This window comes from Lissotriton vulgaris, chromosome 1_1, assembly GCF_964263255.1.
Source record: "Lissotriton vulgaris chromosome 1_1, aLisVul1.2, whole genome shotgun sequence".
NCBI classification, from domain to species: Eukaryota; Metazoa; Chordata; class Amphibia; order Caudata; family Salamandridae; genus Lissotriton; species Lissotriton vulgaris.
This window is the reverse complement of record NC_141685.1, coordinates 297338558-297410646: the sequence shown is the minus strand read 5'-3', so window position 1 is coordinate 297410646 and position 72089 is coordinate 297338558. Positions and strand designations below refer to the sequence as shown.

The 72089-nt window shown below is 43.5% G+C and overlaps 1 protein-coding gene across 2 annotated transcripts; it reads left to right on the top strand.

The window, feature by feature from the left end:
* The first annotated feature begins 26253 nt into the window (after window positions 1-26253).
* PIK3R3 (phosphoinositide-3-kinase regulatory subunit 3) lies at window positions 26254-60974 on the top strand. 2 transcript variants are annotated; one of them, XM_086952337.1, is made up of 10 exons: window positions 26254-26898; window positions 43356-43464; window positions 44685-44783; window positions 46345-46525; window positions 48425-48550; window positions 53560-53702; window positions 54171-54347; window positions 54799-54873; window positions 56418-56585; window positions 59589-60974. In XM_086952337.1, exons 1-10 carry the CDS (start codon window positions 26721-26723, stop codon window positions 59785-59787), a joined length of 1455 nt encoding a protein of 484 aa, XP_086808463.1. In that variant the 5' UTR covers window positions 26254-26720; the 3' UTR covers window positions 59788-60974. The 2 variants fall into 2 exon arrangements, with proteins under 2 accessions (XP_086808463.1, XP_086808464.1); XM_086952338.1 differs by lacking the exon at window positions 26254-26898 and adding an exon at window positions 28496-28535.
* Window positions 60975-72089: the final 11115 nt, after the last annotated feature.

Genomic DNA, 72089 nt, shown 5'->3' with positions numbered 1-72089 from the left:
TCTCTACCTCTCTACCTTTACCTCTACCTCTCTCTCTCTTCCTCTACCTCTCTCTTTCTGTCTTCCTCTATCTCTCTCTCTCTACTTCTCTCTCTACCTCTCTCTCTACCTCTCTCTCTAACTCTCTACCTCTCTACACCCCTCTCTCTACACCCCTCTCTACACCTCTCTCTATACCCCTCTCTCTCTACCCCTCTCTCTACTCGCCTCTCTCTACCCACCTCTCTCTTTAACTCCAAATGGCAGCTGGAGCCTGACAGCACTGTTTGTCTTTAAAAAAAATAAGCATTGGCATACCCAATAGGTCTCGCCTTTGGGACCTTATAAATGTTTAACCATGCAACAGTTAATGTTGTTGCACCAAGGACATTGTGCTGCATAACTAAATACTTTTAAGATCCCAAAAGCGAGACCTATTTGCTATGCTAATGCTTGTTTTATTTACAATGTTGAAGCTCAAACCTGTATGGTTATCAGTGGGAAAGTGTTAGACTGGCACACGCATTTGTTGTAAAATTGTCTGTCTCTGGGACTGATAGTCCATCCTGTGAAAAGCAACCTTTGTTTAGGTCTGAAAGCAATAGTCCACCCTCACGTCCTACAGCTGACCTTGCATCTGTGTGTGTGGATGAATCATTTAAGACCAGATGTCAGCTAGCTTTATTTTTGGCCTACTTCACCAACATTTTTATTTTGCAGTGTTTATGTAACTGGAAAACGGAGGTTTTTCTACTCACCACCACTGGTGTGGAGTACCAGGATATTTTTAGTAATTACCTGAGACAGCAGTATTTTCAGAAGGGCAGTATGTTACAGCCGCTGTCATTCTTCATTTACCACTGACGATATAACGTGTGGCGTTTTTGAAATAAGGCCCACGGTCCTATTGGCAGACACGAGGCAGCCACAATGTTTGTTTGCCATACTGTTAATTCAGTCATGCAGTGAACCCTACATCGCTTTATGCGTGTAGGTTTGCATAGGTAATCACCTGTATTAATCCACAGTAAGGTGATGCTGCACACCAAGGATACTGGCACAAAGGGATTGGTACTTTCGAGTTTTAAGGCAACAGGCTCTTTTGGGGGTAATTTAGAGCTCTGGCCTACACTAACAAGATTACCCAACTGGATGAGAAGGACAAAGAGCAATAGTAACAACGTTTATAATAGAAGAGCAAGGGTTCAAATATTAAGCGTACTCTTATACCAATGGGGTGGGCAGGCAGGACATGGCAGCTAGACTGGTTTGTTGTCTCCCCAGGGGGCAGGTCCTAGACCTTTACTGGACCTCTTTCACTGCCTACTAATATGAAAAATAATTATTTTTAACCTACACCGTCATGTCCCATACCTGCCAACTCACACGGTGCCACCGCATGACACACATGTAGGCTCCCATCACACGTTCTCCCAGTGAGGAGCGATATCACACAGTGGCAGGGAAGATAAGCCAGAAACCACTGTAAATAGTGGTTTTCCAGCTCGTTTTCCAAAGCTTGAACTGCCGACGTCACCCAAGGACATCAGCACCAATATCAGCCAGCTTTTTGGGGGGGAAGGAATGGGCTTGGGGGCGGGATGGAGTTCAAAAGTCCCTCATAGGTACTTCTCTGCACGAGGCCCTGCCCCCTTCAAGGCCCCCACCCTCTCCTTACACTGGGAGATTGTTCTTCAAGTTGGCAGATATGATGTCAGCAGCGCATATGTAAGGGCCCTCGTTATCTTCGCTCCCGGGTTAGCTTCTCTCAACCCTACAGGCCTCTCAGATCTGCTGACTTTGCTCTGTCCAACACTCATAGAATTCACAGAGCTAGGAGTGATGGTTGCTCTTTCAGATTCTTGGCCCCTTGGTACTGGAACAAACTTCCATTAGCTATGCATCCGTTCCTGCAAGAAAATAGACACTTTTAGAACACTGAATGTTGATATATTTATTTATTCATTTGTTTTGGAGTTTTATAAAGTGCTACGTGTCACCACCGCTAAAAACCATTTGCAATATCAAGTCTTTGACAGTATCCTTTAGCCATGGTGTTTGGCATCCCCGATGCTGAGCAGCATGGCTAAATATGAAAAAAAGCCTAACGCTTCATTTTGTAGGCTTGCTCACCGCGCAGGCACATGGATAAAAAATTACACAGTTGCTTTTTTATTTTTTCATTAGCTGATCCATCTCAGATTGACAAATAAAAAGAAAAATATCTACAAAAGTGTGTTTTTTGGATTGTGGGGGTGGGGGGCGAGGACACGGATGCAAGAAGGGGGCAAAACAGATGGAGGGGGGGCAACACAGTGGGGCAGAAGCAACACAGAAGGAGCTGGTAAGGGGGAAGCAGATCTAAGGTGTAGGGGAGCAAGTGAGCTAGAGACCTGGAGGGCAGGGAAGAAAAGCAAATGGGCAAGAAAGAAAGATAGCAAAATGTAGCTCGAAGATGGGAGAAGCACGGGGGAGGCACTAACCCATCACGGAGGGGGTGGCCAGGGAAAGGAGCGCAAGAGGGCAAGAGAAACAGGGGCATAACAAACACCCCCACAGCCCCCGCGGTGCTGGGGTGCCCCACTCTTCAGTAAATGAAGGGGGCCCCCTCAGCTCTTCAGTAAGAGCTGAGAGGAAAGCAAGCTTTTCTGTCTCTAAAGCAGCTTGCACTGAGCTGCCCCAGGTGACCCAGGACTGAAGAGAAACAATGTATGAACTTATGTTGTTTCTCTTCAGTCAGAGCCACTAGCCAGGCAGGAAAAAGGATGGGGGTGGGGGCCCCAGAGACAGCATTCTCCACAGGGCACAGCCTCTGAGAAGGGAGGAGGCAGCACAGAGGCTGCAGGAGAAGGATTGCAGCTCCCTCCAGGAACAGAATCTGCTGGGAAGCATTGCAAGGTAAACAAGCATTTGCAATATATGGTTTTGCAATATATGCATTTGCATATATGCAAGTCATATATGGTTTGCATTGGAATAGTTAGTTGTGGAATTGTGTTGTGTGGATTGGATCTGTGTAGTGAAATAATGTGGCATGGTGTGCAGTGTAATTATGTGGATAGTAATTGTGTAGTATTGAATGTACTGGAATTATGTGGCGTGGGATTGTGTGTCATGGAGTGAGATTGTGTGTTTGGAGAGAGATTATCTGGAATGGTATTTTGTGTTGTGGAGTGGTATGTAGTGGAGTTTACTTATGTAGTGTGCTGTTAAATATTGTAGCATGGTGTGGAATTGTGTGGTGTAGATTGGAGGTATGTGGTGTGTTGTGTAATTGTGTTGTTGGTTTGAATTATGTAGTTTGTTGTTGAATTATGTGGTGTAGAATGGAAATGTTTAGAGTTGAATTTGTGTGACGTGGAAGTGTGCGCTGTTGAGTGAATATTATGTTGAGTGGTATTATGAGGCATGGTGTGAAGTGTAGTTATGTGGGATGTTGCCACGTGGCATAGACTGGATTTATGCAACAGGCAGTAGAGCATAATTATGTGGAGGTAAATTATGTGGTGTCGAGTGGTATTATGTGGAGGGTAATTAAGTTGTGTGTAGAGTTTTGTGGGATGAATTGTGAAATTGTGTGACTGGTGGAATTACGTGGCATGGTGTGGTGTAGAATTGTGCGAAGTCGAGTTATGCAGCATGTTGCAGAGTTGTATTTTGTGGAGAGTAATTATGTGTTTTGGAGTGGAGTGTAAATATGTTGTGTGAAGTATAATTATATAGGTTGAAGTGGAATTATGTGTAGTTGAATTGTGTTGTATGGAGTGGTATTAAGTTGTGTGGAATGTTATTATGTGATGTGTAATTATGTGGTATGGAGTGAAGTGGAAATATGTTTTTTTTTTAATTTTTAGAATTGCAATTATGTGGTATGGAATGTTGTAGGGTTAAATTATTTATGGTAGAATTGTGTGGCCTGGAAATATGAGATGTTCAAATGTGCTGTGTGTGGTAGACTTAGCATAGCTGCCAAGGTTTCAGATTGCGATGTGTGACATTTTCATAATTTCAGTGTAATTATGAGTGACTTTTCAACGACTATGAGTGACACTTTCTCGTGAGCAAAATCAAGCAATGAAGAGGAGGAAAACATACAAATATTAGAAATTACGCCCATGCGGCAACAAGAATTTCTAAAAAAGTCACTGAACTAAAGTGTGCTAACAGCAGGCTATTGAAAACTGAGCAGTGTCAGACTGCGTGAATGTCACCCATTTTTACAGTTAAATTATGAAAATGTCACACTTACCAATCTCTAACCCGGGCATCTATGAGTGAATCAGTGTGAAAATGTGCTAATTGAGGTTCCTCTGCACTCTCATGGTGGCCAGCCTACCAGTTGTCTTTGCAAACATGCAAGCGCCAAGCAGTTTTCCATCAGCTACATGTTAATGTAACTTTACAAAATAAATATGTAGGATGTTCTCTGTAGAAATCAGAGGTTTGCCTGCGCCAGGTTACACTAAATCCAGCACTTTAAAAGTGGCACTTCATTCAAGGTCCAATCAGGTCTCCATAATGACTGCTTACTCTGCGTAGAAATGCTGCAAAGTTTTTTTTTAATGCTAACATGTGGTCAGATTCAACCTTCTAAAAAGAGCTGCTTTCATCTATGAGTAATCAGTCAGTTTCTGGGATGCTAAAATCACAGTAAGACCCAGTGACGTACCCTCTACTGCCTCCTCAGTGATCTTCTGTCTGAGGTAGGGTGCAACGGGGATCTAACATGTTTTAGGACTATGTGGTCTAGACTGCCCTGGTCTGAAGTGTTACGTCCATTTAGCCAGAAGTGTGAGGAGCGGAGATCCGAGCCTGAAGCAGTATGTGCAGTGGTGCCTCTGATGCTCCCAGACTAGAGTTAGGCCACAGCTCCTTGCGCCAAGGTAGGCACCTAGACCCTCGGCGCAATCAGTTTGTCGGAGGGGGACCTGAGGCCTCTTCTGTGTAAATTGGGTCTCACAGGCCTTCAACCAGCTGAGGCCCGAACTTGAGAGGCTGTATGAGGCAATGTAGTAGACTGTTAGAGCATGCCTCTCGATGGACTCTAGTCAAAAGAGGAGCATTGAAGACCGCGGGAGGGCCAACAAGCGTTGGATGGCTGCGAGGTGACTGACCACAATAAAAGGTGGAACTTCGAGAGATGACTGGAGGCGCAAACCTTTGGAGGAGCAATAATTCATGGCAGTAAGGGGAGGGGAGGTTATGTCTATGCACTCCGAGAGTGTATTTTGCTGTATCAATACAATGTCAATACAATGTCACCTGGGTACAGTAACACTTTGGGAAACCAGTGTCACTCATTTAACAATTACTCAATGTAACACCCCTAATCAGGGCAGCTATATATCTATCTTGCATCTGAAGAAATCAACGCTCTGACACAGGAAAGAGTTACCAATACATCTAGGTCACAGGCATTACGGGACCTTCACAATTAACGTTTTTGTTTTTCATTCCAGTATGTCTGCTGCTGAAAGTAGCTATTACCGCCTTGCGAAAGTATCGAAGAAAACAAGTAGGAATCAGCCTGGAAACAGACTCCTGCATCTTATTCCTTTTTTTTTGATTTCACACATTTTTATTGGTAGTTTCCAAAACAGAACAAAAATACACAAAAACATACATTAAGAAAGCATAGTCGATAATGGTAAGCACAGGTGATTTGGTAGCGAGAACAATAACTAAATAATTGGAAAACTGTCTGTAAAGAGAGTGACAATCACATAAAATCTGAGTAAATTAAGTAAATAAGTAAATTAAGACTAAAACAAAAATACAGCAATAAGTGAAGGCAGCATAATAACAGTCATTAACTTCATACATAGCATCTACACAGGAGTGGTGGGCATTGGTATACAGATAACGACCCTCCCAGGGTAAGGTTACCAAGAGCAGACGAATAAGTTACTGAATAGACTTGGTAGTAGGCATATACGGTCCTATGGGCGTAAAGGACAGGAAGTGTGGCGAGGACTCACGGGGGCTTATGTAAGTTGAAGTAATTGTCGAGGGAGGTCCACATTTGTCTGTGAGGGGGGGCCATGGGGTGTTTTGTAGTGAGATATTGTCAGCACCTCTCAGGTTTGTGATCCAATTTAGCCAACATTTAAAGGAGGTCTTGCGGGTATCTTTCCAGTTATTCAGGATTATTTTCACTCCAGCAGTGAACATAAGGTCAAGTAAGACCCTGTCATCCTCCGATAACGGAACAGCTCTAGTAAAGCCCATCAATAAGGTAGAGAACTCTCTCGTAGAGAAGAAGGAGAGAACCTTTGCAATGAATGCAAATATTTTGTCCCAGAAGGCCGTAACACATTCACAGCTTAGTAATAGGTGTTCAAGGTCGCCATCTTTCTCATAACAGTTCCAGCATGTGCGTTGTCTTTAATATTATGTGAAAAGAGACGTGCTGGTGTCCAGAAGGCTTTGTGGAGAAGCCAAAACTTCATCTGGGAATGTAGGGCTTATTTTGTGTCTCGTGGTTGATTCCCATGTTTTGGACCACTCCCCTTCTGAAATTGGTATCAATTAATATGCTTCCCAGAACTGCCGGAGCTCTTTGTTGAGATTGGAATGCTGTGGACAAAGTGTTTTATAAAGTCTGGAGACCTGGTAGCCCAACTTATTAAGGATGACTAAGTAGCTTGGGAGGGAGGGAGGCTTTTTGGACAGTTTTGCTTTAGAGATTGCCGTTTTAATATTCAAAAAGTTATAAAATTCTGTTGCTTCTAGACCATATTTGGTTTGGAATTCTTTAAAAGAGAGCGGGTAGTTATTAAAGAACAGTTGGTAAGGGAAGAATATACCTTTATTGATCCAAATCACATTGTAAAGAGAATTCCCCTTGTATTTTATTGAGTGGTTGTGCTATTCAGAACTCCTTACATGGTTAGGCAGGAGTTTGTCAATTTTTAGGAGAGCAAGTATTGTATTTTTGAAAATGGGAATTGAGCAGCTAGTCATATTCGTTTTAGCAGTGAGGATCGATGCTGGGGCGAGATTTTTAATTAGGGCTTTCTCAACAGTAAGCCACATTCAGCTGGCGGTGTCAGCTAGTAAGAACCTTGCTTGGCACGGAAGGCAATCTGGTATAGTTTGAAGTCCGCTAGATTGATCCCACCCAGGGATTTAACGAGGCGTCGTTTGTTTAGGCTAATATTAGCCTTTTTCCCTCTCCACTGGAATTTAGAAAGAAGTTTGTCTAATTTATAGTGGAAGTCTGCACCTTATTCCTTTAATACTTTCTCATCCATATTTCCGTTCCCCCAACAACAAAACAGCAATGAAATTGGGCACTTCATCGCTGTGGAGTCATCGTGTTGGAATCTTAGATCCCAGCTCCTCCATGCAGAGCGGCCGTTTTTGCACATTGCTCCCCGCAGGGAGGCGGAGTTATCCCGGGTCACATCGCCCTCTCTAGAGCTCCGGTGCCCTTCTCAAGCCCCTAGCTCCAGTCAGGAAAAAGTCCTTGCATATGTCGCACTTGAAACGGGTGACATCCGTAGGACACCTTCAACAAATCCTCGCGAGACCTAACTTTATGGACATACTACGAAAATATGGCAAAATGTTGTGGGCATAGAAAAGGGACATTCATTACAGGACTACCACACAGGCAGCTGTACTGCATAACGAAATTTACCGCATCGCGTTTAGGAGACAGGGGAAGTGGGTTTCTGTTGTAGTAACCCCCCACTTTTTGCCAGACTACTGATGCACTTTTACTTTGTGTATCCTGGAACCCTGCTAATCAGGTTCCCATGACCTGTGTTCTTTCCCCAAAACAAACCCAATTGGCATCTCTGGCCACAGGTTAGCCCATGGTAAAGGGTACCACAGGTACCCAGGGCACTGTGACCAGAGAAGGTCTCTAAGGGCTGCAGCACTTATTGTGCCACCCTTAGAGGTCCTGTACCTTTACACTCACACACAGCCTTTGCAGGCTGCATGTTATGGTGCATAACAAAGTGAAGAGTCGAAATGGCACACATCCCTGTGTGCCATGCCTGCAACCCACTGCCCTGGCATAGATCAGTCACCCCTCTCGTTGGGTGCACTATACCAGTGTTGAGGGTACAGGTGCATGAGCCCTGTGCCCCTACAGTGTCTAAGTACATTCTTAGACATTGTAAGTGCAGTGCTGTCATTAAGAGTATATGATGCTGGGAGTTTGTCATTACGAACTCCACAGCACCATAATGGCTACATTGAAAACTAAGTAGTTTGGTATCAAACTTCATAGCACATTAAACCCACACTGATGAAAAATGCACACAGAGGGCATCTCAGAGATTCCCCCTGAAAACGAACCCACCTGTGACCTGTCTGAGTGGCTGCTTAGGCTGCCACCACCAGACATGTTTCTGGACCCCTGGGTTGAGAGCCTGCTGCTCTCGGGGGCCTGAAACAATGCACATCCTGGGACGAGGTGCCAAGCCTCCTCCCCCAGAATGTCAGGGTTCACGAGGCGGAAGCTTCTCCAGACCCCTGGCTGCTTTCAGCAACTGGTCCCCACAGGTTCTGCCCCCCACTTTGGGAAGGAGAACCGGCGGGAGAAACAAGTGAGGAAGAGAGGTGTGCTCACCTCTGCCAACTCCCCCCTCAGGTGGGGAAGGGGGGGAGGCGAGGTGAAGCACAACTCTGAGTCCCCGCCATCTTGAGGATAGGGGGACCCAACCAACCAGGGACAGGCTCGTGTCCCACTCCCACTGGAGGGTGGCACAATAGGGGGTGTACCCACCCCAGGAAAGGGACCTATTGGTCCCTGCCCTCTACCTACCTCTAACACCCCTAAATCTAGTATTCAGGGGGCACCATGAACCTTGCTTCCTCAGATCCAGAAATGACAAGAAGAAAAGAAGGACTGAACAGCCGTGCAGCCAGCTAACAAGTGGAAGATACCCACTGACTTAGCCCAAGCCTTACAGGCCTGTCTCCCCTCGAACTTGCTTCTGCAAAATCCCGGTGTGTCCTGCAGCCAGCAACCTCAAAAACCCCAGAGGACCTGCCTGCCTTCACTCCCAAAGACTGCTTCTCCTGTGAACATCAGATTTGTTCAACTGCAACCTCTAGCAGCAGCCGGAGACCACGAATCCAGCTCACTCTGCACCTGACGAACCCGGCCCAAGCTCAAGTGGAAAAACAACATGAGGAGGTCACCCCAGAGATCCTGAACCAAGATCCGGTAACCCCTGACCTGCCTCAAGCCACCAGCCGACACCTGCAGTCTAAATCCAGAAGGACTCCCTAACTGCGACCGGGAGCTGGTAAGAAGGTCCGACCCCAAAAGGCACCTCTGCACCCGACGCCCCACGGCTTTATGTGCCCAAACCGACGGTGCCAAACCAACCCTTAACTTCCCAACTTACCTCTTGAAATGGTGTACTTCGTCCCCCTGCCTGTAGTGCTTTTGCAAACTGGAGGTTCTCCATTGAAAACAACAGGGCGCCCGACGTCGAAACAGCACTCTGCAACCGGCCGCCTCAGTACCGCTGAGGGTGCACCTTTTGTGCTACTTTGTTTCCCTATTTGCCCTCACCTAAACACTAGGAGCTTTGCTCCCACAACCTAGGGGAGCAGTGGGCAGAGGTCACTGGTTCACAGTGACATCCGAGGGGTGGTTTTAAAGGTGGGCGGAAAAGCATAACTGCATGTTATGTAGGGGTGAGAGTAGAGTTAATGGATGCGTTAGTATCAGGCACAAAGGCAGTGGTCTGTGTTCGGAGGTGGTTAACTGAGCGGGCTTTGCTTGAAGGTGGGTCATGAAGTAGGAGGATGTGTTTGGTGGGCCGGCTGGAGGCAGTGCTATGTAACTTTGCTGGAGGGCACAGCAGCAGTATTTACTGATGTATGTAAATCACCTGATGAAAGGGCAGCTGTGACCAATGGAGGAACCAGAATCCTTTTTTTATGGCTGGGGTGAGCCCCTGCAGTATGGCGGGTCGCTGGCCTGAGAGCTCTTGACTGACGTGGAGAATGGGGGGGGCCACCTCAAGTTTTGTTACTCCACTGAAGAGAAGTATACTACAGAGACAACTTTAAAACACTTGTACTATCATAAAGGGCAAATGTAGTGCCTGAAAAAGCAAACAGTGTACGCTAACAAATGCATCTCGCAACAGTCAGCACATGGACTGTCCAGTATGTGATACCTAAAAAAGCATGCAGGGAAAGTTCATAAAACACAGCTTGAATTAAATCCAAGGTGGCGTACAGCACGTTACAAATAGATAAATAAATGTGCGAATACATAAATATATAAATAAACTATCCTCACCATCTGCCAGAGATTGTAGGTGTCAAAGCACTACTTTCCCAATTTATATGACAAAATTTTGCAGGCTAAATAGGCAGTTTCAAGGAAGAACTTATGAAATGTTCCAACACTTCAGGGTCCAATACAGTCATCCAAAAAAGATAATTGTTCCTCAGCAGCAAATCATGTACATATCTATAAGAAATGTGTGTACCTGTCTCCCAGGACCAGACTGTTGAGGGCAGAGCCGGACTGGGAACCAAGATCGGCCCTGGTAAAGTGCTCGGCGGCCCCCTCCCTCCCTCCCCCCCTGGGGGTGCGGCAAAGGTAGGGCCGGTGTCTGACGATTTTGTTACAGGGGCCAATAATGCCGCTATAATTGCAAAAACGCCCCTCTTCCCCAGGGGCCCAAAACCGCCCAACAACCTGAAGGCCCACCGGGGAGATGCCCTATGCCCGCTATGGCCAGCCCGGTCCTGGCTGAGGGCCCAACAATAATTCCACCCTCAAAAGCATCCCACGACAACTAAGCTACAGGCAGGGCCGAAGTGGATGGGGGCCGGTTTTGTGTCCGTGGATGCCGGTTTTGTCACTGGGGTCAGTTTTTCAGCCCCCTGTAACAAAAGCGGGAGCAGGGCTACTAGCACCTCTCATCCCCTGCGCCCCCAGGGCCAGTCCAGACACAATGTGCCAGGGCCGGTTGCTGTTCCTAGTCCGCCCTGCTATCAGGGGGTTTCCCATGTGTCCTGTAAGGCTAGTCAAGCCCCGCCCATGACTGGTATGGAAAGACGTTCTGACGCATCATCCTCATATAATAATAAATCAGTGAAACCGCACGTTAGGGATATGTGTCTAGAATGCCACTCAAACCTGTTGCACGACCTCGTGGCTTTTTGATGGCAGTGTGCAACAACAACAGAGAGCGCCGCCGACCGGCAGCAGACCTCCAGTGCACCCATCCGTGAGGCGTCCAGCCTGATTCCAGTGTCAGGAGAGACCCTCACAAAAAGGTGACGTAGAGAGGTGGTATTTTGACCTGAGCAGGCAACCGGCACGTGCCCTATAAATTAGAACAGGGCGCCATCCCCTCGTTTGAACTTCCGGGTGGCAGATGGGGCGCGTGACCCAGCAGACACCTTACTTCACCGGTGTGTCTGCGCGTCTGGCGATGCTTCTTATTTTTAAACGGGCGCAGGCTCCCGGCTCGCTGCACGGCGGCCCACCTCAGACACACAGGCACGAGAACTGTCTGACATGTATCCCACTTGAGCTATTTTCTGCTCTGTCTGGAGCGTTTCTCCTCTCTGTTGCTTCCTTCTCACAAGTATGCTTTCCTCCCTCCGCCCCTCCCAGAGACACACTGCAGCTGCTGCCCTCACTAAAACACGAACATTCTCCTGAACAGGTTTATGGTAAACAAACAGTGAAAACAGATTTCAACCCAGTGGATTAAGGAGCTGGGATTTAACGTTTTGAACGGACTGACTTTTCTTTCAACTTTTCCTTATTTCTAAATAGTTTAGTCTTTCAGGGGTGCCCAGGTAAATGTATGGCACCCAGGGCTTTTAGTGAACGGTAGTAATTAAAAACAGGCATTGAAACTGGTCTACGGAGAACCATACATACACACGTCCTTAACTCTAATGGCAAATAAATGCATTGATCGATTTCTGAACAATGAATTTAAAGAATATTAAGATAATCCATGTCATTGATTTGCAGTTTCGCTTTTATCATTGTTGGTATTGGTTCAGAAAACCCTGTATGTTAAAAGCTGTTGGTTAAAAAGCTAGGTACGGTTCTAGGCATCATGGTGGACATGGTTTCAATTGGCAGGTGTGAAGTATTTCATTATGAAGAGCAAACACTGGCTCACAAGTAGAGATGCATATTTCTTGGGCCAAAGTGTGTGTAGCTTATCCAGTCTGGATCTTTTTCATTACATTCTGTTACTTGTAGCTCTGATTGATTTTTTGCTGGGTTAAAAAGCACTAGAATCCAAAGAAAAAACCTGTACCATCCACCCTTTCATATTTCCACAGAGACGCTCTTTTACAGTTCCGTCCATCCACCAATCATTCCACCTGTTCACCCTTCCAAATCCACCCACTCTTTTACCTTTCCACCCAGGCATCAATCCATCCGGTCATTCACACTTCTCCCATCATTCACCCTTTCATTGATCTATTGTTTCTCCCATCCATCCTCTTACCCTTCCTTCCATCTGGTCAACCTTTCATCTTTCCATCCTTCCATCTACCAACCCAGCTACACTTCTCCTTCCCAGCCACCCACCCATCCTCCCATCAACCCTTCCATGTATAATTTCTTCCAATCACAAATGTTTTCACCAATCCATTCATGCATCCTTCACCAATCTATCCTTTCATGCTTCCGTCCATCCTTCCACTCAGCCGCACATTCACCATTTCACCCATCTATCTATTTACCCGTCCGCCTCTCATCCATCATCAGTCCAAGCACCCTTCCAGCAGTGCTTCGTTTCACTTCTCTAAACTGATTGCCCAGCTTTCTTTCTTTTCTTCCTTTAGCTTTTCTTTAACACCATTCTCTGTTCTCTTTTCTTCAATATGACAGCTTATTTTCTCTCTCCTTGACTGGGCTCATTTGTTAGCCCTCCGCCCACACTCGGCTCTGTTCTGGACTTCTCACAGTGTTAATAAGGAGCATTTGTCTGCAGACCTATGAGGCCCAGGAATAACTATTCAGGCTGTTACTAGAACATAGTTTACCAACCCATTGGGCTCAAAAGTAATCCCCTCTTTAGTACCAACATTTGGGTTGGGTGAGGTTGAGGGGTTTATGAGACTACTGGGTCTAGCCCTCATCTACTTCCCTGATATCCTTTCTCTATGCATATCTACACTAATCAAAGATAGACACACTATAAACTTCTAGTCACACCACAGCCACCTTGCACTAACTCACGATTCTGATCCTTTTAACTTGTAGCCCCCCTACTGCCAGACATCTGTGCAACCTCCTGTCTTTTAGACTTCAGAGGTGCCTTGAAAAAATACCTAGGGTAACTCAAAGGATCAGCGTGATCACTCCCCTGCCACAAAATAGGTCTATCTCACTGTGTTATGTTCTATTAGAGGGAAAACAATTGTCTTACATATGTTTGTCTTCGTCGGTCAAGTCCATACAACTGACACAAATAATCCATACTTGAACAAATATGATAACCACTTTACCCTCACTGATGTGATGGTACGATTTCTCATTGAAATGTTAGTGGTGTTAAATGTAAAAAAAACCTACACCCAGCACATATGCTTTAACTACCATCACGAAAGCTGACTATCCATATTGTATTGTCTGCTCATAAATAGCAGACGCACCACAGATTCGCCAGCTGCAGGTGGTGAGTGGCTGCTTTATTCTTGATGTTAATGGCACTGTTATTTTTATAGTTGCTTTTCGAGGGACATCCCTCATGGGGTCTATTAGAGAGATCAGAACATTGTGTGGTACCTACCTTTACGTCTTGTGAGCACAATCACAAGTGCAAGAAACTGATGTGGTATTTTTCCCTGGATATATAGTGGCACTGATTTTAAAGACTGCCTTAGGGATCGAAGCATTTGTCAGTTTGTATGAACCTTCTTTGCCAGACTGCGGTGCAGAGTCCAGTTGAGTACTGTTTGTCGATCTATGAACACACAGAAGTCTCTGCTCACAGTTAATTAGCTGGAATGATGGACCCTCTTGGGGAGAAGCTTTAACCGCTAGGTATGTTTTAAACTTGATAATTTTAGTTTGGGCTGGACTTGTAGTGTAGTTCCTATCCCCCAGATGCACCAACAACCCATTCTGCGATTAATTAATAGCGAAAAATACCGATTCACTATTAAGGAATAGCAAAATGGAATGCATCAAGAAATCACTTAAAAAATAGAGATTTCTTAGAATTCCTTAATTGCGACTCGCAAATTGCGAGTCGCAATTAAGAAAAACTTCCCCATTCATTCCTATGGGCCTAGAGGCCCATAGAAATGAATGGGAAGACAATCTCAATTTGCGAATCGCATTAGCGATTCGCATATTGAGATTGCGATTTCAAGGGTGCAGGGGTGTCCGAAGGACACCCTGTTGCACCCCTGAAATTGATCTGTGCACATATGTTGCTCACACATATGCCCTTAGGACATGTGTGTGCACAATATGAAACTTTGAAAAATGCACTTTGGTGCATTTTTCAAAGTTTTTGCAAATCACCATGAAGTTGTACTTCATGGTAATTTGCGTGCCCGATTAGCGAATTCGCTATTTTTAAAACTTTAATGCATTGCATTTAAGGAATCTCAATTTGAGATGCCTTAAATGTAAATAATCGCAATTTAGCGATTTCGCAATTTGCGATTTTTGCATTTGGGATGATGCATCCCAAATAGAAAAATACCGGTCGCAAAGGGGCTGATTCTGAGAATTTGCCCCTTTGCAAGCGGATTTTTGTTTGATGCATCTAGCTGTAAATTCCCAATAGGTTCTGCGCACTGGAATAATATACACTATAGTTTTGACTTAGGACTGGGTTCAGTATGTTTCTATTGAGTATATTAAACTTAATTGTGTGTGCCAGCTAGCTCAAAGGTCACTAGAAACTTTCTCGAATACACAAGAAGGGATTTGTTTCTGACAACCGCATAAACACGACAACTTTGTTTCCCTAGGACTTGAACAAATATCTTCAGAGTCGTGGAAACAATAGATAACTATTTTACTCAGTCAATCGTGCATGCTTCGTTTCTACAGAGTTGCAGAGAAATATTGAGACGGGCATTTTCAATAAAAGGATTTATTGAACAGTCTTCTTTCTCATGCAAGAGAAGTGAACTAACTGCTACAAATGTTTGACAGAATGTAAAGTATAATGTGCACAGAGAGAATATTATTATAAAATAATACTGTAGTAGTATTTTCTGTTGCTATGACATATATAAGAATACATACATAAATAAAATAGACTAAAATACTCAACTGGTGATCTAAATTACGCCTACCCCAAAGTACCTAACCTAGGTCTAGTACCAGGGAAGAAGTAAGTGCTGTTTTAGCATAAGTTTTAGTTCTGCAAAGAATTGCCAAAGGTTTCTCTAGGTTCTAATCAGCTCCATACCTTAGAATGAAAGAGGTTGGTATCTCTGTCTAGGGACTCGATTTCCAAACACCCCGCAAGGGGAGTCAGAATTACTGGAGCTGGATTCTCTGCAGAGGAGGACAGCTTCTTGCCAGTGCGTCAGCTGGAGAGTCGGCTTCCTGCGGCACTTGCTGTAGCGAGCTGCGTCGGGCAAGTAGGTAGTCGAACTGCACCGAACCACACTGTGCTTTGCCATAGCAAGTGAAGGTATATTTATTCCTTGAAGGTGTTTAGGAATGCCAGTTTTGACGTAAAGTCGGGCATATGAACGTCATGGATGAACCCCTAAGGAATAGTTGTTCATGCATAATAATGAGTTTCTTGGAGAAATCAATATCCAGGCTAGGGGAAGTCCCTTATAGCTTAAGAGTCTGTTTTTCCTGGAAATCGTTATGACGTAGATGAACGGATGGAAGTAGCCATGCCTGTATTTCGGTAGCATGGCCTATGCCTAAATAAGGGCTTGATTTCTATGCCTATATAAGAGCAACGCAAATTGTACCTATATAAGGGCATGAATCAGTAAAATTCATTCGGAATCTAAAACGCCATACAACACCCACTCCACTTTCTTATGTACAACGTTACTAAAATTCTAAACATGTTTAACATATCTAAAACATATCTACACATGAAGTGTGAAAAACCCACCCGAAATACATAAAAATGCATTTGAATTGGTTGTACACATAAAAGATGCATTGGTGCTGTACGTATTTAAGCAATGTTTCATTCTAAGCATATATGTTGACATTTGGATGCTGACGGAATAAATCATGAAAATATACATTTATGAAATGATTCGTAAATACATAAGAAAAAAACTAAACCATTTCATGTCATATTACATAAAACTGTTTGTATGTGGACAACGTCAAATATTGTCTCTGGAAGTATTCAAATAATTCTTGTTCTCTATGAATAGTTCTACTTTAAGCAATTACTTTGTGCCAAAAATAAAACTACAAATTTGGAAGAAAAATAATTAATCATAGGAAAAAGTTCTTTGTTTTAAAAAAAATGAAGGTCAAATTCAAAGTCTCTCAGAACACTGTGTGCCATATTCAAAAGTCAGTGTTAGCGCTTGGAGAAAACATGAAATCTTGTAAGTCTGTAAAAAAGTCGTCTACCATTGTAGGTGAAAGTTGGATTGTCTTGTTTAGAAGATTAACCGCACATAGATGAGAAGCATCGCCTTCAGCATTGGTCGCATTAGCAATGTTCAAATTGGATGGTGCCTGAAGTTTCCTCTCGTACCTCAGCATCAGCATTTTGCGTATGTGAGATCTCAATGAATGCCGTCATCAGAATTGGTAGCCGCTGGGGACAACACTGCGCATGGGCCGTTACCAGGTCCAGCAAAGTATAAACATCCGTTGACAGCGGAGAACAGGTAAGATGCAATTTAGAATCTATGACCCCAGGAGAGATTACCAAGCTCGAGTTGTATACTCTGCTGCTGGAGGGCAGGCCCCTTTGTGGTGGGTTCCTGGGTTGCACTTTGTGGCCTGAAAAATGTTAAAAGAAGGACTCAAAGACATGTTTTTTTATAAAGCTTTATTTAAAAAACGTATGGCAATCAATTTCCATTAAACATTACAATGTGTGAATTTATAAAATATGCTTTTGGTTTAATTATTGGTGACATTTCAACAAAAACGATATGTTTTATATATAATTATGTGCTGACCCTCCTTAAAGCCAATAGGCCCACTTTTTATATTTTGGTGCTCTGACACTGATAAAGTTAGTAGGTCTGCTTTACTTAAAAGAACACCCTTTATATTGTTACATTAAATGGTCAGGCCTGGGAGCAGGTCCAGGCCTAGAGTCTAGTCCCATGTATGTGCACTGCAGGGTGGTAAGGTTCTTGTGGGGGGAATGGGGTGAGTTGGGTGCAGGGCTACAGCAAGGCTGTACGCTAGAGGGCTTGTGGGCAAGGCCTGCCCTGCGCTTAGCCCCACTTTCGCTGTGTATTGCAGGGCGTTAGATGCCATCAGGGGGTTGGCTACGCCCAACTCCGCATCACACAAACAGCAACGGGCCTCTTACCGTACATTAACAAAAACATAGAAATTTAATGTAAAGAAACTAAGGTTAAAATGACGTAGTTAGGAGCTGGAACCATATCTTACTTAAAATTTTAAAAAACGTTAAAAATTCACTGAAAAAAACCAAAGGTTAAAGGGATGTTACATTCAGGAGAAAATGCCAGTTGAAACATTCCATTTTAAATTAACAAAACCACAGAAATTCCCCAGTTCCTGTTATTTCGGGAAACTACAACTCGTGCCGTAAAGTAACTATAACTTGCGGCCCACGCCATTCATTGCTAGTTACCCCCCATATTACATTGCTCATGACGTTCTAGAATCTATCATTTATAACATCACTGCAACATCTGAAACAACATTATTGATGATAACCCTGTGCATGGCAGGGGTTGCAAGATATAATTACTTTAGGGGGTGAGTTATAATTACTTGAGATAACTATAACTGCTGAATTGCAGTGGTTTGTTTGTGTTATGCTCTTAATTAAATATACCACTGAGCATCTTCCAAACGAGTGAGGATCTACTGGACCATGATATCGAGTGACAGAAGAGTGTTTTTGATAATGAACAGCTTGGTTCAGCCGGAATCCAGTACCCCCATTTGAGAGCGCCAATAACATCCTAAGAACTACACTGCAGCTGTGTGGTTTATGAATATCACAGATCCCCCATGACAATATACGCCCATTTTACACAGTTCCACGTTATGAATTCTATATATATATATATATATATATATATGTATATATATATATATATATATATATAGTTTGTGTACACAACACACACCATAACTTGCACCACCCAACAATTATTGCTGCCAACTCCAACAATGCTTACTTGTGTCACATAGAATTGTTATTCTTGCCATGTAGCGCAATAAAGATGTTTTCAACTGGAGATGAGCTAGAAACACTTTCCTGATGCCAAGCTTGTGACTCTGCACTGAATCCATTTCATGTTTTACAGCTTCCGCAGCACATGGATGGCAGTGCTGAAGGGTTCATTATTTGAAGTCCTGGGAGTAGAGATTGCATTTTTTAAGCCTACCAATGCACACTCCCATATTGGAGACAAGTAATTTCCCTCTTCAAAGTATTCTCCAACAGAGCACAGCACCAGTGTCACCTACTGGCACCTCTCCCCTGAAAAAGAAATACTCTTCCTTAAATGTTTAAGTATTTGGTCACAGTGGCTTCAATGTCCCATCACGCCATGTCCCACCCCCATTTTTAAAGGGACACATAGTTTAAATATTTCAAAGGTTGGTGGATCTGAGAAACTGCAGAGTCAGCAGGAGGCCCAGGGAGGAAGACAGCATCTCCCATGGTACCCAGATATTAAGCGATGCAGATCCGTTGGATACGAGAAGTTCTCCCCAGCAACCTACTGGAATAACCCCATACCGCGATGGAGCTTTAATTAAAACCAGTTCCGTATTACTGTGCCCCAAAACATAGCATGAAGAGCAAGATGTTTGGACCACAGAAGAAAGACTATTTTCTCTCTTCTGTATCATCAAACTTTTGCAGGCTTTTTCTCAGCATCGACCACAACCTGGGGAGCAGAAGCGACCTTGATGAAATACTATTTTTTATAATACTCTGCACTAAACCGTCTCAACGTACTGAGTAACATTTGGGAGAAGAGAGCAAAGACTAGCCAGCATGTCACCAGATGCACCCTTTATGGAACATGAGCCTTTTTAAAACACATATAATGAATTACTTTGACGCCATAATCATGAGTCAAATTAAAGCAACTTGTTTGAAAGGTAGGATCGACCTAGAGAGGGGCACTAGGACCTGAACACGAGGTGACCAGCAACCAGATGGCCATCCCTGTGAGGCAGGTCTAAAGGAGGAAGGGTGGTCTTGAAAAGACAAAAGGGAGACTGTAAGAGCATCAACCCAGTAGATGCTCTTACTGGTGAGACTGTTAAAGCTCGACCCATTACTCATCTTTTATCTAATGATATTGGCTGTCTGAAGGCATCCTTCAACCCCCCACTACAATGCTTGCAATAAATTACATGAGGGGACAACTCTTAAACCACAAGCCTCTCCTGCTCACTCCTCCATTGTTTCTTGTTCTGTGATAACACTGCATGAGGTAGCAAATTAAACTCAGACCTATTGTCTTTGCCATTGCTGTTAGTTATGCCTTTTAAATACTCGTCTTTTTTGCTAATTAACCCAAACAATTTTCTGTCATCTATGCCTTCAGTATTTTTCTTTATAAATATTTTTATTGGTATTTCCGTAAATGCATTACATAGACAATGTTTATTAGCAAAACTTACCATATTCCATTTGACTTCCACTTCATTTTTGCATAGCAGTGGTGAACAATCGAATAACAGTATCTCACGCCAGCACATCACTGTGGGCCCCCTCTTTCCCCCCCTTCATATACCCATCTTAGACAATCATTGTGAATCAGAGAGCGAGAGTCCATAATGTGTGAGCCAAGGTTTCCATATTTTCCAGAACTTTTTAGGACAGCCCCGTGCTTTATAAGTCGTCCTCTCCCCCAACATATACATATTCATACTCTTTTTCCAATCCACCAGTTCAGTCCACCAAAGACGGACTCGCCACAGTCCCCCACGCCCTGGCCAGGTCATGTTTCACTACCACCAAACCTAGTTGAATCAGGGTTAGCTTTGGTTTGGGGAGGTCAATTTCAGTGGATATTCCCAGTAGTATGAACTGCGGGTTCAACGGAATTGTCTCCCCCAAAATGGCTCCCAGCTCCTCCAACATGGTGGCCCAGTACAGTTGAATCATAGAACATTCCCACACCGTGTGCAAAAATGTACCCACTGACGTCCTGCAAAGCAAACAGTCCGGCGTCTCTGCCCTCCCTATTCTATGCAGACGCGATCTGTCATAATATGCTCTAAGCAAATATTTAAATTGAATCAGTCTAAGCCGTGACTTAATGGCCACCTCCCTGGGGTGCATCAACGCCATCTCCCAATCCAAATCCTCCAGCGCCCCTACCTCCGATTCCCATTTCGTTTGCAGCTTCTGCAGTGTATCAGGCTGTTGTTAATGATCGTTAGATAGGTCCAGGAGACCGCTTTTTCTACTAGTTCCCCATTAGAAGTCCTTCTAAAGGTGGGTATTCAGGGATGTCAGAGGCATCTATACGTTGCGCCTGCCATGCATGGGCCAGCTGCAGATACTTGTATTGTTGATTTGTGTTCATTGCATTTTCAGCCTGAAGATATGTGAAAGTGACCAGCTCTCTACGATATAGTATGTCCTTGAGGTGTGAAATGCCGAGCAGGTCCCATTGTCGGAAGCCTCTCAATTGTGTGATTTCCCTCAACCTGTTTCCCACCCAAAGCGGGGTTTCCTTGGTGACCCGGCCATCTGTCTTTCAACCCGTTTCCATGCTGTTACCACGATCCGAGTCGCCGTCAGTAGCTGAGCTGTGCCTTTCCCCCCCACATGTATAATGTGTGTATGGGCGCTTAATGAACTGCGTGTGTTCAAGTACGTATGTTGGGTGATCCCTCTCTGCATATTGCCAGTCGTTCACAACAACTAGATGGGCTGCCCAATAATACGCACAAAGATCGGGCAGAGAGATACCGCCATTATACTGGTTGCGTTGTAACGTCGCCAATGCTATCCTCTGAGGTTTCCCGCCCCAGGGAAATGTCCTTAGCACGTCATCAATCTTATTGAACACCTCCGCTGGTATTATCTGATAGGTGGTTTGTAATACATAAAGGAATTTTGGGAGCACTATCATCTTGTACAGTGCTGCGGCCTTCAGTGTTTTTCTGTTAGATCACTGGCTTGTGTTGCTTTTCTGTCACATCTCTTGGACTCATGCCTCTTTATTTATGCCTCGTCTCTTTGTAGGATAACTCATCTGCAGTCCCTCCAGGCATTCCCATTAAATTGATTGTGTGAATCTACTGGCGTTTCCTGTTATGTCTCATTTTCCTGTCATGTCGGAGGAGATGCCTCTCTTCACTTCCAGATCACCTACAGTCTTACTTTCCTGCTTGTCATATTGATCTCTTGTTCAATGTTTCTCTTTTCTGAAGACGCATCAAAGCCTGACTTTTAGTTGGCCCTGTGACCTCTGCTCGTCCCGTTCTCAGGCCTGTCAAGTATAATGCATTGGGAGTTAAACTAATGCAAATGACGTAATTTCCCTGCATCACTACATGTGCCCAAATTGTCATGCATGTTTCAGCTGCTTTCCTCTCGCTTTGATAATTGCTGGCAGCACTACTAAAGTTCAGTACTGGACCCTATCCAGCAGGGAGAGGACACCCAGCTGATCCTCTCCCTGACCAACGACCCCGCCGCCGCCAGAGCCAACCTGCACGAAGGGATGAAAGAGGTAGCCGAGTGGATGACGACGAGCCGCCTGAAACTGAACTCAGATAAGACGGAGGTCCTCATCCTGGGCTCCTCGCCCTCCGCGTGGGACGACTCCTGGTGGCCCCCCGCCCTGGGCACCGCACCCAAACCGACGGACCACGCACGCAACCTGGGTTTCATCCTGGACTCCTCCCTCTCCATGACCAGGCAAGTCAACGCCGTCTCCTCGTCGTGCTTCAACATCCTGCGCATGCTTCGGAAGATCTTCTGGTGGATCCCCACAGAGACTAGGAAGACCGTCACCCAGGCCCTCGTCACCAGCCGACTGGACTACGGCAACGCACTCTACGCCGGAACCACCGCCAAGATCCAGAAGAGACTCCAGCGCATCCAGAACGCCTCAGCCAGACTCATACTCGACATCCCACGACACAGCCACATCTCCGGACACCTAAGAGACCTGCACTGGCTCCCGGTCAACAAGAGAATCACCTTCCGCCTCCTTACCCACGCACACAAAGCTCTCCACGATCAAGGCCCGAGCTACCTCAACAACTGCGTCAACTTCTACGCTCCCAAACGCCTCCTCCGATCTGCCAGCCACGCCCTCGCCGCCGTCCCACGCATCCGCAGAGCCACTACAGGAGGAAGGTCCTTCTCCTACCTGGCCGCCAAGACTTGGAACTCCCTCCCGGCCGACCTGCGCCTGACCCAAGACCACCTCTCCTTCAGGAAGAAGCTCAAGACCTGGCTGTTCGAGCAGTAGCGGCACCCAACCAACCCCCCCCCCCCCCCCCCCCCCCCCAAGCGCCTTGAGACCCTACGGGTAGGTAGTGCGCTCTATAAATGTCTTTGATGATGATGGGCCGGACTGGGTACCCAATGCATCAATGGCAATTTTGTTGACCACGCCCCCCCCCCAAACAGGGGGTGGAAGGATGCAAGTTTGAAGCGCTGACGCTTTTGTTACTGGGGTCCATATTGCAGCACCGCTGCAAAACTGGCCCTCTGTAACAAACTCAAACCCCATGGCTTCAAAACCAGTCCCCTACCCGTCCAGCCCCCCGGGGAAATGCCTGGTGCCTACTACAGCCAGTTCGGACCTTCTATCCAGGTAAATTATTTCAGAAGCCAACATGACTGTGTTAGCATTCAGCTGCTGCTCAGAGACCACGGTGAAGTGAGGTCATGGTCACAGGCTCCAACTTTCTCAGTTTCAGCAAGACCTGTGTCTGATTGAATACACGTTTAACTCACAGATTATCTCACTGAACACAATTTATCTGAAGTTTATGGAATCCAGTCAGTGGAAGACAGTGATCAGATATGAGATCTAAAAACAAGAGATAGAGAGAGTGGCTTCTAAAAATGCAATTGTTTTATTCCTGCAAGCTGTTTTGGGGTTACATTAACATCTTCTGTCTGAAAAACCTAATTGCTCAGACTTGATGTGGCACATTTTCTGATAAAATAGGATTTTGTCTGTGGGGATTTGTAGCCCTGCCTCGCAGAGACTTGATTTAACAGAATGTGATAGCTGCATGGTATGATCCTTGCCACGGGCCTATGATTGCAGACTAAATAAACATGTTAACCACGAGTTCAACATTATTGGTTAGATATTGGCTTATTGGCATAGTTAGCTCTCAGCATAGATACCAGGAATACTGATATGGCACAATTTTCTGTAGATACTGTTTCCATTGAGACACATTAATATTTACAATTCCTTATATGGTGAGTGTTGCTGCTTTTTAACATGCTACCATTTACTCTTCCATTTCCAGCAACTAAAATAAAACGATTGAGTCTACATGCATTTGAAAAAGTAACCAAATGGCTTGATTATGGTTAATTATGCAAACATAAGGAGATGATGGACGGAGCACTCAAACTTCAGATCTGGGTTGAATCCCTCATGGTCCTTTAGCTCACATCGCCACCCCAGTTCGGACCCAGCTATATGCAAATTAGTCTTGACCCTGTGCCTCATGGGAACAGTCCAGACCGAACTGCCAATCCAAGTCTTCACTGGATCGGAAAAGAGCATCCTGGGACTGGGGGTGAGTGTCTGAAAAGTTTTGGCGCTCCACTCTGTTCATCATCTCCTTGTGTTTGTATTGATAATCATGACGCACATTTCTAGTACTAAACATTCGGCGCTCTGCAGCATTATGTTAGTAATTTTCGAAAGGTATTTTATATGGGCATATCTGCTTCGTTCTACTATCAATAAACTGTCACTCACAAGTTACTAAAACGTCACACAAAGGCACAATAAATCATAGAAATGCCATACATAAGCAATCTAAAAACTTGGCAGCTATGGATTCTTATGAAATTTGTCTAAGCAAGAGGAACGGCGTGCTGTGTTCAACCTTTACACCACGAAAGGTCTACAGTCGATTCTTGACGCCACACAGAAAAGAGACAGGTAAATTCTCCTCCGTCAAGGGCTGAACTTGTCTGAGCAGCACTAGGCTGTCCAGGACTCAGAATAGCTGAGCAACCTCCGATTGGTAGAGGCTATCTACAGTGGGCGGAGAGCAAGTCGGGGGTGGACAATGGCATTTGATGTGCAGCTGAAGGATCCGATGTAGAGCTGCAGAGAGCATGCGTGTCGCTGCATGATGGGGGTAATACACCGCTTCTCAGTAGTGGAAACTGGGATAGATTATGTTTTGTTCAAAATGACACGCAAATTGCAAATCCACGTTTTAATGCACAGCTTGAAAAGGAGATAGAGTAATAAATTAGGCAGCCTAAAAGACAATTTGCGTTTTTTGCTGATGGTGCTTTTCACCAAGTCATCATTGTTTCAGTTAATACAAGACCCTACGGTATATATTAGTCCCACTTGTTTGCGGGTGAACTGAGTAAATATGAAGATTCGAAGCACGAGTATACAAAACTTTATATAGTTGTGTGCCGAGTATTATTTTTACACCGCAAATGTAATCTTTATTTCAGTTACTTTTAGCACCGAAACTCATGCCGCTCAAAGAATCATACAGTGCTACGTATCTATAAACCAGCATGTTCAATCTTTATTTTGCTGGAAACAAACGTGAAAGGTTAAAACCAACAGCAAACCAACCTCCTGCTCTCCCGGTCGTTCCGTAAACCACATCAAACTTAAACGGCTTTATGCACACCTCACCAAATACCTTTAAGGTGCGGTGCGCGTTAGCGATTTCTAGTCTATGGCGTAAGGCTTTATAACATCTATTATGAAATGAAAAAAGTTACCCATAATCAGCAAAATTGCCAACATACCCTTCCTCTCGACGATGCTCTGCAGTTCTGTTAAAAATGAGAATTAAATCTGCTTCAAGGGCTCCTTACTTATGTCGTATGGTACTCCTTAATTTGGTTTCAGAGACCGCCCGATTACCGCAGTATTGTGCAAAAAAATATATAAGGTTGACCTTTCAGTATTTTATTTTATACACGATCATGTATTTTTTAATCTAATGTAAATGTAAAGGAAAAGGCCCCATAAACGGCGTGGGTTACTGAGTCGATGAGTTTTTTAATCTCCCACTAACATACATTGCCAAAACAGACCGATTTCAAAGGAAACGTTGAAACCGAATCCCACTAAAAAGGGGAAAAGTTAGTATGCGATAACGCTGAGAACTCTCCCTCAACGGAAAAGCATGAAAAGGCGTATCACGCATATACATTTAACAAATGTCGTGAAGCGCGAGTTATAATCACGAGTTAGCAAGGCTGTCTTTTTCTATTCTGTGAAACGCAACGAGTGGTTGCATCACCTCTTTCAGCATCTGTGCCTCTTTTCTTTCACTGACAGGCTTTGTCAAGCTCGAGCGAAAAAAAGATAGGGAAAGAGAGGCCCCTTCTGTCAGAAAAATGCTTTTCTCGCTCAACCATCCCCTTTCCCATCCTCCTCCTCCCTGCTCCATACGCCATTTTCTTTTTTCCTTTTCTTCCCTTTGTCCCCCGTAGAAACAGCTTCCGCCAATCAGCGTCGTGCCGGTACTCCTCGGCTCTCTTGGATTCGACCGCCTGCATAGCCAATCAGCTACTCTGCACGGAGACAAAAGACTGAAGAAGTAATCTCCTCATTCCTCCGCCCCTGCCCCTCCAGCTGGCTCGTGCGTTGGTACGCACCAACGAGCGGAGCGCGAGCCCCCATAAAGGGGCGGGGGAAAAGCCGCTGTGGAACGTACCATCTTGCAAGTTCTACCTGCTTGTTGGAGGGGGGTACAGGTCTGCGGGTGAGTTTCGTGCAACCAACCGCACGATTCTAAACAAAATTATCGTTGGGGAACAACTGTCAATATTTACAGTAAGACTAATAACGAACACAGACTGTGGCAACACTGAGGAGTGACTTTGTGAAAATTTTGTGATACCGCGTCTCCCCTATTGCGAAAATGGTCTAACCCGAGGAGTTTTGACGGTTAGTCCATCGACCTCTTAAAATGACTTCTAGTCAGGAGAGGGCCTGAGAAGGGAGCAGGGAGTAGAGCTGGCATCTACTCTGCAGCTGACTGAATGCCCCCTGACAAGAAGAAGCTACACAAATATATGCATAGATATATATATACATTGCCGTGCGTCGACGACAAGACTGTTTTGTAATATTTACATTTTTAGGTCAGAATTTGTTTTAAGAAAGACTTTTTATCTTCTCCGATAGCTTCCTTTTCTGTGTCGGATTATTTAATCGTTATATATTTCCATATTGTGGAGTCGCTGGTTAGCGGCTATGCAATAGAAAGCACATATATATTATATATATATAGTTACAGATCAATTTAAGAACAAAAGCGGAGGTCCGAAGCAGTTTATTTTTTGCCAAGGATTCTCCCCCGTTCGTCCCCAAGACTGTTAACCAAGTCCTCGGAGCAGCGTTTTGAAAGCACAAGAGGAGCCGCCGAGGCCAGATATATGCCACACGTCGTGCGGGCAGAGGAAGGACTGCCCTACCTACGGCTGCGGCAGGGCTGGCAAGCCGGGCAGATGTACAACACCGTCTGGAACATGGAGCAGGAGGACGCCGACTGGAGGGAGCTGATGCTGCCCTACTCCACCGAGCTCATCTTCTACATCGAGATGGACCCTCCAGGTAGTACTGCTGCCCTTGTGCATGGACGTCCTAGCGGGTCTTCCCCCCCCTGTCCTTTTGTATTGGGGCGGATTTCAGTAGGGTGCTGGAAATGCAATGCTTGTTAGAGAACTGCATGCTTTTGTGTGTGTATGTATGCATTATATCTATTTATATATCGATCATCAACTAACTTTACATTTGGGAGTGGATTTTCAAATGTGATAACTTTCATGCTGTTTGACAAATGTGCACTATCTAGATTTCTATAAAACGTAGCCCGCCAGTCGTGAGAACTTTTACTGCTGATGTGACCATAAACACACTGCACTGTCTTAATGAAGGGATTGTATATACCTTTTTCTTTATTCACTCTCGTCCGTTCAATAACTTTCTGCTAATTTTCTTCTGAAATGGGACCCCGTTTTCTGACAACCTCCTGTCGGTCTAGATCACTACTTTGTACTGTATGTTACGAATTTAGAGTACATTCAGTAAGTAGCCCTCGGCGGAATTAAACCTAATGTGACGTAATCCTGTACATTTTTCCGGGAAGGGCATTCTGGCTTTCTGCTGAGCAATAATTCTATTTCTCTCTACCCCATTATGCTGACAATACAAAAATAGTCCCTTTCCCTTGCGCTGTTCGGATTGGAACGCATAGTCTGTACTGTTAAATGTGTGGTTCAAATATCTGATCTGCGCTGAGAATTGTGCAGACCCACTAGCCCTGGGGAAAAAAAAAGAATAGTAGTTTATTTTTTTATGCCTGTGCCTTCGGTAGGGTATCTTTTCCAGAGAATGTTAAAAATCATAGCGGCAGCAATTCGTTCTACATATATAAAGCTCAACTTGCCATTCAAACAAATGTAACTAAGAGCAACATTTGAGTTTTTAGTCTCGTATCCCCAGCCAAAGACAAATGTCCCCTAGTATGAATGAAAAGTGTCAGTGTGCCCCCTAAGCAGTTTCTGATCCCTCAGACTCCTTAAAAGAAAAGTGCTAGGAGTGACAGGGCAGTGAATGAGTTGATGGATGAATGCACCTACAATGAAAACCATAGCTTCGAACTTGGCAATGCTAACTACCAATAATGCTCTCTCCTCACCAATATATTTGAATAAACATAAGATCGTAAAGGGGTGGTCATTAAAATAACGCATCCGTTTGGGATGAAAAGCTAATGAGCACTGCTGCTTCCAATACCCCCGTCCCAAAGGAAGATGTATTATTGCACCTTGCCACCCACTTGCTTGGCTGTCAGCCAGTGCTCTCCACCTGTTTCTACTGTGCACTATGCGTTCTTAGAAACTCCCTCCGCATGATTTGACACTGCCTTCGTGTACCCAGACTTTTTTTCTGTGCGTGGCTATTGATGGCTGCACTTTACAACTTTTTGTTCTGCTCCTTTTTTTTTTTTGTTTCGTTGTATGGGGCTGGAGGAGCTGAGCGGCTGCTAGAAATCTTTATTTAATGAGAGCATCCATCATATATGCCTTCTTTGATGAGCCTTAGAAGTCTTGGGACATGGTCCAGTGCCCTTACTGGAAGGGGGCGGGGGAAGGAGTCTTGAAAGTGCTCTGCACCCTTTCTATCTTTTGACAGCGCTGCTCACATCCTCCGACCCTGCAGACTGGAGAGGCTGCTGAGATGCTCTGGTGAGATGTCCTTCTTTCGGCTAGATCTTAATGAGGCACTTTAATCCTAGAACCCTGGCTTGGGATCTGTTAATAGGTGACCCCCTTTTTCTCTTCGATTAGGTTTGAGTGAACTATTTTTATTTCACTTTATGTAATTTAATCATGGTGCATTTTTGAACATTGTCACCCACTGTCGGCTTTCAGCCCTCTTTCAACCTTTGACAATTTGTTATTAGCGAAATGTTTGTAGATTTGATGTAGTTAGTTTCCGCTTTCTATTGTGCACGTGGTATATCTTGGGTCGTTTTGATCGTTTGGATCATGGACGCAGTAAAAGTAAGATGCTTTTCTGGATGTTTGAGTATGCGTTGGTGATTCTAGGACCTGCTCGGCTGAGAGCTGCCTTCCCTCCTAGAAATAGGAACCAGTGCAGGTGAACAAACAGTGCCTTTCCTGTTGGCACTGCCCGCTTGGGGCTGCTCCTTGAATCGCCCAGTGTGTGGACTCTGCAGGCGCAGGAAGGGGTAATAATGCTCCAAGTATGAAGGCAGAGCTGGACTTGGCAGATGTTTCAGAGTATTTCAGCCCCAGAGTTGGACATTTTACAGACCTGGCACTTGGAAATGCCTTTCACTTAGCCGTGGTAATGCATCTTTATTTAATACGGCTTACGTTCGTGGAGCTTTTAGAAGTGGCATCTTTTCCTACGTAGACTACATTTACTATTCAATCCATTGTGCAGAAGAACGGCCGAGTTACTTTCACTGCCACTTAATACCACTTCCTGATGTTTTTTCCTTCAAGTCATTATGACGCTTGAAATTATAAGATATTAAACGGGTCCGTCTTTACGGTCTATCTAAATTATAAGATATTTATGCGTCCTTCGGGTTTGCCCTACATGCTGCCCCAGAAGCCAGTGCAAAGCGCTGCCAAGGTTTCAGTGTGTGACAGTGCAAAGCGCTGCTAAGTGTTCAGTATGTGCAAAGCGCTACCAAGCGTTCAGTATATGCCAGTGTAAAGCGCTGCCAAGGTTTCAGTGTGTGACGGTGCAAAGCGCTGCTAAGTGTTCAGTATGTGCAAAGCGCTACCAAGCGTTCAGTATATGCCAGTGTAAAGCGCTGCCAAGGTTTCAGTGTGTGACGGTGCAAAGCGCTGCTAAGTGTTCAGTATGTGCAAAGCGCTACCAAGCGTTCAGTATATGCCAGTGTAAAGCGCTGCCAAGGTTTCAGTGTATGCCAGTGCAAAGCGCTGCTAAGTGTTCAGTATGTGCAAAGCGCTACCAAGCGTTCAGTATATGCCAGTGTAAAGCGCTGCCAAGGTTTCAGTGTGTGACGGTGCAAAGCGCTGCTAAGTGTTCAGTATGTGCAAAGCGCTACCAAGCGTTCAGTATATGCCAGTGTAAAGCGCTGCCAAGGTTTCAGTGTGTGACGGTGCAAAGCGCTGCTAAGTGTTCAGTATGTGCAAAGCGCTACCAAGCGTTCAGTATATGCCAGTGTAAAGCGCTGCCAAGGTTTCAGTGTATGCCAGTGCAAAGCGCTGCTAAGTGTTCAGTATGTGCAAAGCGCTACCAAGCGTTCAGTATATGCCAGTGTAAAGCGCTGCCAAGGTTTCAGTGTGTGACGGTGCAAAGCGCTGCTAAGTGTTCAGTATGTGCAAAGCGCTACCAAGCGTTCAGTATATGCCAGTGTAAAGCGCTGCCAAGGTTTCAGTGTATGCCAGTGCAAAGCGCTGCTAAGTGTTCAGTATGTGCAAAGCGCTACCAAGCGTTCAGTATATGCCAGTGTAAAGCACTGCCAAGGTTTCAGTGTGTGACGGTGCAAAGCGCTGCTAAGTGTTCAGTATGTGCAAAGCGCTACCAAGCGTTCAGTATATGCCAGTGTAAAGCACTGCCAAGGTTTCAGTGTGTGACGGTGCAAAGCGCTGCTAAGTGTTCAGTATGTGCAAAGCGCTACCAAGCGTTCAGTATATGCCAGTGTAAAGCGCTGCCAAGGTTTCAGTGTATGCCAGTGCAAAGCGCTGCTAAGTGTTCAGTATGTGCAAAGCGCTACCAAGCGTTCAGTATATGCCAGTGTAAAGCACTGCCAAGGTTTCAGTGTGTGACGGTGCAAAGCGCTGCTAAGTGTTCAGTATGTGCAAAGCGCTACCAAGCGTTCAGTATATGCCAGTGTAAAGCGCTGCCAAGGTTTCAGTGTGTGACGGTGCAAAGCGCTGCTAAGTGTTCAGTATGTGCAAAGCGCTACCAAGCGTTCAGTATATGCCAGTGTAAAGCGCTGCCAAGGTTTCAGTGTGTGACAGTGCAAAGCGCTACCAAGCGTTCAGTATATGCCAGTGTAAAGCTCTGCCAAGGTTTCAGTGTATGCCAGTGCAAAGCGCTGCTAAGTTTTCAGTATGTGCCAGTGCAAAGCGCTGCCAAGCGTTCAGTATATGTCGGTGCAAAGCGCTGCCAAGCGTTCAGTATATGTCGGTGCAAAGCGCTGCCAAGCGTTCAGTATATGCCAGTGTAAAGCTCTGCCAAGTTTCAGTGTGACAGTGCAAAGCGCTGCCAAATTTTCAGTGTGTGACAGTGCAAGCGCTGCTAAGTGTTCAGTACGTGCAAAGCGCTGCCAAGTGTTCGCTCAGTGCAAAGCGCTGCCAAGCGTTCTGTATATGCCAGTGCAAAGCGATGCCAAGCGTTCAGTATATGCCAGTGCAAAGGGCTGCCAAGCGTTCAGTATATTCCAGTGCAAAGCGCTGCCAAGGCGCTGCCAAACGTTCAGTATATGCCAGTCCAAAGCGCTGCCAAGCGTTCAGTATATACCAGTCCAAAGCGCTCCCAAGCGGTCAAGGATGCTCTGTTATTATCGAGTAGAATACTAAAATAGGATTAGTATCATTTGGAATACTATACGATTGTTATGGTGGTTCTTTTGTAAAGACTGGGCTCTCCCAGCTCAGAACTACCGGACCTGTGCAGTTTTTCAAGTCTCATTGTACAAAAATAAATGGGCGTGATTTACCCAAGTATTTCGGTATTTGTCTTGAGTAGCCAGGGTAACAGTACAGTTCCCGGCTTTGCATGCAGTTGCACTGTAGAAAGTATACATTGGCCAAATGCTGTGCATATCTTAAAGTCCTGGTAACGGCTGGGTCTTAATGAAGGGCTGTGCTTGGAAGGCCGTGCCCGCCCCATGAGTGCTGGGGGCAGCACCTCGAGCGCAGGATCCCTTGACATCGGGCTAAAACAAAGATGCTTTATTTCAAGCCCACTGACAGCGATCGTGCTTTCTAAAATGAGATCTGCCCTTTTCTCGCTTTGTGTCTCTCTAAAATAGCGTTTCTTCAGAGGCACTTGATTTCCCGTGAGTGCTCATTTTGTTAAGCGCTGCGAATAATGAGACCTTTCTTTAATAAGTTGTGGAAAATCCACGTTCAGCAGACAATGGGCTTTTATCGCGACTCTTACAGACTCGTTTCAAAATGCAGAGATCAATAAATACCCATAGGTGTGAGGTCTGTGGGTTTTATTAGCAATCGGAGACGTTCGACGGTGATGGAGGAGGGCGCCAACCATACAAGATTACCCAGGCGAGTTACGTTTGCAGCTGTATCTGCCCCAACGTTTGATGGGCTACCATAGTTACCATGGGATAGAGTCTGTTGTGCTGCGTGTAGACAGACGCCTCTTCTGAGATACCCTTGGCCCGCCCCCCAACAGTTACCCGATGGGACAGTTTTGACGAGTAAAAACTGCAATACAAAAAGTATTGTTATCCTCCGATACATTGTGGCTTTGTACAGCACACGTTCGCAGAGGCATGCAGGACACTACCTGTCTGCGCTTTCATGTACTTATGCTACTGGCTGGCTCTTGTCACTACTCGCCAGCCCCTGTCAGCACTTCGAAGTAGAAGCAGCCCGAAGGCTGATAGCGGCTCCAACAACCTGAATCTATTTTTACACTGCACACTCATTCTTTATGCCCAGCAGATGAGCATGGCTCTAATAAAATCCGTCTTGATAGCCCCTAATAGCATTACCACAGGCTTTTACAATCAATTAAGTGCCATCAATCAAAGCACAAAGGGGCTATCTCGAGTCTGGCTTCTTGTGCACGGTCTGCCGGTACAAGGGTGCCCTATCAGAATCTGTGCCGGAGAATGTGTGAATTGGTGACTCATTGTGTGGTGCAATCTTTCTAGCAGTCAGATAAGCTGAGCCTTCTTTCCCAGCCGTAGTTCTTGTATCGCCTTCATGTTCACATGCATCAGTCGAAGGACACAGTGACGACTAAGTGTAATTTACTGAGTGACGTATATGGGCACCAGCTGGGCACTAAGATACTCTTGCCCTGTTCTTGTATATCCGGTAACGCATTCTCGAAAAGTAATGCATGCAAGAGCTTTGAATTATCGTGCCTACGTGTACGTTTTACTTACTCCGCCTGAATTATCATGGGCTCGATTACACTCGTGCTTTTCTACGGCTTGCAAGACATTACATCATTAGAAATACGGATCTGAGTTTGCGCGCGGAAGTAGGTGTGGCAAAAACCGTAGAAGATCTTTTTGCAGTATGAGAAATACAGATCTGAGGGTACAGGTGATATGTTGGGCACTAATTTAAGATATCAGGCCACTGAAAACAGTGACTTGAGGATACACGTGGTATGTTGTTTGTCTGAGTCTGCCAGTAGTCGTTTAAGACTTTGTTACTGAACATGCAGACCTCAAGGAGAATTGAGATGGGCAAGACGGGGCGACTCCGTATTGCATAGGGTACTGGGCATGTAGGGTAAAAGCATAGTGCATGAACACTTCGCGTTCATTCGGTGGTTATGTTGCATATCTATGCACACTACAGTAACACATTTAAGGCTATACACACACACGTCCATTGAGAACAGTCTTTTTTACCATTTTACATCATTGGCATTACCGATAGAAAGGGTTGTAAACGTAGATATAATAACAATGGTGTATAACCTTCATCCTTATAAATAAATACAGACCTGAAGATAGATGAGATAGTTGTGATTGGAAGCAGAAGTAAGATATTATTGAAAATACAGATCAGAGGTGTAAACCAAGTCAGACTATACTGGCCTCAATGTATGCATAGCAGTAGGTTTGTTTATTGTGGCTTAAGACCTTGGATATGTGCCTCTTAATGTATGTGTACAGTAGATTGGAGTACAGTGGTGTAAGGCATTCCATCATTGGAAGTACAGATCTGGAAGGTACAAACAAGGTATATTTGACTACAGTGGTGTAAAAAGTAACATCACTGGATATACTGGTCTGAAGGCACGTGCTAGGCTGACCACAGTGGTGCAAAACGATGTCTCTGGATACACAGATCCAAAAGTACATGTGTGGGTGTGACTACGGTGGTGTAAGCTGTTATGTCTACGTATTTATAGATCGAATGGTACGTGCAGCTGTGTGTTTGATTGCAGTGGTACAAGGGATTTCATAATTGGCAATATTGCTCTCAAGTTGCATATAACAATAGCCTTTACTAGAGGCGTAAGACATGTTTGGTATGCAGAACTCAGGAAACATGCTGAAAAGTAGAATCCCGTGCAGTGGTTTGAGACCCTATGCTATAACATATATATAGATCCCAAGGTACAGGGGGAAGGGGCGTTTGACTAGATTTCAAAGTACATTAGGCAGGAAAGTTGCCTACAGTGGTGTAAGACATTATTATTCCACATAGTTTAAAATCTATATGTGAAGGCAGGATGGACTAGTGCTGCAAGATATTACAACCTTGGATATTCGATTTCAAGGTCCACATGAGTTGTTGAAGTCTTCTTTTGAGTGGTATGTTCCCCAGCAGACAGCTGCGTTCCTTAGAGGCCAAACTAATGATGGTTCCCATATTCTGTAAAGGGAACTGGCGACCCAGAAGTTTTATTACAGGAACTACTAAGCTTTGGAGTAGCGCCCCACCCCCACCCCCCCCCCTCTCATCAGAGCTATGTCCATGTTGATCTCCTTCAAGAAGGATCTCATGTGTGGCTTTTAACAATTAGACTCTCTTCCATACTCCGTTCAAGTCCGTGCCAAGACATCCCAAGGTAGATGTGCGCTTAATAAGTTGCTAGAACATAACACATTGAGGTCGGATTGACTAGTGCTGGAGGGAAGATATTACAACATTGGTTATCCAGATCTTAAGGTCCACATAGAGGCAGGATTGACTAGTGCTGGAGAGAAGATATTACACACTGGATATCCGCATCTCAAGGTCCACGTAGAGACAGGATTGACTAGTGCTGGGGGGAAGATATTACAACATTTAATATCCAGATCTCAAGGTCCACTTAGAGGCAGGTTTGCCTAGTGCTGGAGAGAAGCTATTACAACATTGGATACCCACATCTCAAGGTCTAGGTGGAGGCAGGATTGACTAGTGCTGGAGGGAAGATATTACAACATTGGATATCCATAACTTAAGGTCCACATTGAGGCAGGATTGCCTAGTGCTGGAGAGAAGATATTACAACATTGGATACCCACATCTCAAGGTCCACGTGGAGGCAGGATTGACTAGTGCTGGAGAGAAGATATTACAACATTGGATACCCACATCTCAAGGTCCACGTGGAGGCAGGATTGAGTAGTGCTGGAGGGAAGATATTACAACATTGGATATCCATATCTTAAGGTCCACATTGAGGCAGGATTGCCTAGTGCTGGAGAGAAGATATTACAACATTGGATACCCACATCTCAAGATCCACCACGTGGAGGCAGGATTGACTAGTGCTGGAGAGAAGCTATTACAACATTGGATATCCAGATCTCAAGGTATGTGTCAGTAGGGTTGATTAGAGGGACGCATGCATGCCCGTCATGAGACATGCAAATGCATGTTGCACTGTGTTTGACTTGGTGTGTACGTTATTGTATTTACAGATCTGAATGTACATTTTGAGGATTTTCTTTCTTAATGTATGATAGCACGTCAGTAGAAATGCAGATCTCATGGGGCATGTGGAGCTAGGTTTGAATTCGATTGCAGTAACATTATTGCACCATTGCCTGTAATCCATCTATACCTGCATTTGGGATTTACTATCTTGTCCCAAAACCTACCAATTCCCCTATTAGCCCGTCTTCTTCCGTATTGTTGCAGTTTTTTTCGCCGTTCATCTGACTGTACCTTTCCGAACACCCATCCGGAAGCAGTCAGTAAAGAGAAAGGAGTTTAAACCGGTAACTTGCATATCCCTCTCGGTAATGTGTAATAGCACTTACTGTGTCCATATTGTCTGTTCTCGACTATATTTAATATATTTTTTTAACGGCAGAATATTTTATCACTCGCTATACCAGGAGAAAGTATGCAGTGTTTATAGTTTGAATTTTGCAAGCATGTCCATCACCAGGTGATGTCCATGGTAGGTAGGCGATCGAACTAAGCACCTGCCTCTCTGTGTGAGCTTTGAGCGGGTACAGTGGAGGGGTGCTCCTCAGTTCTTGCCTCTCCAGGGAGCCTCGACCTGGGGCGGAGCGGGGGCTGAGGCTGCACCCAGGGCAGGAGACACCCTGTCTCTCTCTCTGTGAGCTCTGCGCCGGTAGAGGCCGAGGGCAGCGTCCTAAGGGCTTGCTCCTATGCCTCGCTTTGAGTGTGAGTTCTGTGGTAGAGCAGCAGGCCGAGGTGCCCCTGCACCAGTAAAGGCTGGGGGTGCGCATACATGGAAGGTAGGGGGCAGGTCCGTGTCTCCGGGTAGAGTCATACAGGGGAGGTGGTGAGAGGTGCCACCAGTCTCTCTCCCGGACGCTAGAGGCCGAGGGCAGCATCCTAAGGGCTTGCTCCTATGCCTCGCTTTGAGTGTGAGTTCTGTGGTCGTATCGGCCGAGGCTAAGCAGCAGGCCGAGGTGCCCCTGCACCAGTAAAGGCTGGGGGTGCGCATACATGGAAGGTAGGGGGCAGGTCCGTGTCTCCGGGTAGAGTCATACAGGGGAGGTGGTGAGAGGTGCCACCAGTCTCTCTCCCGGACGCTAGAGGCCGAGGGCAGCATCCTAAGGGCTTGCTCCTATGCCTCGCTTTGAGTGTGAGTTCTGTGGTCGTATCGGCCGAGGCTAAGCAGCAGGCCGAGGTGCCCCTGCACCAGTAAAGGCTGGGGGTGCGCATACATGGAAGGTAGGGGGCAGGTCCGTGTCTCCGGGTAGAGTCATACAGGGGAGGTGGTGAGAGGTGCCACCAGTCTCTCTCCCGGACGCTAGAGGCCGAGGGCAGCATCCTAAGGGCTTGCTCCTATGCCTCGCTTTGAGTGTGAGTTCTGTGGTCGTATCGGCCGAGGCTAAGCAGCAGGCCGAGGTGCCCCTGCACCAGTAAAGGCTGGGGGTGCGCATACATGGAAGGTAGGGGGCAGGTCCGTGTCTCCGGGTAGAGTCATACAGGGGAGGTGGTGAGAGGTGCCACCAGTCTCTCTCCCGGACGCTAGAGGCCGAGGGCAGCATCCTAAGGGCTTGCTCCTATGCCTCGCTTTGAGTGTGAGTTCTGTGGTCGTATCGGCCGAGGCTAAGCAGCAGGCCGAGGTGCCCCTGCACCAGTAAAGGCTGGGGGTGCGCATACATGGAAGGTAGGGGGCAGGTCCGTGTCTCCGGGTAGAGTCATACAGGGGAGGTGGTGAGAGGTGCCACCAGTCTCTCTCCCGGACGCTAGAGGCCGAGGGCAGCATCCTAAGGGCTTGCTCCTATGCCTCGCTTTGAGTGTGAGTTCTGTGGTCGTATCGGCCGAGGCTAAGCAGCAGGCCGAGGTGCCCCTGCACCAGTAAAGGCTGGGGGTGCGCATACATGGAAGGTAGGGGGCAGGTCCGTGTCTCCGGGTAGAGTCATACAGGGGAGGTGGTGAGAGGTGCCACCAGTCTCTCTCCCGGACGCTAGAGGCCGAGGGCAGCATCCTAAGGGCTTGCTCCTATGCCTCGCTTTGAGTGTGAGTTCTGTGGTCGTATCGGCCGAGGCTAAGCAGCAGGCCGAGGTGCCCCTGCACCAGTAAAGGCTGGGGGTGCGCATACATGGAAGGTAGGGGGCAGGTCCGTGTCTCCGGGTAGAGTCATACAGGGGAGGTGGTGAGAGGTGCCACCAGTCTCTCTCCCGGACGCTAGAGGCCGAGGGCAGCATCCTAAGGGCTTGCTCCTATGCCTCGCTTTGAGTGTGAGTTCTGTGGTCGTATCGGCCGAGGCTAAGCAGCAGGCCGAGGTGCCCCTGCACCAGTAAAGGCTGGGGGTGCGCATACATGGAAGGTAGGGGGCAGGTCCGTGTCTCCGGGTAGAGTCATACAGGGGAGGTGGTGAGAGGTGCCACCAGTCTCTCTCCCGGACGCTAGAGGCCGAGGGCAGCATCCTAAGGGCTTGCTCCTATGCCTCGCTTTGAGTGTGAGTTCTGTGGTCGTATCGGCCGAGGCTAAGCAGCAGGCCGAGGTGCCCCTGCACCAGTAAAGGCTGGGGGTGCGCATACATGGAAGGTAGGGGGCAGGTCCGTGTCTCCGGGTAGAGTCATACAGGGGAGGTGGTGAGAGGTGCCACCAGTCTCTCTCCCGGACGCTAGAGGCCGAGGGCAGCATCCTAAGGGCTTGCTCCTATGCCTCGCTTTGAGTGTGAGTTCTGTGGTCGTATCGGCCGAGGCTAAGCAGCAGGCCGAGGTGCCCCTGCACCAGTAAAGGCTGGGGGTGCGCATACATGGAAGGTAGGGGGCAGGTCCGTGTCTCCGGGTAGAGTCATACAGGGGAGGTGGTGAGAGGTGCCACCAGTCTCTCTCCCGGACGCTAGAGGCCGAGGGCAGCATCCTAAGGGCTTGCTCCTATGCCTCGCTTTGAGTGTGAGTTCTGTGGTCGTATCGGCCGAGGCTAAGCAGCAGGCCGAGGTGCCCCTGCACCAGTAAAGGCTGGGGGTGCGCATACATGGAAGGTAGGGGGCAGGTCCGTGTCTCCGGGTAGAGTCATACAGGGGAGGTGGTGAGAGGTGCCACCAGTCTCTCTCCCGGACGCTAGAGGCCGAGGGCAGCACACAGGGCCGGCTCCTCTGCCTCGTTGTGTGTGTGAGCCCTATTCCTAGCAGAGGCAGAGCGCCGGGGTCAGTGCCTCGGGTGGCCCTACTCTGCTGGAGGCTGATCGCAGCTGACTCGCTGGCATTCGGCCCAGGTCCGTTCTACAGTTCCAGGCACCCTGCGCCGCTGAGGTCCCACGCCAGCCAGGCAGCGGTCCGGGCTCCGGGCCTCTGGTGGCCCCGCGGCGGGAGTGCCGGGTCCACCGCGCCTCCCCGCTCAGCTCTGCCCGCAGGAGGAGGCCGGGCCGCAGCTACCTGCTGCTCTCCGCGCTGCGTCAGGAACAGGCCATGCAAGCGGCGCGCGCTGATTGGCTGCCTGCCTGTCTCCATTCAGAGATTACTTTTGCCAACGACATCTGATTTGGGTTTGGGATTTGGCTCCGAGAGCAGGTTGGAGGAGGGGCGGGGCTAGCGAGGTTACTAACGAGCAAAGCCTCGAGCCGGTGCTGCGTCTGCGCATGCGCCAGCCCAGCTTGCCATTGTGTCAGCCAGTGCTCAGGGTGAAACTCGTCGGCACTGTCATACATACAGTCTGAATGAATGGTTTGTCTTTTGTTTAGGGCGGCGGTGTAAGAAACCGGCTTCAAGTAATCTCCGCGACCCACGCGCTTTCACGATAATTCGAATAACTACATGTTAATAAAACATTACCATTTTACACTATAGCTTTGTAACTCTTAAGAGTTCAAGTCTTGGCCACTGGAATTATGCGGCAGGTCTGACTAATATGCGTCTAGAAGAGGCAATTTATGCGACAAATAATTACTTTATTTTGTCATTTGTAGGTCTAGCCTGGGCGAGCATGCTCTGTTCTGCGAGCCATGCTCTATTGTAGTATGTACTTGGAGACCCGGCGCCCCGCCCATATGTCATTGGTTTGTTGGCTTGTTTCATTGTCCTCCGTGAATGCTGGCTTCTGATTCGTTATTAGGCTTGTTAGGCCCCCGTAGTACTGCCTTGTCTTCACTTGCAACCTCCCCTGAGGACTGGACCTTTTACTTAGGTTGTTACACAGTACCTTTTCTTTAGCCTATAAGCACTATTTTCTATAACGAGTTTCTCTTACTGCAGGAGGGTCTCTTGTGGGCACTTGTTGACCACTGGTTTGTCCTTCGTAAACCGGGAGCTCATCACGGGCCATGGGAGACAGAAGGGGGGCAACTCTGCGAGGCCTTCAAACATTTGGAATGCAATAGGTCTCGCATCTGCCAGAGTTTAAGCTGTTGGCATTGTAAATGACAATGCCTTTTTGTTTTAAAAACCAAAACATAAATAAAAAAACATTATCATTTACAATGCCAGTAGCTCAAACTCTAGTAAATACGTAACCTATTGCATTGCAGATGCTTGTTGCACATAACTGGCAGTGCAAATCTTTCACTTTATTAGTACCAGTTTAAGACCACAATACAGCAATAATTGGTCCGACTAGCGCAGTTGATAGATGACCAGTCAGCCTTTTGCAAAGGGCTTTCCACTGCGCATAAATATCAGTTGGGACGCCTTTAATAACTTTTAATCTGTTTACAATAGAAACTTTTTTTTAAAAAATCTGCGAATTGTGCAGCAAATGATGGTATATGTGACTGATGCAGGAAATCCATAATTATGCACAAAAAAACTACTGCAACCGCAGAATCACTTGATTGCAGTGTCCCTGGCTTAAATTAGAGCATTCTGTAATGTCTGTTGGGCATAGTATGCTTTAAGACATCATTGTTTGATTTTAGGATTACAGAATATTCCAAGAAGACAAAAAAAAAAGAAATAACACTTAAATGGGCATTGCATTTACTTATGACACATTTTAGGTGACCGAAAGGGCCCATTTAAAGCACTGTTATGATATTTGCATAAAAAAGCACAAGTGCACTGCTGGTATGTTGAGTACTCGTTTTCAGACCATTTTTATCCCCCTTCATCTTCCAGACACCTTTGTGTTTTTTTTATTTTTTATTAATGTCTTCATATGATTTGGGATTTACAGTGCATCTATGGCAGTTCCCTGGTGCACTCAATATGCTTCCTATCAAAGTCTGTGTAACCCAGGGCTTTAAGTGGGCTGGGTCCTGCTGGTGCTCTGACAGTTCTTAAGAGCCGGTGCTAAGACAGGGCCCTATTGGGCTCTCTATTTTTACTCTCCGTTTGGGGCAAACAAAAAAATAAAGTAACTCTGCAATAGTAGCACCGGTCAAAACTTTTTATGTAACTTCTAAGGGACTTGCCTTTCAGTTTTATAGAGCGCAAACTTGGAGTGATTTACATGAGCGCCAGTTACTACACAAGTGCGTATTCATTTTTTGAATCGCCAGATGTTGAGTCGACGTCCGGCTCTAACCTGCTTACCCAGCTCGAAAGTTGGCAGCTCTAGCCTTAGGCCACATCCTCGCTCACAAAAACTGCAGCATTTTTAGTATTCTATACAATGAAAACATAATTGGTTCTTATTTATCTTATGCAGCTTACAACCATTGACAAAGCAAATAGTCCTGGCTTGTTGTAGGTCTAATGTCACTTGTATTGTATATCTGGAGGCAATGACAGAAGAAGCACAAAACCAGTCGGATGGCATACTATGTTAAGTAAAGATTTTATGCTTTAGTGTTTTAAGCCACACCCATAATTACATCTGCCACGCCCCTATGAGACCCTCCAATTTTTTTCATCCCACTTAAAGCCCCGGTTGTGACCTTATACTGAGGGATATATGCCTACAACGGTTACATTCTGTGCAAGCACACACTAGTTACCAAGGTATTCCAATGTATGAAATAAATTATCGGTATACTGAAGTTAGTTTTAATAAAGTGTTTTTTTATAGAACACTTAGTACTACAGTCTTAATGGTTTGCAATGCTTTACCTAAAGCTACAAAGCTGAGTTGTGGTAGATGTAGATTATACTTAAATATGGTATTTTTATTTAAAACTCAAAAGAAAAGCAAAATACGTAAATTCTAGTTTTTCTTTTTTCATGCCCACACTTATAAGTTTGTTTCTTTTAGTGTATGGTTCTTAAAGTTGTCTTCCAAAAAGGTAATATAGAGATTTTTTTTTAATTCAATTAAACAGACTTGAAAACATGAGTTTTTTTGACAAACTCAACAAACTATTTTGTCAATAAAAAGCTTGCAAGCATTGGGAATAGCACGATTGCTTTTTTTGCCCTTTATTCGTCTAAACCTGATTTTTTTGGCGATTGCAGTTGATCCATAGTATGCACAGATGCTTTGTTTCCACATTGGTTAGAGCTTGCCTGCTGCCATCGTGTCTCCTGTCTGAAGTGACAATTTAGCATTTCAGACACTGCCACAGTAGCTCCTTTATATTGAATCCCAGTGCAGTATCTGTAAGAACAGAGTGCATGTCAGATATTTGCTAGTCACTATTGGTTTGTTCAAGGTTTTAGGTTATTTTGAATAATTATAAAGTAACACGTATAGCAACCCATGTACCATCCGATATCCATCTGTTCATGTTAGTAGATCTTGACCCCAATTTCCATCAGAATCCATTATTAAACTCTAATTTTACTGTGCTTGCCCTTTACTCCCAAGCCTAGGTCACACTTGAGTGGTTTCTTAAGGCGATTCTCACTACTACCTCCCTCTCCTCACTGGCATTCCTATGCCAGGATAGCATTAGGTAGACTGTATTTCATAGCCCAGATCATATTCAATGGTATGGTAACTTTGATGTACAATTTGGAAGCGTCAAACCCACTCTTATTATATCAGTGATTCCCATGAGCTACTGCTAAACCTAAGAGAAATAGTACAATAATTTGAAGTAGAGGTTGGCACAGATAAGTGAGCAAGCCGAGTTAAACAGGAAGTGATTATGGATACCAAATAGGGTGTTATATAGATTTGTTTGGCGCAGCTTATCACCCGTGAGGGTATCCAGGAGCATAAGCTTGGAGGTGCTCTTAGTTGAGCATCCAGGTCTTCAGCTTCTTGCAGAAGTTGAGGAGTGGAGTGCTGTCCGGGTATGTAGAGGGAGTTCGGTTCAGCTTTTGGCTATGATGACGTAGGACAAAGCATGGCCTCCTGCCTAGCTTCTGTAGATCGGGGGATCCGTGCGATTGTGAGAAGTGGAGCACAGGTGTCTGATGGTTGATAGCAGCTTCAGCTATATCATGAAGTGTAGAGTCCGGCTGGATGCCCTCACCCTCCTCTGTTATTACATTATTTAACTTTAATCTGTAGGTGGATTATTTGTGTAGATAAATTGCAGGGCTGTGTTGTGTACTCTGTTATGTCTTTGGTTTTAAGCTGCTGTGATGACCATTTTTCACTTCATAGGCTAGGTCTATTTTGTTACCAGCGGCAAAAGGAGTTTAGGTTATTTAGAGACTAAGATTGCATGATTACCGTACGCAAGAACATTTTGTGAAAATCGGCATGTGGTAATCTTTCTTTGGTATAGAAATCAGTCGTGGATGTAGTTTCTGCATATAAACTCCAGTGACGTTGGAAACCCCCGTGAGTGCCTGATGCCAGCAGAGAATGGACAGCCAGAATATTATATTTAGTTCGTGCTGATTTAATATTTTCATGTTGCCAAAAATACAAGTAAATCCTAAACAAAAAATATGTCTAGCACTTGTATATTCTTAACGCATAGACCGCAAATTTGGTTGTTACAAAGTTCAGCGTCTGAGAAGTTAGCAGTGCCTTTTATGGGAGCGAGGTTCTTGTGCATGGTTAAGTCTTTGCTACATCACAGAGCTAAGAAGCAGTTTGCACAAACATTTGAGAGAGATTAAGACCGATTTATACCGTTTCTGTTTTGCAGCTCTTCCTCCTAAACCTTCTAAATCAACGATGCCAGCAAACACGAATGAACTGAAGGACAGCCCCACTTCTCTCCAAGAGGCAGAGTGGTACTGGGGAGACATTTCAAGGTAAGAGTACAGGGGTATGCACTGAACTTCATTCCTCGCTCTCTTCGTGATTTGCCAATTCAGTGCAGGGTATTTCATGAATATCCTTAAAAGCACAGGCACTCACAACAGAGAACTGTCAAATCGGCATAGGCCTAAATCGATATTTGATTTCCTTTTAGGACGTTCTATCTAGCTAGGCACATAGTTTGTGAATGGCCCAGTTATGTAATTACTAATTTGGACAAGAGTGTTGCATACCTTTGAGCCTATAATGGAGCAGGCTTAGTGCATTTAGAGGATCTGGTAATCGGAGTCGGTTTACTGCGTTTGCAAGTACTTGCCTTTCACTGAAGCAAGTACCTATAAGTCCCCTCCCCACACCCGTTTGAAAACCTGAAGTATATACACATTTAGTGATCTCCATGTTGGTTCTACAATACATGAACTTGTTATAATGCCATCATGCATCATGCCAGGCAGTTTCCTTCACCGGCACAGCTTACACTACAGAGCAAGCTGCACGTCCACGTAGTGACCTATTGTAAAGTGAACTGTCAAAGTTGAACCAGTTCTCACCTTTGCCTTTTTGTGCTGTAGACGCTGTGCACCCTGAATATTTATTTGAGGATGTAATTAATAGTTGAAGCGCTGGCAGATAGATGGGTGGAAACTGTATTTTTCAGTAAATACTTCTTTATGTAGCTAAAAGGCTCATCTGCCTCCTAGTGATTTGCGAGCCACTAAAACCCACCTGGGGCAGTTTGATGTATAGCACACTTGGGTTCAGATAGGCCAGGTGGCTTAAAAGGGTGTGCTTCGTCGTGTCCCCCCCCCCCCCATTAAAGGCCGCCTGTGTTGGTCTGACTCGGACATAAACACTCAGTGAAAGAAGGTTGTGAACTCCATGATTCCCCTGATCACACAGCTGCTACTGTTATCTGGCCTAAATAGAACCTGCTATTTTCTAAATCGTAAAGTATAGACTTTTTTTGCTAAACTGAAGAAGTTCAAATTTGGCCAAAGAAACCTTAGTTCCTCAATAGCTACGCCTCCCTCTCATCCCCATCATACTTAACCCTTTGAATGGATAAGTCACACATTTACATTACGGTCTCTTTTGCTCTGTTTTACTTGAAATAAAGCGGCGATAACTGGTACACTCCAGTTTTAATGTTTTTATGCATGTATGGAGGTTCAGGAAGATTCTTGCTAAGTCACTTCCTCTCTTCTTTCTCCAGGGAAGAGGTAAATGATAAATTGCGGGACATGCCTGATGGAACATTTCTGGTGCGTGACGCATCAACCAAGATGCATGGAGACTTTACGTTAACGTTGAGGTACGTACAATTGAGATTTCTCACTGGTGTCTGTTTCATGAGGTTCTCAAAGTCATTGGATGCGTGAAACTGTTGAACCTGCATTCAAGTTATAATAATATAATATAGTTATACACAACACGCACTGAGAATTTGTAATAAACTGTTGGTCGGGGTATAGATTTTGAGCTTTTTGACTTTGGTAGTGGGTGATGCTGATTCCACACTCCTTGCAAGTGAGAAAGTAAAGCCGTTCTCTTAGGTATTGCTTTAAGCACTTATAAAATCTATTTCTTAAACATGTTTGAGAGTCTAGACACAGAGCTTTTACGTTTGAGTCAAGCATTCGTGACTACATTGGGTTTGGGTTAACAGAGGCTAAAATGAAGCTCTAATTCCTCTTTGAAGATTGCTGTTCTCCACATTCTTTTATGAATTTGATTTATTTCGACTATTTTTTACTTAACTTGTTTTAAATTGTGCAGTTCTCTGCTATAGCTCTGTATGTTAGTTTGAAAAAATGCTGCTTCTCTGTGGGATAATTAATTTGGAAGCAAAACTAAGACCCATAGAAGCCGAATGCCAACTAGAGAAAAAAATGAGGAAAATGAATAGATGGAGAGTGACTTTCTTATAGGAAAGGCTTCCACTTTGTAAGATTGCTGTGGGCACAGTCAGTAAAGGCACGTGTTGCACTATGAGTTTGAATTGGCACGAAAAGGAATCTGAAGGAAGGATGTGTCTCTTGAGATGAGGAATGGCGCACAGAGGATAAGAATGATTGCGGCCGACACATGTCAGCACGTCCTAGAAAATGAAACTGGAATGCAGAGGAAACTATTTTAGAGCAGCTTCGTGTGTGGTGGGAGTAAGGCAAAGAAAGGCACGTGGAAGCTTAAAGGAAATATAGTAAACTTTTCATAGTGTGCTAGCGAGAGACCAACGAAACGCAAAGAACAATTGTCAAACCAAAAACAAAGTAGTAAACTAGTGTGAAATAAAAAAAATGCTTTCCCCCAAAAAATTTTGTATCGTCTGTGTACTGTGACAATACTCTGGAATGCTGGCCAGGGACGGGTTTGTATTTCACAATCATTAAAACTAAGGGCTTGGTTAATGTGACAAACGGAAAGATTGAAGTGTGGAAACTACAGAAAATGACATGTGGATATTAGAATAGTTATTTACAGTCAATACAGTGCTGTACTTTCTTTTTGGGTCCTTTAAACGAACAAGCATAATTTAACAGAGCCCATGAACTCAAAATGCTCTTGCTTCCCGAAGCCCTTGAAAAAGAAGCAAACGTTTACTCTGCTATTACTTTAGCTGATGCTTTTTGAGTTGTCATCAGTCCATTTTCCAGCCAACAAATCCGTTTTCCGTCGGGTATCTCGACCCTAAGAGCTGTAATAGTCTGTGCAGTGTCAGCATTGAGAGATGCTTTGGTGATCCTAATGCTGTATCAGCCTACCCTTATGGTATGAGGTGCACAGAGCGGTCTTATAACTGGGTTTGTTATGTTTACACAAGCTGTAATGAAATGTACAGCACAGGCTCTAAAGTTGGCATTTTTATTTTGCAGAAAGGGTGGCAATAATAAGCTAATCAAGATTTATCATCGAGATGGCAAATACGGTTTTTCGGAGCCTTTGACGTTTAGTTCTGTCGTGGAGCTGGTTAACCACTACCGTCATGAGTCCCTTGCCCAGTATAACCCGAAGCTGGACTTGAAGCTGCTGTATCCAGTGTCCAGGTTCCAACAGGTAAGATCCGTAAAGATTCCACTGTAAGCGTGGCACGTACCATTCATCCTTTGTAGTCCAACAGCACTGCGATGTGCGAAGTAGGGTGCACTAACCTTCAGATTCATGTTGTTGGTGTACATATGGATTAGCATAAGTGTTTTTTTCTGAGTATCCTGATATGGCTGCTTTGCATACTTCAAGAGGTTTATATATGTTGGACCTAGATACAAGTCCAGAGACAATTGGTCTAACTGCTGCTGTCAAGATCTTTTATCCAGCATACTCCACTTTCTCAACAAGGTTTAAGTTAGTCGGAGAAAATATTTATTACCAGAACCTGTCACTCGCCTTGTGAATTAAAGCGCGTTGCATTGACCGGCACAGCCTGCCCAGCATTTTAGCCAAAGTGAACGTTTCACCTTTGAGGACCCAATACAAGGGGCCAGTTGCAGTAAACACATACATGCTCTTTGGAGGGTGTGCTGTCTATAGAAGAGCAGTTCGGCTGATCCCTGTCTGCCACATCATCTTGTTCAGAAACAAATTCATTCCATTCAAGGAACTCGTTCCAAATACTGTCAAAATGTCCACTCAGCACTGTGTGTGGTCTCCCGGTTAAAGTATCGGGATACATGCAACAGTTTCTGCTTACTGACCTGTCTGGTTTTGATTTATTGCTCTGCAGCCACACCCGATACCCCCCCCCCCCCCCCGCCTCTCTACCCTAAACCCATTATCTGCTCATTTCACCCAGGGCATAGTGGTTGCCAAGTAGCAAGCTGTGGCTAGATGAGCAATTTTGATTTGTTAAGGTCTTCCGTTGGTTTTAATATGTGACCTGTCTGGTAAGTCTTTTTTGTCGTTGTGCGTGTTTTTGCCTCTTGCCCCAGTGCTTCACTTATTTTCCTTTCCCTAGACAGGAGAGGTTGGCAGACTGTGACATGAGTCTCTTTCTTTGCCGAGCACAACAAAATTGGTTATTTTTCGACCTTTTTTTGTACTTAAGCATATTGGCCTTTTTTAAGCATACACTTTAGCCACTTCATGAACACGCAATCAAGTATGTGCCTGATTAGTCTAACAGTATGGCTTTCAACATTGTATATTAAATGGCATGCCACACAGTGTTTATTAAAACTGAAGCATTAGTTAATTCTGCTGAACTTTAATTAAAAGGTTCCTTACTGATAGTTGCAGCTGTGTCTTTTGTAATCTGGCCTAGTGACTCATCAAATAATCCAAGTTGATTAAAATGGTTTGGCTGAAATGCTTTAAGATTGTACCTTCTGTCCTCGGCTACAGCAGAAGGGCAAATGTTCTTGGAGATCTCCACACATTTTTTTCTGATCCTCAGGGATTAGTGACATAGATTTTCAACCATTATTGGTGTGAGAGCAAGTCCCGGTTCAACAGTGTACCATATTTCTAATGGCTTAGAAAAAAAAACATTAAAGGAACCACCGATAAATGGAGGGCCTTACCTTCTCTGCAGAACACCCTCTCCTGCCGCCCCAAAAAATGTAATTGCCAGGGCACGCCTTTGTTGCAAGTCATGAACCCCTTTTCAAATTTTTATGGACAGTATGACATACCTAGAATCGCCCACAATTCAGATAATTGGAGTTTTGCGGTATTTCGGTACCTTGATGTCTCGCATATGGCTGTTTTTAAGGTGGTTCTACTTGTGTGTAACTCTGTCTCCTAACATAGGGGTCTACTGGGCTCTTCTAATTATTCATCAGAGCATTCTAGCAGTTGTCAAGAGCAGTGATTTTGTGCTTTCACACGCTTGCGTTCTACAAATGTTGCTTCATTCTTGTTGGTTTAATGTAGTTTGAGCTGTACTTTAAACTATTTGAACACTTTTAGTGCCTTCTTATTTCATATCTGTGCTCAAATAATCTCATTCTCTTTCAGGATCAGCTGATAAAAGAAGATAACATAGACGCAGTTGGTAAAAAGCTACAGGAATATCATTGCCAATATCAGGAGAAGAGCAAAAACTATGATGGGCTCTACGAGGAATACACCAGAACATCACAGGTTAGTTAAGTGTAGAAGACTTACTGTTGGGTTCAGTCAGCCCCCACTGAATATTTGTTGAAAGGATCCAACTACTTCATATGTTTGCCTGGTCTTCGTGACTTGCCTATTCCCTCATTAGACAGTAGTCATCTTTTCCATGTCCACAGGTCCCTGTCCTTTTTGTGCTGCACTGCTTAACCCCACGTGAGAATCTAGAAAAGGGTGACCATATTGGGTTGGTGCTAAATCCAATAGTCTTTAATGCTTTGCATGCCGGTCTTGCACTATATTGCTACCAATTTTCAAAGCTTGCTGATCAAACCTAGGAATAAGGCTAGCAGAACGTGTATTCATGGACTTTGTTTGTAAATCTGATTCTGTGGCATATGTTGCTTTATTCACAGTCCTACTTACTAGTCTTCTGAAAGCTCTTAAAGACCCATTTAAAACATTGAAAGTACATGAATGTCAGAGAACCCTGTTCAGCCACCGTACATGTCCTTCCCGTCTGGTGCTAAGACGTACAGCAGTTGGGTGACAATTTGGTTTTTAGTGTACAGTTCTTTCTTATACACCTTTTATTATGTTTACTGTGCACAATATACTAAATGTTATGGCTCGGCGACAAAATGGATGTTACATTTAATTGACTTTTCCTTCTGTTTCATACATTTTGCACTGGATGTCAATCTAAGTTCTGTTGCTTAAGATCAGAAAGGGCCAGTCCTGACCCTTTAATACAAATAGTACTGAAAATCAATCAGTGCTTGAGCACATGTGCTAGATGGTGCATTTTCTATTTTGTGGTTAAACATGCGCGATTGAGAAGCCACCTATTAATACTTGACTTATGTACATAGATTACATATTGTTTCTTTGAAAGTATGCAACAATTATGGGAATAATTTAGTTATTGTTATGGTGCTTTGTGAACCTCTTTCTGAATGGATTCAATTTCAAATTACCTTTATCTGGTTTATCAGCATCACCAACTTTTTAAGAAACTTCAGCCCTTTCTGCGCCCAAAGCCTCAGTATTCGTAAACGGTCAGCTTTCCTCTTCTTTTTATCTTCGGCTGGGGGTTCGTCAGGGCTGTCCCTTATCCCCTCTTCTTTTTGTCCTAGCTCTTGAACCATTTCTGACCTCCATCCGTAACAATGACTCAATTTCTGGTTTTCCATATGGTAATAAATTAAAACTTTCTGCATATGTAGATGATATTCTTTTGTTTATCTCCATTCCAGAAGTGGCTGTTCCCCCTTTACTATCCGAATTTGATTCATTCTCTCTAGTCTCAGGATATAAGATTAACTCAGACAAGTCTGAAATTCTTCCTTTAACAAAGACATGTCTTCCTCATCTTCTTTCCTCGACTGGCTTCGCCTGGAATAGCTCAAAGAATAAATATCTCGCTATTTGTTTCTCCAGCTCTGTTTCTTCTTCAATTAAATTAAATATGTCCACAGTTTTGTCCCGAATTGATCAATTGTTCTCCTCCTAGAACCCTTTTTTTCTTTCCTGGTGGGGTTGATTGGACTCAATTAATAATGATGATTGCCCCTATTTTAATCTATATTTTCTCCATGTTACCTGTTCATGTTCCTGCCCTCTATTTCAAACGTATTGATTCCTCCCTCTCGAAATTTCTTTGGAAGAATAAAAAACCTAGAATCTCTCTTGTAACCCTCCGCAAACCTAAACCTAATGGAGGAGTTAATTTTCCAGATTTCCGTCTTTACCATAAATCCTTTTCTTTAGGCCAGGCATCACTTTGGCTTTCATCAGCGCCTTCCCCCCCCCCCCTTACTCCTCTCTGGCTCCTTATTGAACAATCTTTATTATTACCCTTTTCTTTTGGTGAAATGATACACTTCTCTACCAAATCTCTTTATACTTCATTCCCTTTATTCAAATATACTTCTTCTCTTTTAAAACCCTTGGTTCTCCCAACTACCATCACGCGTGAATCATTTTTAATTACCCCCATTTAGTATAATTCACTTATCCTTTTAAATAATAGACCCATCTTCTGGACATCTTGGAGGTTAAAAGGTGTCATATGGGTTAACCATCTTTTTGATGGTTTATTACCTTGCTCTTTTCCCCAATTTCAACTTTTCTTCTACTGTCCACGTTCTTTTTTTACTAAAATGTACTACTCTTATGGCAATATTTCTTGATCGTTATTATTCTCTTCCTTCTTCAACTTAATTTACACCTCAATCTCCTCTTCTTACACTCCTCTCTACTCTCCCTAAAGCATCTCTTATTTATACATTTTTCTCTTCTCCTAACCCAGATTGTGCCAAAACTAAATTGGAGCTTGCTTGGGCAACAGATTTGAACTGTACTTGGTCTGTTGCTCTTTTGGATAAGCTCTGGTCCAGATCTTTAAAAATCTCTTGTTCTGTTTCTCTTACTCAATCTTTATTTTATCTATATCATCGACTTTACCTTTCTCCCCTTTCTTTGTCCTGTGTCCTTCCCTCTTCTGACTCTAAATGCTGGACTTGTGGTACTGTAAATGCTGATCTTCTACAGCTGTTCTCTTTCTATCCTGCTGTTTCTGCTTTTTGGGGAAAAGTTTGGTCATATCTTTCTCGCATTTTCACGCTTTCTGTTCCATACTCAACCACTCTTTTTCTGGGTAGTCTTTCAGACTCCTTAGATCTTCCTGTGCACTCGCGTGGTCTCTTCTATCTCATGCTTGCTCTCGCATTCCAACACATTTCTGCCAATTGGAAATCCCTTACAAATGTTTCCACACAGGCTTGATGTCGCCTTTGCCTCTTCCTGCAAACTAATACGTAACACAGATCTTTACTGGTTACCTCTCACCACATACCTGGATCGATTGACTCTAAAGAAATCTACTCATGTTAACTCAGAAAATTTTAAACCTCCTTGAAGGACTTTTACTCTCCTTTTTGTAAATTTGTTATCCTTTGCAGGTTTCATACACTATACCACTTTTTTATTCACTATGTTTTATTTTGATGATGTGTACCATTTGTCAGTCTGCCGTAATTATCCCTAATATTAATATTTTATAATACTATTGTTTCTTTCCCTCACCCTTCCTTTCCCTGTATCTTTAAAATCCCCATAATAATGCTTTTGCTTCCCAATCATCGACATTAGCACTGTTAATATTCCATGCTATATTTAAGCATCTTTACTGTTTCTGCTGATGTTCTTGCTTACCACTGTTTTTGTCTTCTTCAATAAAGCGTTTCAAACAAAAAAACTTTAGCCCTCTAGTTGTAGGACAAACAGTTTTTGGGGTAATGCTATGAACTCCCCCCCCTCCCCCCCCCCCCCCCCCATTGTGGCACCAGTGCTTCCTTCCTTTCTTTCCTGGTGGATTCCGTACATCCTGCAGTAGCCGCAAATCCCACAGCATTCGTGACTAGTTACCATTTGTATACGGACTATTGAAAGGACTGATATATGGAATTCCTCCATGCTGACGCACATGTAATTGTTTTTGAATGGCTTTAGGGAACTTAAAATTAGCTAATAATGACATATGGCCTTGGTGAAGCAGCTAGCACAGCGTTTCTGTGGTGTCCATATTTTGCTCAAGAGACTGAGGTCTTTGACATTCACTTTTATATTTGGGTTTAATTGTCTTCTACCACAGATGACATCCTTGCCCATTGGAAAATAGGTGCCTTGACCCAATCACCTCAGCACTATCTCTTGTTCTTTGCTTCGGGACAACTTATCCTTGAATGTATCTTGCAGGAGCTGAGCTTTAAATGGGCAGGTACTATCAGGTGCTCAATATTGTGGCTTCTCTAATATGGAAGGGATAGTACAGGCACTTCTCCGCACTCCACTAGAGCCTACACTTTTGAGCAGCAAACAGGTACTCTGGGACATGGAGCACCTGCACTTCTATATTTCTTTTTCAAGCCCTCACAGCAGTTAACCATGTGTAAGCAGACAGATGGCCTGACTACATTTTTCACAAAAATATCATCTGTGTGCCTTCCGAAGAATGTTCCACTTAATGGTGACATTCACTACTTGAAATAATTATAAATGTCCCTACTTTGTGTCCAGCTTCAGTGTGGTTCTTCTGAAGGGCACATTTGGTGGCCCATTCCTTCTGACATTTATTTACCTTTCCATGCTTTGCAGTTTAACAGGTGTTCAAAAGCAGCAATAAATAGTTCCCCAATTCTGGCAATGCCAGTTCTAGCTCATAGAATGTCTGATTTGATCGAAGTGAAGTATCCTGCAGTGCTTTCTAGATACAAGATGTCTTCTCAGAAGATGGGCAAACTTCTCGACCGCTCTCTCTTTGAGGCATTCTTAAGCTTGATTGTTGCCTTATCAAATGTCCACATTCCTTCTATCCCTGTTACACTTCTTTTCCCCCTTTCTGTTTTTCTCTCTTGCGTTCAGTTCTGTTTTTCATTGCTTTAGCCCTCATGTTTTACACTTTTTTTTCTTCTAGTTCTATACTGCAAAAACTGTACATTGACCATTTTCCTGACTCTAGTATAATTGAGTGCTTATTAGGTCTGTAATATGTACAGCTTTAAATTGAAGTGCACTTCTTCTACGTGGGCAGAGCTTTGGTTAAAGGCATTGAGCACATAAAAGAAACAATTGGTTGACCCGAGCAGGATAATGTCCGGAAGCCAGCCATGAGCTTAAGGACACGTTATATAATCACACCTGTATTCTTGGGCAATGTTTAACATAGGCCCAGGAGGCCAGATTCATACTAGACTTTCAGACTAACCACTGACTATGAGTGATTTCTACTTCAGTCGGTTACGTGCACATTTATCCTGTGCTGATATAACGAAAGTCTTGCCTGGATCCTGCTCTCCTGGACCTTTGTCCATTACCAGCTCAAGATTTTCCCTGAGTTGGTTTTGGGTAAGAACTAAGGAGACCACAGTCTGCATGGAGGTAGCTTTAGTCTTTTTGTCAATGAAAGTTATTCATTCTGATTGACAATATTTACTGTATTAGTCATTTTCATTGACCCTGCCCTTGTCTCCATTCAGGAAATTCAGATGAAGAGGACTGCGATCGAAGCCTTTAATGAAACAATTAAAATATTCGAGGAGCAGTGTAACACTCAGGAACGATACAGCAAGGAGTACACGGAACGATCACACAAGGATGGAACAGACATTGAAATTGAACGGTAGGCCTCACAGATTCTTTTCTGCACCACATTAATCCACATTGGTTGTATCGTATTATTTTACTCATGGGATTGGTGATATAATGGGGGAATTTCCTGTAAGCAGTACGTGTTGGCAGTCTGCGACCAGAATGCCCCTACAAGCATGCACATCTTTAGACGATTCTCCTCACAAGAACCATAGTTTGAGCGTTTCTTTCAATAACTAGAGGGCATAAATGTATACTAGATTATCATGAGCTATGCTCTCATTCCCTGCTCTGTTACTGGAAACTAGGGCTGCTAGTTTATTATAAATAGCTGTAGCTTCTGTTTCAGATTCTCAAATCCTGCTCTTTCCTTAAAGTTCTTTCAGGTCCACTTACCTGATCAATATAATTGAAGTTCAGCCTGTAAATACAGTTGCTGAATGTCTATGCAATGCAGTACACTTTTCTTTCCTAAATGTTTATTTTTAATTTCCTTTAGAATTATGCTCAATTTTGAGAAGCTGAAGTCTCGGCTCGGTGAGATACATGATAGCAAAATGCGGCTAGAGTTGGACTTAAAGAAGCAAGCTTTGGACAACCGAGAAATGGACAAAAAAATGAACAGTATCAAGCCTGACCTGATTCAGTTGCGCAAGATCCGAGATCAGTACCTGGTGTAAGTATGTGCACCAACAATTAAAATCTCCATGGCTAAACACTCCACTTATTGCATTGCCGGTTCTAATCTAAGCCACGTAGATGTGCAGTATTTGCTCATGACATGAGGAAAAAATGCAGAATTTACAGGGAATTATTTGAAATGTGGTGCTTCCACAAATTGTACCTTGTATGGTAAACTGCCAACATTGCCATTTTTCTATCGTATTCGTACACCTTTACATCCAAGTTTTATGATTTTGGATGTAATATTTTAACTGGGAAAATACCAACTCTACGATTTATTTCAGTTTTACCGATTGTGCAACATTTTTACTTCTTACTGGTGTTTCTCTCGATCCTGTCCTCAAGTTCACAAGATTCCACATTTAGTGCAATCTGACTGATTTGTATCCAAGCTGTTCGTGAAACCCTTGAAGTAATACATCGGTTTTCTTCTCTTGTGGCAGGTGGCTTAATCATAAAGGAGTGAGGCAGAAGCGGATAAATGACTGGCTGGGCATCAGCAATGAGACTATTGATGAGTGAGTACATTTACTCTTGTGCTCTACATTCATATATGGATAACGTTTTATGTAGCTCATGAACACAAAGTATAGTCTGCCTTTACATAGTAACAGTAACAACGACCGACGGTCTCAGTCGCCTAAACACGAACGAACAAAGGGCGCGTGGTGATAGTGAGGGAAAGAGTGGAAGTACAGCGAGTGATTGGTGGGGGAGAATTGGGGAGTGACAACGAGAAGATGGTAAGGAAGTTGGGAATAAAAGAGAAGGGGCCGCAAGAAAGGTTATGTAGAAGGGACCTCATGGAAGGGTATCAACCAGGGAAGGAGGGAAAGAATGGGTGCAGGAGTGAGCAAAGGTTGGCAGGGCACGGAAAGGGGCGTGCAGGAAATGGAGGAAGATCTGGGAAAGAGTGTAGGGCATGAGATGGAAGGGAGGAGTGGGGAGTTAGAGCTGAGGAGTGGAGTAGCGAGTGAAAGAGGAAGAGCAGGGTACGGCGAAAAGAGGTAGTGAAGATAGCAGAAAAGAGGAAGTAAAGGAAGGGAGATGCAGCTGGGTAAGGTGCACGTATAGAAGGGTGTACAAAAGGAAAGGTCGGGGAATGTAGATCATGTGCATGTTCATCATCCCAAGTCTTGTAATTTTGCAACACAGCAGGAGTACAACAGAAATGATATGTCTGTGGTGTAGCCCACGGTTGTAGTTCTTCTCCGGCATTGATTGGATGTTTCATAACACTCGTTCCAGTCATTCCCTTAAGGACTTCGACCCTGATTCAGGCATGTTAATTTATTAAAGATCTAGTGTTGGCAAACCACAGTTACAGGCAATTAACCTAATTCTTACATGTTGCTTGTTTTTTTTCTAGACGTTTTCCATCATTTTCAACAGCCCACTTCTTTTCATGTATAATTTAATTTAAAAATGCTTTTCTTTTCATTACTCTGGTCAAAATGCAAACTAGGTGGATTCGCTTTCTTGCAATTTTGTGAGTTTACTTGCCCAATATGAAGATAATTTGTTTCATAGGTGAATTTCTCGTTTTTTATCTTGCTAAATTTTTGATCTCCACTGAATATACACTTAACATAAGCTGCACCCAAAGCACAGGGCACCTAGGACGTCTAGTTTTTGGTCTCGAAGTCTGCAAATCCTAAATAACTTACAGACTTTGTTTGCTCAGTGAAGCTATTTATATGCAAATTAAAAAAACCGTGTAATTGGCCAAATGAAAAATAGAAACGTCTCCCGAATATGTATACACTTCTAGAACACTAATTTTACTTTATCAGCACATCCTTCGTGGCAGCAAGAGAGCTCTAGCGAGCAGTATTTTCCTTCTGGTTTTTGTTTTCAGAACAAAGTGCAGTGTAGTGCTTAAAAGCACGTAAGATGACATGGGGAGATTGGAGCCAGTCTTTGCATTTTTTTACTAAGAGCATTGGAGCTGGCTTTTTATTTGCACAGGTTTATATTGGTAATTTGTGGGTTTTAAACTGTTTTCGATATAAGAGTGATGTGCTTTTCAAACGCTTTGAGACTATTGCTCTTTCTTTTGCAGTACCTATATTATAAACGAAGAAGAAAATATCCCACATTACGATGAAAAAACATGGTTTGTTGGAGACCTCAATCGCACGCAAGCAGAAGACTTGCTTCAGGGAAAACCAGATGGGGCGTTTTTAATACGAGAAAGTAGCAAAAAAGGATGTTATGCCTGCTCTGTGGTGTAAGTTCATATACTTTTGTAACCTCACGTTTTAACTTATTAGCTTGGCCATCTCTGCTTTTGCTTTTTTGTTACTGTTTTCAAGCGCCTGCTGTTCTGCACAGACTTGCGCCCTAATCTCCGGAGCATGCCACTTCTCAACTTGGTGTTCACTCTTTAAATGCCAGTTCTAACAAGATACTTACAAGCTCCACTGACTGTTCATTATTGGTCGTTTCAAAACCTGTTATTTTGTCTTCCTTATTGTCCACCTCTGACCCTTCTAGTAGCATAAAGTGAAATAGTCCATTATTGCCCACCCAATTGTCCACAATACAATAACCCCATTGAAACTTGACAGCATTGTAAAACTAGATGATTTAACTGAAGAGGTTATGTTCCTCAAAACTAGCCTACACACCATTGAGGAACAAGCATTGGCAAAGCCAGTAGGTCTCACATATGCAAGAGGTATTGGCTTTCGCGATGTGTTTTAGCCATGTTGTACACCACTGTGGCTGCTATTCAGCATGGCTAGAAGTTAGTGGATTGGTGTGGGGTAGGTTGGGGTAAAGTGGAGTAGATTGTGGTAGGGTAGATTGAGTTGGAGTGAAGTTGAGTGGGGTAGATTTGAGTTCAGTGAAGTAGATGTGAGTGGGGTAGATTGATGGGGTGGAGTGGGGTATATTGGCTTTAAGTGGATCGGGTAGGTTGGAGTGGATTGGGGTGGATTAGAATGAAGTGCGGTGGATTGAAGTAGGATACCGTGGAGTACTGTGAATTAGGGTACAGGGGCTAGTTTGAGTGGAATTGGGGTAAATGGGGTAGATTACAGTAGGATCGATTGGAGTGGGGTAATTGTAGAGTGGTAGATTCGGGTGGGGTTGTGTAGGGTGGATTTGTTTGGATTGGTTTAGATTGTAGTGGAGTGGGGTAGATTGAGTGGAGTAGGTTGGGGTAGATTGTAGTGAAGTGGAATGGGTAGATTTAGGTCACCAACCCATTTTCAATTGAAATGACCATTATATTTGCAAATACATGGTTTTACTGCACACCCAATCTGCGGAAATGTCATTGCCTAATATATTGATGTGTTTTGATTGTATGCAAATATTTGTTTCCACCACGCTGCAGAATTTAAAAAAAAATGTGCTTCATTTGTAGTTTTGTAATTCTGATATATTCTGAAATATCAGCGCAGTTAATTTTTGTTGTGCTAGAAAAAATAACATCCTACACCCTGCCTTCTCACATTTCTACCGATCAGGATTGTCACATAAATTCTCTCACTTTGAAGTCTGAGAAAGAAAAGTAAACACCAAGCTCCCTCAGAAGACTGGGTCTGAAATTTGACCGCTGTCTTTTAAGGCACAGCAAATGTGACAAGATATGATGTAAAGGCCTGTTTATAGAAAATTAATACTCTTCAGGATAGAGTATATAAAAATGCTCTTGGAAGAGATGAACTGGAAAGCCTGAAGCGAATAAAGAGAGCAAATAGAAAGCCAGCAACTGTGAATTGCAAAGCCATTAGTAAGCAATGCATTCCCAGGGAAGTTTTCTGATTCCCCACAAGAAGTTGTAAGCAAACCAGGTAGTTGTGCTGTTTGGTAGGCTTTGACCAAAAAAAAGATCACAACTCTGTATGTAAATAGCTTTTTACCACACTTACTGAAGGGTTCCTACCTATAAAAAGCATTACAAAAGAATGCATTTCAAATTACCTGTACAGCGAAATGCATTATAAGCCATATAATCGAACAGTGGCATTCGCATTTGGATAGGTTTTTCCAAAACATTTTTCATTTTAGGATGAGAGGGAAAACTTCAGTTTTTCCCTATATAATGTCTCAAACATGTAATTGATTTTTTGGGAACCTAAACATTGCAGACCATCACAAACCCCTATAAGGACATGTCTAATGCTTTCCAGATGTCTTCTATGATGTTGCTTCCCTCCTTAACTCTTCTATGAACTAGTAAGAAAAAAACATTGTAGGCATACCTATTTAACCCCTTCCGTGCGGCTGCGATTTTTCCCGTGTGCGGCCGCCGGACGAACACGGGCGGGCCATGACGAACCCCAGCCGTCATCAGCACACGAGCACCGTAGTGCATGACGGCTGGGGTTCGTCACCAGCATGGAAGGGGAATCACAACAGCATTCGTGGGGGGGGCAAAATCAATTGGTACGTTAGTATTAAACCACAAGCCGAGATGATGCACGTTAGAGAACCACTCTACAAATAAGAAACAACCAGAGAAAGACATCCGATGTAGTGGAATATCCAGGATTTGTAGACAGCCACTTTTTCTCTTGAACCTTTTGATACTAATAGCTTTGAAGCCTCGATCTTTGGCTCTCTAAGCTTCCATCCTCCTTGCACCCTCACTATGGCAAGATGTCAGACAAAAACTTAGAATCTCCAGGTCGACTGAACATTTTTTTCTGCAACTTTTGAAGCACCCCTACATATGATGTTTGGGCCTCTTTTTCTATTGCATTAAATTGGGTCAGGGAAAAAAAGTATATTTTAGGGACTATTTCTATTATTCCAGTAGAAGTTGCAGCTTGATACGAACTCAAAAACAGACCTGTGCTACTCGTCATTTACGGTCAGAATGTGATGTTTACTTGCCGTTAAAATTTGAATACGGCCTTTACTATAAGTTTGCGTTTTTTGCTGTGTTATGTGGCTGGAAAAAAATAAAAATACATGAACCAGAAACTAAACTGGAATAAGACCAGGGAATACATTTCACTCACACTCCAAGTCTGTTTCGCACCAGGCTCTTAAAGTTATTAAACTATTGTTTTGGCTGAACAGAAAACAGTGACTATTCAAGCGTACCATTGATATAATGAATAGGATTCTCACCGAGGCATTATGTGTTGCTTGTTTTATTCACTGCCTCATTGAAGTGGTTTTAGTTTGAGTTTGTCACGTGTGACTTTAAATGACGTGTTCTGTTTATGTTCCACCCGGATGTTACTCATACTTTCTTCTCTTTTGCTTTGTGCAGGGCTGATGGGGAGGTCAAGCACTGTGTAATCTACAGCACTACACGGGGATATGGATTTGCTGAACCCTATAACCTGTACAGCACACTTAAGGAGTTAGTCCTTCACTACCAGCATACGTCGCTTGTCCAACATAACGATTCCCTAAACGTCAGGCTCGCCTATCCTGTCTACGCACAGATGCCCTCACTCTGCAGATAAATATGGGACGGCAAAAAGGTGTTGGCTGACCTTTTCTACAGTTTTTATTAGAACATGAGGGCATTCTTTCTACTTAGACTGCTTGTTTTGCACAAGACGTGATATTGTGAATGTGAATCTTAAGAGGCCTAGCAGCAACAAGACGACAAGTTGGGTGTAGGTGTCCTGGTGCTACCTATTGTTCCACCATGTGCTCTTACACTGAAGCTGGTGTTTCCTTGTCGGGAAATGAAAGCAAACTGGAAGCGTATGCCCTTTTTTGTGAAGAAATTTCCGAGGGGCACCTACAGCAAAGCTCTGAAATATCTGGGATGTGTTTCTCCCGAATCTTGTAGAGACCGTTTGAAGCTTCTCCAGAAGGTGTCCCTAATATTGTCTGAGTCTTAAAACTCTACGGAACTAAAAAAAAAGAAGAAAAAACTATGCCGCAGACATTTCTCGCTAAGATTAGCATCTTCACTGAAATTCAGCAGAACTTCCAAACAAGGACAGTGTGATTGGGTGTGTGTGTATGTATGTATGGACGTGTGTGTGTATGTATGTATGTATGTATGTATGTATGTATGGATGTATGTGATGTGCGTTGGCACAGAATTTGGTGACCAGGACGACCAAAGGAAATATGGGAAAGCTTCAACATGTTTTTTTAATATTATTTGAGAAGCAGTGACTCTCCAGATGAAGTTGATTTTCATTTTTCCAACAATAGACGGCAGTTTGGTTTCAACAGCACTATGAATCGTCACCTAAAGAATATTGTTTTGAACCAAATTGAATTCACCAAAACTTTGTTGCTGGACTAAGCACTTATGAGAAAAAGATTGCATTCGCATCTGCACATATTCCTACACCAAAACTTGAAAGAAATAAAAAAGAAACTGAAACTTTGCTTGTTTTAAAATCGACACCAACCTGTCCGTTTAACAACCTTTGTTTATTTTGTATTTTTTTTTTGGACCGCGTTTTCTTTCCAAAGTTGAATTTACAAATGGACATTTTGGCTTTGGAATGTAAATTGAAATTGTTCAGGGGCTCTAATGAGTTTCTTGATTTTTAAGGAAGTGAAATAGATCTGTTGAAACCCATGTCACTTTGTATTAAACGTCCAAAAAGGGTGCAATCCAATGCTTCTAGATGGCTTGTTATACCAAAAAAAAAAAGAAATTAAACTGATAATTTTTCATAAATCTTGTTTTCCAGAACAATTATTTGTTCGCTATTCTTCCAGTTCTCTCTAGTGCTATGATGAAAGAGAAAGCAGACAAACCAAATGAAGAATGATTGCAGAGGAGCACCGTCCCACACCAATGCAAATATATACTTTCCTTGATCCCTTTTTAGTGTTATTCAAGCTTGGTAGTTGGGAAGGTTAATGGACCCCTTAACAGCCTGGGTATCTTGCTTTTGCCGCCTTGGGCGAGTAGGATGGTCACATAAGCAGTCGATTTTTAAAACTTTGAAATTGATTGAGAAGCGCCCACCCTCATTAAAGTGCTTTCTCGCCACCTTTGAGTTGCAAAATACTTGAATTTTACTTTGAAGATAAAGTGTCTGGGGAAAGAAGTACTAATAAGAACGCATATATGATTTATGACAATCTTGACCATGCCATTCTTAATTATATAGGTACATTGAATACCATTAAGTTTATGTGATTGTGCCATAAGCTACATTTCTCTATTCGTCTCTAAAACACGAGGTCCAAAGCTGCTTTATGAAATGACAACAGGGTTGTCCATTATTGTGTCTTAATCCCTGCCCTCGCAGCTGCGTTCAGTTAAAATTGCCTTGTGAGCAGGAAAGGTTAGGATGAAAATATAGCAATAGTGACTGTTGTGATCTAGCAAACTCTTCTGTTCAGCAGATCCACAATGGTTCTTCTGAAAGTAGGCAGATTCCAGAATTATAAACATGCGGATTTATAGACAAGAGAACTATTTTCCAGATCTCTTGTATGTAAATTGCAGTGGTCTTTTCTTTGTAAAATGAGATTAACCAGAAGACGAACTTTTATTGTGCAACACATTTTAGAACCTATTCTCATAATTATATAATTGTTACATTATAAGTGCTTATCATTCTCTTCATGTTTCGGAGCTTGCTATAAGGTAAGCGATTCCTAGTTATATATACTGTACTAGTAAAGTGAGCTTTGTGTGATGAATGACGCGTCTAGCAGCAAGTATTGAAGAGCCTACAGAAATGAAAACATTGGATTCTCTCGGCCATCCCAGGCATGTTTATTAGAAGCTAATAGCTTACTAATAATATGATTTGCAATAATCATTTCCAACTTTATTTCCTCTTGTTTTGCCTGCCATTTTGGTAATTTGTCTGTAAGCGTTGCTGTTTGAGCAGGTTTTTATTACACGAGGTTTGCTTGGTACAGTAATATGCAGCCTGGAAGTGAGAGAATTAGCAGTGCCCCAATTTAAAAGAGCACAAGGCTGCCACAAAGTAGAGATCCATATTCAAATCAAAGAATCCCGTTAGTTGGGTAGGTGTAGCCCTGGATTAAGTCAAATCTACTTGTATGACAAAGTTTTCTGAATCTCGTCCTTTGTGTTTTTTTGATCGTGAATTAAGTTCTGTGGAATGGGTAGGTCATTCCATTATCACGTTGATTCACGCCGCACCATTTAAATGTTTAGAATGTTAGTCTACATCCTATCGTCCACCCGCAAGTAGAAATGTCTTCAGAGAAATTGTTAGAATGGCAGTCAAGACAAAAGTAAAAAAAATTATTATGATTTAATATGGAGGTTGACACTCCATATACTAGTATCTAGCATTTTTCTATGCTGCCAGACGGGCATGGCCTCATTTGCACACTGCCATCTATTCATTGTTTTAACTGGATTAACACAAAGCCATCTAGAAGCATTTATATACTGCAGTGTTTGATTTTTATGGTTGAAAATAATTTTTGGACATAGACTTTGCTCCCAACTGTTTCTGTTTTGCTTTGAAATTGAACTGCACTTGGTTTTGTTTTAAGATCCCAGCGGCCCATTTTGCACTCTCTGGCCATTGCACACCTTTTTTTCACCGTTTTTTGCACTCATCCGACCAGAGGTGCGAAATGGGTTCGAGGCGAGATGTACAAAGCTGGTCGGAGCAAATGCACTAGTACTCCTAAAAACCAGCTGTAAATAAGCCTAAGAAAAATGCAAAACAGATCATGCAAATTACGAATGGGAACTGCTGAGGTTGCAGAGTGTATACTGAGTGAATGCTAAAACGAAATCTGATTCCACGGGTCAGAACAGAATGGTTTCGTCACTTTATCTAAGCAGATGTTTATCTGACTGTAGCTAGAGTTGCCGCTGCACAGCGACTCGTGTTGTATAAATACAAGTAGACTTGCCTAAAAAAAGCTTTTGTGACTGATGGAGGCGTTGAGTATCACTTGAAACGCGCACTTCTTTCCAGTCTCAACTGTACTTTCAGGGAGCAAGTCAGTATTACTTTGTTTTCTGTGCAGGCCAGAATTGGCTAAATCTACTGCCACAGTCTGTCGGACTTTTTTTACATTCTCCACTGCTTCCATGGACGTAGTAGATCTATCGGCCACAACGTCACTAGCTTTGCCCGACCGAAAGAATTGATGGATTCCCATTTTGGCAAAAATAGTTGATTTTTAAACTCGATAGCAAAGCAATCCTAGTTTTTCAAATTCCTCCTCAAAAAACTTTATTGAATTCGCATGGGTGAATATCTTTTGATTCTCCCCACCCCCCACAACGTTAACGTTTACAGCACTTAATTTTGACTAAAACCTCAATATCTCTAAGATTGGGCTCCTCCGCAATGAATTATCAAAACAGAATTGAACATTTTGAGGTGGGACCAGTCCGTAAAAACATTTTCTTGTAAACGCCTCTATATAAAACGTGATTAAAGGCAGACTAAGCTGAATAACCTAATTGTCCAAATCGCAATATCTGAGTGCGCACACCTGTGATGTGGCGTTTAAGTGATACGGATTAGAAGGAATTGGCTTTCTTAAAAATTTAACTTTACGTGCGTTACAGCACCTGTCACGTAAACTACACCAATAACGTCTGGCCAGGTGACTGAAATATCTTGACTTAAGTGCTGGCCTAATATGTTGGCTGATTGGAATTAAATGAAGGTGTGAACTGAAAAATCAAACTCGCTATGTAATGTTGACCTTTGAGTAGGGTCAATTGAGACTGTGGTCGTTGGTTTAGGCTTTTCTGTTGCTTTTGTTTCAAGGTAATAAAGTATTGATGTCCATGCCTGCAGCTCAGAAACTGAGGTCAGTTGCTTGTCCAGAAACTTTAACTGCAGTGACTTTTTAAAGGGGCAGCACCGCCAGATTCGTGTTGTGTTGGAAATATTTTATAAGCCCCTTGTCTTGTACTTGAACATGTAATTGTCTGAATGTGTCTTTTTTTGCAACTGTGGGTAAAGTTTTTTAAATGTTAGGCTTTCTAAAATGTTGCCAATGTGTGCGTGTTTTTTAAAGTGGTTGTTTCAAGGTGTTCTTATTTTTTTATTTTGTACAATACACTAATGGAACCTGTTTCATTAAAGAGGGAGCTACAATTTTGTTTTTAATTAAGCTTTTCCTCAAACTTTTTTTTAATTGATTTATTGCAACCACCATAAACATTTCAGGAGAGTTTTTAAGGCATAACATTATTGCTTTTTAACGATTCAAGAAAATATAGCCGGCTCATTCTTAAATTGCTATGCGAATTTTACTTCAAGAACACGTGCTTCGCCCTGCAGAAGCGAATAAATGTTATTTTCGTTTGCAGGACAGAGCAAACACAGCAATTTATTGTGGCAGGTTTCTTTAGGACTGAATAGGTAAACTTAGTTTTCCCTTAAGGTCTCATTTTTAATTCAGTGAGGTTTGAAAAACAAGTAAGTGTTTCGCAGTAGTGCAATTAAATAGTAGTGCATCAGAAAAGTCTCAGTAAAGCTCCCATATATGGCTATTAATGAATCTCAAACTGCTCAGCTGTAATCTTGTCATGCGGGATGTGTTGGAATTGATTTTAGTCCTTAATTACACAAACATTTTAAGATCAATGAACTGGAGCATCCTCAGCAGTATTTAGGATCAGCCCAGCAGCAGTCAGAATGCAAACCTTTCAGGACCCTGGAGTCCTGATATGCATAGACTCAAAGCGAAAGGCCATGGGATAACACAATTACTGACTTTGCACGATCATAAAACGCTGTAGACTTAAGCTTGAATCTGTGGTTTTCTTTGATACTCTCTGTAAGGCATATATAACCAAGTATTTAATCATGAATTGTATTTGAATTCTTGATTATTTTACAATGTTGTCATCTTGTTGCCATACGGGCCTAGCAGAATCAACTGAATATGTGATTCTGTTAAAAAGTTTACATCGTGACAAAGGACAGAAGCTTTTCATCCTTTTCTGAACTGCTGGTCTTTTAGCGATAATTGATTGTAATGCAGATGCCCAATAAGCTATGTGTTCCTTAAGATTCTGAAAATTTTTTCAAAACACGTAGTGCATGTTTTCCTTCACAAATGGCAGAAGAACTCCCCAGGTTTTTTTTCAAAGGATATTGTCTACAGACTGGTTTCTGTATTTACCTTAGAAGAGTGTTCCTAAACCTATCATCTACAGTGCCGTTTAATGTGCAAGTCATTATCTTGTACTCGTTTGAAATGTAGGTGTCTTCATGCTGTTCTGGATGGTTTGTAATGGTTCAGACAACCTAGAACGAGTATGTCTCATTCAATACCAAGCTCGCTGTTGGGCATGGATACTCATTCTCTCATTGCACCAGATGCCTATGGATAGAATCCATTTCTTAAAGGGGCGGGGGGGGGTGTGGTCTCAATAATGCTTGCATGCTTTGGAGCAGTCCAATAGGAATAGTTGTGGAGTGGCTGGGAAACCCACAAGAAGGCAAGCAGAATCCAAACGTCCTGTTGCAGACTACTATTACTTGCAAGTTACATTCAGTACTTAGTCTTCAATTAATCTTGGCTCCGACTTGAAATCCTAGCTTCCTCAGACACAAGGTGATTTTTGAGCCCAGTTATAGACCTCGAGCTCTCCGCAAATAGAAATGAACAATGAAGTTGTATACTTTACATTTTACAGATGTGTCCCTATTCAAGACTTGATGTTGCAATGATTAGCTATTTACCCACACATTTAACTTGATTAGTTGCAAAGGTCTAGCCTTTCACCTTAGTGAGTAATTCATACCTAGTGGCCACATTTGGACCCTAGTTGACCTTAATCTGAGACCCGTGACTTGCATTAGCTTCCTAGTTCTTGGTGACTTAAACCGATGTATGCATTTGTCAGTTAAAAATAATTAAAATATTTCCGTACTGTAGACCATTGGTTATGAATGGCGCAATGTGAACCTCAGAAGATTGAAAGTCTGATTCAGTGTAGCTGAGATTAGGAAATGTAATGATGTGCTTCATAATTTCTTCCTCCGGTGCCTTAGCCACCTGAAATGCACAATCGGATTTTCAGCTATTTCACAGCCCACCACCTGGGTCTTAAAAAATACAACCATGCCTCTGTGGTGCTGTCTTCTATTGGCTCTCAATTATTTAAGGTGCTTCGTATAAACCTCAAGGTGATTTGATAACTTGAGGCCTGTACCTCGTTAACTTCCAGCCATCGTGACCTGATCCTTTATTGATATGTCCGTGATGAATACATCTGCTTAATTCTCATAACGTTAGGCCACTTCTGTAGGTAAAATGTTTTCTCTGTATTTGGCACTGGCTTTTAAATTTGATCCCAATCCTTTCCTCTCTTTAAGATCATCGGCCAAGAAGAAATAAATCTTCTCGCGTATCACCTCAAATCAAGACATCGATGTTCTTGCATCAGTTTATAAAGTTGTCTTGTCCCCATGCTGCCTGGCCTACTTCAGTTTCAACCAAGCTAAAGAGAAAGTGATGCATTAATCACATTTAACATGTAAATCACATAACCAAAAACCCTTCACATTACACAACGTTTTGATCTTTGCCTACTGTGTTCTTCAACCATTCCTAAACACTTCTACCTAATGCAAGTTCGTATTTGCATTTAAATTGTTGTATTTTACAAAGACTAAAGTTAATGTGTAAATTAACCCTTATCAAATTGGATACATTTCTACTTAAGAGTGTCATTATATCCCGATGGCAATGAACATTTGAAAAAAGTAATGTCATTTTCCCCTCTCGGCATTCTTTTGTTTGCTTGTATCCCATGTGCTCTTAATTGTCGGTTGACCACAAAATAGCCTGAACATAATTGACGTTCCCATGTCTTAATATTTTTCAGAACTATTTAATTGCTCAACAAGTTGAATTTGCTTGTTTTGCATTATGTAGCAGCATAATGCTTCTAGTGTGACTCTGTGCCGATTGCTTATTTGGTTTTGCATGCTTCTAATGTCTGGGCGAACCGTGGTAAAGTTTTGCTTCACCTTTAAACAAAGGTATGCGCGTGTACTGGATTGTACACACCTGCAATTTCTTTCATCAGAAATCCAACTATGACACTGCCCCTTTAAAATGTTTTCTTGCACTTGTTTTTACATATACTTTCTTGCTGAGGTATATGGTTTTATTCTAGTTAAAATTGTATATCTGCATCTTGAAATTGTCCTTTATATAACAAGGATTTTTTTTAAGTGACTTATATTGTATTCTGCGGGTCGGAAGGCATTAAAATTTGTCTAAAGCACAGGTGAATCGATTGTAAAGATGCAGTAAGCTATTGCACTCTTCTGAACCTGAGGAAAGCAAACTTCACTTTGGTGCAAAGAGATAAACAAAATGAAGTGGACTTCGGTTTAAGGAGCTCAAACGCACCGCTCAATACAATGGCCTCTGGTACTCATCACATTTTCATTGACCTGAACCTTTCTTTGTTGAGTAGCATATCTCTTATAAAAATATGGTTCTCAAGAAATTTCTTTTTTTAGGGTTTTGAGAACCCCAGCATGTAACTTTGGTACTCTTGAACTGTAATCTGTAAACCATGTTCTTCTGTCTTTCAGTGTAGTCAAAAGAATTCATGTAGCTAACTATAAGATCTGCTTCACACGGAAACTAAAGTTGTGCATTAATGTTTCAGACAAATCATACTGTAGATTTTAGACCAGTGAATCACAAAGTGATACTTGTCACCAGATGTGTTTTGAACGTATGAGTTGTTTGATGGGAAACAACGGGTATCTGCATACGCGTGTACAAATCACAAATTAAGCAATTAGCACATACATAAAATGGAATAAACCTGCAATAAAATACATCTAATATGTTATGCTTTGGAAGGATGTAATAATGCCTCTCCATTTGATTTAGAAAGCATGCATAATTAGGTTTAGCTATTTCTTTAATTTGTACCCCATCAAGAAGATCTTTATATTGTATCAATATGTACTCCAGTCATAGGCTTAAATAAACATATTGTTGTATTGCTTCATAAGAAGATGCATGGAACTAAAAGAAATGTATCTCTTTATGCTTACCTAATTTCAAGGCAGAATTGTTGGGCATACAGCAATTTCTCTATATTTTTTCCTCATTTCTTAAAAAAAAAATGAAAACGAGGAAAATATTTTTACAAGTAGTAGACTTTACCATGATCATTGTATAACTGGTGTCTGAATGCCCGGTAAGGCCTTCAAATGTCCTCTCAATTTCATTCGCCCCTGTGCCGAAACCGTGGTCAAAATATAAAGTACTCTGGAATTGCTAATAATTTTCGTGATGGGACCCAAAATCGTTGTTTTTGAAAGCATGTCAGGAATAACATTTTATTATTTGTAATTTAAATCCGTTGGTGCGGGTCACAGGGAATTATTGTCCTATTCTCTTATTGAGAGAAAAGGGTTGGCTCAAATGCACACCTGTTGACAAGTAATCTTGGTGACTACAAATTTTTCAATAACTGCTATCAGCTTGGTATTATGGTTCACTATTGTTGCAGGTGCAGTCGCATCCAGTTCAATAATAATTTGTAGCGGCTGTGTGGCTTCCATTATATGGAGACCAGTGTATGTACAGTTTTCATGACTCCATACTTGTCTGTCTTGAAGAATTAAACCATATTTTCTTGATATCTGGTGTGTGATACTTTATCTAAAATAAAGTTATGTGACAATACGATGACGGGAATCTCAAAGTTTTCTCCATGTTACCTTTTCTGCTCAGATTCTTAAATGCTTCATTGTCCTGTCCGTAATGGAACATGTGCTTTAGCCCAAAGTTAGTAGACAGCTGTTTTGCACTAGTTGGTATTTTCGTGCGCATAGACGTTCTTATTGGAAACACAAACGCAATCCAGTACCACGCTGTGCTATCATTGTCCCTCTTAAATTCTTTCCCCAATCTCCTCAATCACTTTTATTTAACCTAGCTTTGTAAAATATCACTAAATTGATTAGTGATCTGCTGCCATACTTTCCCCTAGGGCTTTAAAAAAATGTTACTGTTACTTGCACATATTAAAACCAATTGGGATTTTTGAAGAGATTCCCTTCAAGGTATATTTTAGCCATGTGGAATGTTCTATAGTAAAAGTTGTAGAACCTTTAAACAATTCTTAAGGTTGTGGAGGAACGTTTGGAGAACTTTTAACTGCTTTTTGTTGGTTGTTGTTGCACTGCTTGTCCGGTCCCAAGCACTTCATCCACTGGCATCAGATTGTAAAAGTCCTGACGTCACAGAAGGCTTTCAGGACACTCAGCCTTTAGTGTGGCTCTACTGACTTCACATGTCTGGAACGGTTTTGAATTTTTTTTTCTTTGCTGAAGTTGTATATTCGGCTACATATGTTCCTCGTTCTAACTGGAAATAGCACCTTCAGTATTGCATGATCTGCTTCATAAAAATTATGATTTCACTCTTAACAGGTATCCTGGCCCTGAGCAGGTGTTAGACTACCCAAAGCTAGGGCCTAGTGGGATTACTCAAAAAGCCACGTCTTTAGCTTTTTGTGTAGTTCAAGAAGTGCCGGAGAAGGCTTGACCAGCAGACCTGGTTCTCCATATGTGTGGGATGTATGCAAGAAGGAGTCAAGACTACCGGAGGTATCCAGAAGATTTGGGGAAATAGATGCAATTGAGGTTTGCTGGGACAGTGTTATGTAGAGCCTTAAAAGTGTGGGTAAGGAGTTTGAATTGTCCTACTTTGTGTAAAGGGAGCTAGTAGAGCTCCAAGTGTGGTGGCATGTAACAGACATGGAAGGTTGAGAATGATTCTGGCTGCCGAGTTCTGAATGGATTGCACCCTTCTGTTGAGTTTTTGTTGTTGTTGTACCCGGTTTAGAGTGTGTTCCCGTAGTCTAGCTTGCTTGAGACCAACTTGAGTGCAAGGGTTTTCCAAATGCTGAATGAGAGCCATTTGAAAATCTCCCTCCGCATCTTCAGGGTATGGAAGCATGAGGCATTGACGGCATTGACTTAGAAAGCAAACTCAACATGCCTGTCAATGACCATCCCGAGGTTCTTGGGTGGAGGGAGTCGGGTGGGTGTCGGTCCCAGCTCTGTTGGCCATGTGAGAGAGCCCCATGGTGAAGTGCTCTTCACGAAGATTTTGATTTTGGCATTCTCTGTTCAGCTTTACACAGCTGGCCTTCATCAAGTGGGAAAGTTTGATAATGTCCTCCTGGGGTCAAAAATGCTGTCTTGGCTTTTGCATTCTCAGCTAATCTGATTTGCCAGTAGCCTGCTGACAAGTCAAATGTGCTCAAGAACTTGGCAGAAGCCAATCTTTCAATGAGCTCATCTGCCCTGGGGATGGGGTGGGCATCTGTCCTAGTGACAGCATTGAGACCTATGTAGTCCACACAAAACCTCATCTCTCTCTTACCATCTTGGGTGTGAGGCTTTGGCACTAGGACTACTGGACTGTCACCAGTGTCCACCTCATGGGTGCACCAGCTTGTCTGACTTGGGGGTCAGGGAAAACAGATGTCTGAAGGACATGTTGCTGATGTTCAGAGAGGCTGTCAGCAAAGACTACACCATCGACTGAACCATCATCATGGTTCTGAGTCAGCAGGTCTGGGAGAGGGTCATTCTCTTCCTCCTGCCCCTCATCTGTAGCCATGAGCAAGTCCAAGTCTGCCCTGTCGACAAATGCTTTAAGTCTGTTGACATGAAGCACCCCGTGGGGGCTTCTGAAAGTCCAAAGGTCTACCAAGTAGGGGACTTCTCCCTTCTGTTCAACTATTGTATGGGGTCCAGATCATTTGTCCTGGAGTGCTGTTGGGGCCACTGGCTCCAACACCCACACTTTCTGTCCTGGCTGGTTCAGTCAGCACAGCCCTTTAGTCATGCCAAGCTTTCTGGAGCTGCTGGCTGGCCTCAAGGTTTTTGGAAGCCTTCTCCATGTACTCAGCCATCCTGGAGCGGAGACCAATTGCATACTCCACTATGTCATGCTTGGGCTTTTTGAGAGGTAACTCCCATCCTTCCTTCTCAAGACATAGGGGTCCCCTTACAGGATGCCCAAACAAAAGCTCAAAAGGGCTGTAACCAACCCTCTTTTGTGGGACCTCCTCTAAGCAAACAGAAGGCAGGGTAAAAGGATGTCCCATCTTCGCCTCAGCTTTTCTGGTAACCCTTTTATCATCCCTTTAAGGGTCTTGTTAAATCTCTCCACAAGCCCATCGCACTGTGGGTGATAGGGGGTGGTGAACTTATAGTTGACACCACACTCCTTCCACATTGCAGTCAAATATCCTGACATGAAGTTTGCACCTCTGTCAGAAACAACCTCCTTTGGAAACCCCACTCTGGAGAAAACTCCAAGTAGGGCCCTTGCCACAACAGGAGCTGTTGTGGTCCTCAGGGGAGTAGCCTCTGGATACCTGGTGGCATGATCCACTACCACCAGTATAAATCTGTGCCCAGATGCTGTTTGGGGGTCCATTGTTCCTACAATGTCTATCCCCACTCTTTCAAAGGGTACCCCCACCACAGGTAGTGGTATGAGGAGGGCCTTTGTTGTGCCACCTGATTTGCCGCTGGCTTGGCAGGTAACACAAGAGTGACAAAACTCCTTAGTATCTTCTGACATGTGGCGCCAGTGAAAGTGAGGGACAGCCTGTCCCAAGTCTTATTCTGGCCCAGGTGTTCTGCTAATGGAATATCATGGGCCAAGGTAAGAAGGAAGCCCCTAAATTGCAGAGGTATGACCAACCTCCTGGAAGCACCAGGCTTGGGGTCTCTAGCCTCTGAATAAAGGAGCCCATCATCCCAATACACTTTATGGGTACCTTGAGTATTCCCAGCATCCTCAGCAGCAGCCTGCT

Excerpts from the sequence above, each read along its gene's own strand:
- PIK3R3 (XM_086952337.1), top strand. The coding sequence starts at position 26,721 with ATGCCACACGTCGTGCGGGCAGAGGAAGGACTGCCCTACCTACGGCTG. Across the intron at positions 26,899-43,355 it reads CATCGAGATGGACCCTCCAG|CTCTTCCTCCTAAACCTTCT; the intron begins GTAGTACTGCTG and ends TCTGTTTTGCAG. Across the intron at positions 48,551-53,559 it reads AATACACCAGAACATCACAG|GAAATTCAGATGAAGAGGAC; the intron begins GTTAGTTAAGTG and ends GTCTCCATTCAG.